The following is a 72,089-nucleotide window of genomic DNA, read 5'->3' as shown; positions in this document are numbered from 1 at the left end:
TTCAGTAATTTTCGGAAACTGACATAACATTCCGTTAATAATCATCTAAAATGTATTTTCTCTTTAAATTGTTTTTTCAAGCCATTAAGATAATTGTCGAAAAAGGTTCTTGGACTGGGATTTTAACCCACAATAAGTAAGCTTCAACATTGTGTTATGATATCTATTACAGTTTTAGCTTTACCAGACATTAAGAACGATTACAAAAGTTACAAAACAATCATTTAGTATCAAATATCTATAAATAAGTATCGATTTTATACGGATTAGATTGCCAGGTTAATAATTTTGCATTAAACAGACAAAAAATATATATTTGTAACACAGATTCCAATTCCATTTCGCGGGGACCGGCTTCTTAGATCTTCTCAAATTTTGCTGTCACAACAATTCTACAGTAAAAACTTGTAAATAAAAATCACGCGCTATCTTGGAAATGACTTAATCGAAAAATTAATTATATGGAGACCTGTCGGTTGCATATTGAATTCAACATTATTTTAACGCTGAAATACGGAGACTCACTGGGTTTCTGGAAAAAATAAATTAGCGTTTTTGCGTCCAATAAAGTTGAGTGCAACTTTAGAGTACAATTTTTTTACTCGTCCCAAAAGATTGGGTGCGAACGCACCCAACGCACCCCCCCCCCCCCTGGCTACGGGTATGTAAACATGAGTTGTAAATTATTATCCTGAAATTATATTTTTACTAAGGGAGTTAATACGCGTTTTTTAACAAATATTCACGCATGTTTATGCCCCATGTTGGTGTGTTAACCATTTATTTTGGTTAAATAGTAACAAATTGAACTTTTCAACTAATAATACTAGAGGCAACAAAAACTACATATAAAATTATGCATTAAAACAACAGGCGACGCTGAAGAAGTAAAAACACATTGAGAAGAATGCGAACAAGAATATTTATTTTATTTAAATATGTATACTGTGATGATCAAAGATAGGTCGCTAGTGCTTGTTTCAGTCCAGAGTTTAGACTATTTTCGCTTCACAATCAAGAATAATAATGAGACAAAAAGTGTTCCCGTATTAGGAATAACAAGACATAATGTAAGTATAAAAGCTAGTCCGACCACAATTCTGTCGATGAAGAACCAGCAACGAGAAGAAACCTGATATCCGGAGGCTGAACACTTGAACTCTTCTAGGATATTTTTATTCGTCGACGCAGTGTTTGATATCTAAATGAGCAGGATGTTTTATAAATATATTGCTTCGGATAGGGTAGGAGAGGAGAATAAATATTAACTTGCAAATTTCAATTAGAAAATGAAAATGTCAACTGCTTTTTCTTTTTAAATTTGTTTTATTTAAAACACACGTATGGAAAGTGTAATTACTAATGTCAGACATTTTCAAGCCTTGAGAAGCGTGAGAGCTCTTAAACTGTTACAACTGTAGCGCGAGCCGGCCGACTTCCTGAGCGCTATTTGCGCGGCCTCACATTGCCGATGTGCCTTCCGAAGCCCTCGGAAGACCAATTATAAAATAACACTATAATTAAATGATTTTCCCCAGGCTGCATGCCCTTTAATTAGAAAATTAAAAAGTAATCAAGTCGCCACGAATATTTACAATGCGACAAACAGGGGACCTTTTCTTTCAATGAAGCTTTTGGCTTCAATGAAGCTTCTACGTCTAATATCTACACACTTCAATGACCCTCTAGCTATTCGTCACTCCAAGGCCTTAGGTGAAACGCCCACCACCTAGTACGACTTACGCATACTCCGACCCGCTGAAGACCCTCTAAACTTGCAACAGGAACTCTGCAGCCCGGGCAGCACCGATTGAATCTAAGCGATTCCAGCTTAGTGCATTTAAATCGTTTTGTAATTCAATCACAAGACATTACCAATGATTGCACTCCTATTCATTTTGTTTAAAAAAAGATGCTAATATTCACTTTCTCGCAGAAATAATGATACAGACATTTTACAAAATATTTGCACTGATATGCAAAATGGTGAATCAAGCATCGATATTGATAACAGGTTTCGATGCTGATTTAATTGACGATGCATGATTATCTTATTTTTCTAAAATATACTGTAGACTAAACCGTGACAGAAAAGTGCAATATAATCAATTCTTACAATTTGTTGGATTAAGATTGATTAAAAATGTCTGATTTCGATAAATAATCAAGTAATAAAGGTCGCGACAAGTCTGACGAAAATAGAAACTTTATGGTTACTGCTAGAAGTAAATATAAATAATATATAAGAAAAAATACTATGAAAAAAAGCACAACAAATAGAGTAACGTAGATACTTTAATACTTAATCATATTGGACATAGGTAAATAATAAAGTGAAACAGAAAAGATCTTATAAGAAAATCAAAGCACACCACTTTTTCGTATATTTTAAAGCAGCCAATGATCCACATGCAATTATTGCAGCCGGACAAGGATGTGTTATATTGTGATGAACGGTATTTGGATGGTGAGTTACGTGTTATGTTTGATGAGTTAAAGATGAAATTTCGTGTGCTTCAATAAGTAAACTTGGCTAATTAAAAAGTGGCTGATCAGCAGACCCTGATGGTATGATTCTCACGATTCTTCGTAAACATCGTATCAATAAAAAAAACATGAAAACTTCTAAATGTCATCACATGGGTTTTAAATTAAATATTTACCATGGATATTTTCCAGGTTCTTTGTTTATTTTTCATCGCACAAAAATGGTCATTCAGTTAACTTGAGAACATAATAAAAGAAGTGCGATTTAAGTACGTTTGGTAACCGTTTTTATAAACTAATGAAAAGCTGTTGCAATATATTAGGCTGAAGGTAAAATGTGTAGCAATGTGAACATATGGACCTTATGCCTCCACGTATTATGAAAAAAACAATCAAAGTATCGCAGTATGTATATGCTCAAATTTGCCATAAACGATGAAGATTGACAACTTTCCCTTTGGCCCCTAATCACATAAAGGCAATCCCTGTAAGACTTGTCATTAGAGAAGTTATATAGATATAGGGTAGATGGTTAGCCAGTTATCGAATTGAATTGTGATTTTAAAGAAAAACTATTTTCATATTATTGTATACAAACACTTAATGGCGAGACATGTGTGAATTCTTACCTGCAGACCAGCCTTTCAGTAAGTTGTGCTTTAAAACCAACTGACCGTGCGATATGACATCGCTTAATTGCTCTCGACATCCCCCAAAATTTAATACCTAAAAATAATAAGAAAAGCGCTTGTTCATAAAATCGTCGTTAATGTTTGTTAGTTCTAAAAACATGTATTATGACTTGGATCGAGATGGTTTTTTTGGAAATTGTTCGGTGCTTGGTTTAAAGAAAATCGTTGAAATTAATATTTTGAACATGTGTTTCAATAAATATTAAATTGATTTGCATATATATGTTATCAGACAGGAACATGAACTTTTTTGTAGTACATAACAATGTTGCAACTGTGCAATCTATATACAAGTATAATTACTAAAAAACTTCGGATTTAATCAATCCAGATTTGATTTTAGTAATGCTACTTTAACAACATAATTTGTGTCTCACTATAACTGTTAATTAAATAATCAAATCCAATTGGTAGGCAAAGTCACTGACATAAAATTTTCAATTGTTAAGTTATAAAAATATTAAAAAATCACCAAAACGGTTTTAAAAATTCTAAAAGTTCTGTTGGGAATTTGTACATGTTACGACGCTTTTGCGCCATTTCGCGGAACGTCACGTTACGTTAACGTCATAACTGTGAGTTCTTTGTTTATATACATTGAGATTCAAAATAGATTCAGAAGTAGACACAACGTTTTCTTCCTTTTATACGATCACAAGACATTTTGGTGCCGTGACAAACTAGTCAAGAGTCGAAATATGCAGCTGAACAAGCTCATTGCGAAGCGCGACGGTCATCGTCGCCTTATATCCAGAGAATTAGAGAAATTCGACTCAACCGAGTTAACGACATCAGAGTTCGAGAGATTACTTCACATGATTGTGGAAGAAGCAGAAGAAGTGAGAACGCTGAACGATAAGATCGCAACCATAACGATATCGAAGATTTATCATCGGAACTGGTCGGGGGAAAATCATATTCATTTGACCTAGAGTTAAAGATACAAAGACTGAGAGATAATCTGAATAAACGTATCGGAAACAAAGAAGAAATTACATCAAACATTTAACAAGACGAAAACAACAGTGGGCAACCGGAACCCGATAGAGAATTTTTTTGCGCATTAGACGAAATACAGCCAGGTCTTCCGGAATTGAATCGACACACACTTGAGGTATCTACCACGAAGAAGATGACCAACCAGAGTGTTTCATTTCAAAACTTGCCAAAACTATCTCTGCCGTCGTTCTACGGGGATATAGTAGAGTGACAGACATTCTGGGACAGTTTCGAATGTTCTGTACACCAAAACCACGCACTATCAGACGTGCAGAAATTTGCATATCTCCGTGCATTAGTTCATGGCGCAGCGAGTTCATGTATAGCGGGATTCCGGTTAACAAACGTGAACTATATGAAAGCTATCGAGCTACTAAAACAACGATTCGGACAGCCAGAAAAGATTGTAGAGGCGCTGATGCAATCGCTGATCCAATTAGATCCACCAAATAACACTCCTGATAGTCTTCAAGCATTTTATGATAGACAAGAGACCAGCATAAGAGGATTAGAATCACTAGAAGAGTGCCAAGAGACACATGGAAATCTGTTGGTGCATATCATTAGAGACAAGTTACCGACCGCAGTACGTCAAAGTATGGCACGTGATCATGGGACCTTCGCTGGAAGCTTCCCGACCTAAGATGTGCCATCGAGAAAGAGATTGCCATCATGCGAGAAGGCGACACACTGGAACTTCCGGTTTACGGCGTACATATGCCGACTGCGTCATTCCATACCGGAAGTAGATGTCCGAGGAAAAAACTCATGCCGTCAAGATCAAACGAAGACATTAAACATCGGAAGGTGACCTGTCATTTCTGCGATGTAGAACATTTTGCAACAAATTGTAACAAGACAACCAACGACAGGGTTCAAATTGTTAAACAGAAGAAATTGTGTTTCAACTGTCTGTCAAACTCACACCAAGTAGCATTGTGTAAATCCCACAACAGATGTCGCAACTGTCAGCGAAAACATCATACCGCCATCTGTGAGCAGAGGAATACGCACTCTTCCCTGAATCCTGATGCCTCTCCATTCCAAGGCAGCGCTACGGCACATACAATTCTTCATTCTTCCACACAGGCAAGATCTAATGTTCTTCTGAAGACCGCCGTTGGCAAAGTAAGTTCCGACAACTGTATTATTGAAGCAAATATCTTGTTCGATGAAGGTGCTCAGAGATCTTTTATCACAGAGAAACTTGCGAATGAATAAAATGTCAAAGAGACTGGTACAGAGACAATCTACTTGGCAGCATTTGGTCATTCATCTCAAAATGTGCAGATAATGAAAACCGCCACAGTGCACGTTATCATTGACTGGAAGGAACGGATCCCGATTGACGTCCTAATTACGTCCACCATAGCCGTCCCGCTTCAGAATCTGCAGAAAAACATCACGTCCCTATCGTACCTTCGAGGTTTAAAATAGCACACCTAGTTACTGGCCATGAGACGTTTGATATTGCAATGCTGATTGGTGCAGATGCTTACTGGAAGATAGTTCAGAATCACGTTGTTAAAGGCAACGGACATACGGCAGTACAGTCGAAACTTGGTTATCTTCTTTCTGGCCCACTGCCAAATACAAGCGCAGGGACAATGCATCATATGCTGAACATAATGACGTCACCTTTGAACACCGTTGACAATGAGCGATTTTGGAAATTAGAGTCCATAGGCGTAACGCCGGAAGCGGAGGTGACTTCCGGTCCGAAAGAACTTCAAACATATTTGGATACCTGCATATATTACAAGGATAAACAATACAGCGTGAAACTGCCATGAAAAGAAGACCACCCTTTTTTACCAACGAATTACGATGTAGCCGTCAGTCGTACACAGAACATGATAAAACGTCTACGAACAGACCCGTACATGTTCCAGAAATACGACGATATTATAAATGAACAGCGAGAACGTGGATTTATAGAAGCCGTTGACGAAAATTTAAAGCCAGGTCAACCGGTTCACTATATTCCACATCACAGCGTGCGAAAAGAATCGCTGACAACCCCGATACGAATCGTTTACGATTGTAGCTGTCGGAGATCGTCCAACGAACCCAGCCTGATCGACTGTCTTCAATCGACTCCACCGGAACTGAACGACCAAACTGGTATTCTATTGCGCTTCCGATTAAACAAATACGCCGTTACAACTGACATCGAAAAAGCATTCCTGCATGTTGCCCTATATGAGAGAGATCGCGATGCTACCCGGTTCCTATGGTTACGAGATCCTCGAGATCCAGACAGTCCATTGATGACGTACCGGTTTAAAACGGTGTTGTTTGGCGCAACATGCTCGCCCTTCAATTTGTTTGCGACCATCTTAAAACACCTAGACTACAACCAGGATAACTGGGTGAGTGACCATGTTCGCCGCGATATATATATGTTGATAACATCGTTTCCGGTTTCCAGGAGGAGAGTGACGTCATGAAATTTTATCACGATACACGGGAATTGACTTCAATCTACGCTCCTGGAACTCCAATAGCAAAATTTTGCCTGACATAGCTAGTGTTAACTGTGTACTCGACACTGATGAACAGACAAAGATTCTCGGAATGAGATGGAACTCAGATGAGGACACATTGTGCTTTCCACTAAGACAAATTCCTGTTGTTGAAACTGTGACAAAGAGAGAAATATTACAACATAGTTAAAAAATTTACGACCCCCTTGGCATTCTTTCCCCGGTGGCTATTCGTGCAAAGATATTGTTACAAGAACTCTGGAAAATGAAGTATTCATGGGACACTCCAGTATCACCAAAGTTATACCGGAAGTGGAGCGACTTGGCGTCAGACTTGAACACACTTGCTTCTTACAGAGTAAATCGTTACCGGACATGAATGCTCCCTGTTGATTGCGAAGTCCCGCGTCGCTCCTCTCAAATCCCTTACCCTACCACGATTGGAACTGATGACTGGCCTCATTGGGGCGTGACTAACCAAACACGTACAAAAAGAATTGCAGATTGAGAATGTACAACTATGGTCTGACAGTCAAAATTTATTGCACTGGTTAGCTTCTACACTTGCTCTACCAAGATTTGGGAACCCAAAAACACAGCTGTCTGCGTCGCAGAACATGTTGCCATCCATCAATGCAAGCGGTTATTGAACCAGATCAACCGGAAGTTCATGGAGTTCAAGCGATTATCTGCATGGCGAAATACGGTAATTTACAGCAGTTACTGCGCGTGGCAGCATATGTTTTACGATTTATCAAAAGATGCAAGAACAAAAGCCTATCACAGTCTTGATCATTGACCGCATCTGAGCTACTTGATGCAGAGAAAGTATGGATATCGAGTAATCAACTCTCTTCATATAAAGAATAGTTTCAATGTCTTCTAGATGATCATTCACGAGCGACACTGGTGAAACAACTGAAATTGTTTATTGATGATAGGAGCTTACTGCGATGTGGAGGACGTATACATAATGCCCCGGTTACGGAGACTGTGAAGTTTCCTTATCTATTACCATAGAGACATACATTCACTCGGCTAGTGGTGATGGACGCTCATGGAAGAATTCTACATTCTGGTCCAAACTCGACAGTGACTTTCATACGTCAGAAATACTGGATTCCTGCAATTAGACGATGTGTACAGCATGTGCTTAAGAAATGCGTGCCATGTAGAAGAGTTGTAGGCAAGCCATACTCTGCACCAGATCCACCACCGTTACCCGCCGTGAGAGTGGAAGAAGCGGACCCATTCACTGTGACTGGTGTTGACTTTTCCGGAGCGTTACAGGTACGTGATACAGACGGTCAGGACACGAAGGCATACATTTGCCTGTTTACATGTGCTTCCACCCCGTGCAGTACATCTGGAGCTGGTTCCCCTTTTGGTCAACAGAGACGTTCTTACAAGCCTATCGTAGATTCTGTAGTCGACGCTCAGTACCGCGGATGATGATTTGAGACAATGGAACAACATTTGTAGGTGCAGCGAACCAAATTAAGAATCTTTTCGCGTCCGAGAGAATCCATACGGAACTTAGCAGAAGAGGAACAGAGTGGCGCTTCATCATCAAACGTTCTCCATGGTATGGAGGCTGGTGGGAGCGTTTGATTGGGGTGACGAAAACGTCTATCAAGAAAGTGCTAGGACGCTCTTACGTTGACTACCATACGTTATCGACTGTGATCACGGAAATAGAAGCTGTTATAAATGATCGACCTCTCACCTACATCAGTACCGCGCAGAGTGACCTGCAGCCGCTGACCCCTTCTCATCTTGTTTCCGGTCGCCGAATCACAGTGCTACCCTACAGCCGTGACGTAGATTTGGATTCTCAACATATCGCTAAAACTCATCGACGATATCCGCTGCAGATGAAGAGAATACCTCACAGCTTTACGCGAAAACCACGGATTTCCGGGCGTAATTAACAGACGATTAAAGTCGGCGACATCGTCATGGTACACGATGAAGGTCCACGGTCACGATGGAAATTGGCAAAGGTCGAGACGCTTATCCAAGGCAACGATGGACGAGTACGAGCCGCAAACATTCGGACTGACGGGAGGAATTACGAATCGCCCAATTACCAAACTATATCCATTGGAGGTCGGAGACTAAACAGTGTCATAAATTGACTGATAAATCTTGTAGCGAAAGACAATAATCGTGCTAAGAACGTTTTGTTTAAAATGGATTTTCGTCCCTGATTTAATATTAATGTTGAATTTATAAAAGTATTTGTTTAATGCTTCGATATTTTAAGTGCATATTATTGTATTTGTATGTGTTTATTCACATTTTGCGGCCCCGAGTATGTTGGGAATTTGTACATGTTACATGCCATTGCGCGGAACGTCACGTTACGTTAACGTCATAACTGTGAGTTCGTTGTTTATATACATTGAGATTTGAAATAGATTCAGAACTAGACATAACGTTTTCTTCCTTTTATACAATCACAAGACATTTTCCATTCCAAATAATATTTCAATGAATAAAATATTTCAATTAATTATAAAAAAATACCAGTTTGAATGAAAGCAAATGGCGTCAATTGCACTACTAAATAGTTCATTTAAAGGCAATTTGTGTTATTGAGCATCCTGAATCGATTGGTGTAAATGTAATATATTATTTATTGAATGATTATTATTTCGAATGAAATTAGACTAGCTTATTGATATAATCCCGAGGCATCAGTTGATGGTATTGTGTGTATGATAACTTCGAACAATAATTACCAAATCATAATTATTCGAATAATGTCAATGCGATGCGGTCGGTAAGTTTCCATTAAATATGTATATGTATTCAAAGTTCAATTTTCGGAAGTATTAAGGAGGAAGGACTCCATGCAAACAACTTTTTGTCAACTTAACGTCGAACGAGCGATGAGATGTTTTAAACAAAAACGTTCGTCGGACGCACGTGGATTGCAGGTCTCATCTACGATCGCAAGCTCCCAGCAGCCGACGCAACTGAGATTAACAAAAGCGGTTCTTTCAATTGAACGTACAAAAATCTTACGTATTTAACCTCGAAATTTTTCAACAAAGAAACAGTAAAATTCTTATTAAAACTGCGGACGAAGTCAATATAATTAGCTACTTTTCGCGAAATGCAGTCGAACTTGGCCTGGCTGTCATCTTAAAAAACGGGTCATCTGAATTAAGCGGCAAATCTATAATCCTCTCGATACATAACTGTCATTATTACAACTGTTATTAACGTTACCTAATGTTTGCAACAATCGTAAAGCATATAATATAAAAAAATCAATCGATCACACAAATGGGCAATAGGCCAGATTGATATTGTCCTCACAGTGCGTACGAACATGCCCTGTGGCGTGTTTTGTTATCAGAACTATCATTAGTTTATTGTTGCAGAAGCTTGGTCAGAAATGTTTATACCTGACGTTAAAGAATCAGTTTTTCCATTGGGAAGCACGAACACGAACATGAAACTGTTCAAGATTTTCTCGGACTTCTTTATTTTAAGAATATCGCTTTAATGGAGTTATACACTTTATTTTCGCAGACATTAAACATTTGCACACAATTAAGAAATTTTCATATAACTGGTTATTTTTTTTACACGAAAATTATCTCATTATCTTATGCCGCAGAAGATCAGCATACATATTGATTAAATAAGCATTATTATAATAAGGTTTACTTTTTTACAAAGATGAAAGGATTATCAAATAAGCTAGCTATTTGTTACATCGATGCAGATTTTAAAAACCCTGACGATCTGTAAAATGCAATAGACACTTATAGAGATAATTTAAAATAAAATAATTGCACCAAGTAAGTATACAAAAAAATGTTAAAGGATAAACACAGCATCAGGATCAACTGCATATTACTGCATCAATATTTAATATTCAATGTATATATATATAAGAACATTACCGCTACGGTAGTCACCACAAGTTTGGCTTGATTTATGCCGAAAACAATAATGTGTGGTATGCTGATCCATAAGGTGCCACGATACCACTTTAACGGACTAAACACCAGCAGACAAATCCAAAATTTGATACTGGTATTGTCCATCCCGTCAATCTAATAAAAAAAGCAACTTATTTGAATAATAATTTTACATTTACTAAATCTTAACAACACATAGTTTGTTATTTATCATATTTAGACAATCATCTATGCAGAAAATAAATTCTAGCACTGACTAGTACATAAATGAACATACATGCCTGCAGTGTTTAAAAATTCCGCCTTCCCTCAATTCATCCGCATTAGTTATTACATAAATATATTATTGATTGTTCTTAATACGCCACATATCGCATTGCCAACGATAAGTGGGATAGAATAAGCAGGGATATAAAGAGTACTTTGAATTTAATTTACAATATTATCTTTAAGATAGAAATGTCGGTTCCTGTACTTCGCCAAGAACCGTCATATAAATATAAATTGTCTATGCTTTTTCAATATACTGCAGTAACGTAATTCAGTGGAAAAGAATAATTTAAAAACAGTCCGCTTTAGTTTCAATTTAATTACCATTATGACGTTGACATTGAAAGTGAAAATAGCCATGTATCAATTATACTCGACACCCCTGATTCTAAAAGGTGACGATTTTTGAAAGAAATATTTCGTAAACCTCGAAAAGTTATGACGTTGACGTTCCAACTGTTCGTATGGAAAACAGTCAATTTTAATATTACAAGTCACTGATTAAGGCTGAATCTTTATATTTCAAAACATCCACAAGTAACTGTCTTACTCTTTACACATATATAAGGACTGTAATTGAGTTTTTTTGTTAATGTATTGTCTTATAAGTTCCTTATTTTCAGCACACTATCATCACCAATTTCAATACACAAAAAGACAAGGTGATAAAAAAAACTAATTGGAAACATGTAGTTTATTGTTGATTTCTGGTTTTATGTTATTATTTAAATTCATTTTTTATGTGTTCGTTTATTTGTATTATATAAATACCTAAAAATGCATTAAATTCCAACCACTGAGTATTTTGTTCAAGTAACCTTTACATATGTAACTGCAACTAATGTCAAAGCTGAAGTTTATTCTAGCAACAATCCAGATAGGTTACATAAACAAATCTAACTTACTTCTTATTGCTACAAGAAAAAGTAAATTTATGTAAATGGTACGTAGTTTCTTTGATTTATTTATTACAAAAAATAATGTTTGAGGACGAAAGCTTATTAATGTGGTAGACGGTATCACCAGGCTATATCATTAAGATTAAAACACTCACACATTAAAATGGTTCATAAAGATATTAAACTGTTTTTGTATGTGTGAATATCCTTAATCATAAAAATGTGCACCATTCTATCGACAGTAAGTATTCCCGCTGAATATATTAAGAAACATAGATCATAACCTTAGACAGATACGAAGAAAAGCTCTATAAAATATGTATCAATATATTATATCATATATCAAAAAATTATATTGATTGTATTTTTAACTCTAGTTTGTAGAGAGTAAAGCATTTTCTATTTAAGAAACTGCGATCTTGACTAAAAGAACCACATATACTATCCCAAGCGAGGTCTTGAAATAATTTATCTATGAATCATTTAGAATAATCACTTATGGGTAACACTTTTCGCTAACTCTAAATTGTCAACGTGAGTGCACATATGTTTTCTTCCTAATTCATGTTGGAGTTTCACTTCTTTATATTGTAAGAACAAAAATACTCGTGCAAGACATTCGTTATCAAGCTTAAAAGTGGCTAGCTTACTAGCATAATTCCGTAGTCTCAAACAAATCATTGCATTAAATGAAAACATTGTCAAATCCTTTAAAATGGCTTTAAAGTCCAATGGTATTTTTTACTTTACATTTTACCTTAAGACCGATTGCTTGTGATTTTCTCAAGATGCTGCCACTCAGTTCTGTTTCATTTGATAAGTCGACAATCACAGAAGATATTTAACCAGTCTAAAATCATGGATAGTTTGAACATTTCATATAATTATTGAGTTAAGTTGCACGAAATGAAATAATAAACGAAACTTGATTTTTTTTTCAAAACATTATTGTCATATAATTTTAGGTCATTCATAACTTATTGGATTACATTTGTAAGTCTAAATAAACATGTATGCATATGACCAATTAATTTAACTACTAAACAACGTCGATCTCTACACGTTAAGAAAATATAGTGTTTTGACATGATAAGAAAATGCATTTATGTCCGAATCATTGTGAAATATTACCTTCGGAAGTGAAGGGGCTTGTTCATCCTTCCCTGAAGATTATAAAGCAATAATGTATAACATTCGTTGAAAGTGCGATTTCGATAATAGGAACCATGTGGCTTACTGTAAACGTAGATTGCTACAAGGCAATGACGGTTTAACCTTCAAACCGTTTTGAATTAGTTAATGCATAAATGCATTTACAAAATACAAGAACATGTTTGTATTTTCGTTCATTGGGTCGTTAAAATCGATGTTTGCTATTTAACAGCGTTTTAATTTCTGTTAACGTATAGAACTCTATACTACTCAATAATGCAGCGAGTATTTGACAATATATTCCATAGTAAACAAACAAAATCAATTGAAGATATAATGTTAATGGTTACGACAGGCAGACAGTTACATCTTACTGATATGGAACATTCTAATCGAAATAAAACTTGTAATCCTTTGTTTTATGACAAACATATAATATAAAAATATATAGACACTTGGATACTTGACAAGTATTTTTATATTACTGAACATTTTAATTGAGTAACATATTCAAAATGTAACAAGACACTTGCATATATATATTATTATATATATTTTACTCAATTTAAATATATGTATATATATATATATATATATATATATATATATATATATATATATATATATATATATATATATATATATATATATATATACACGTGTCTTGTTACATTATAAATATGCTACTCATTTTAAAACAATATATATAAACGTGTCTTGTTACATTATGAATATGTTACTCAATTAAACAATATATATACACGTGTCTTGTTACATTTTGAATATGTTTCTCAATTAGAATTCCAGTAATATAAAAATACTTGTATATAGAGACGTTCTGACCTCACTGCTTCATATACTTTATATAGGATGGACGATACTGACGTTATGCAAAGACCCTATCAATAACAATACATTAAATAATGTATAGAGAAGCATGAACATAATTTTGGAAGCAATTTTACAAAATAAATTATTCATTTAAATATTACAAAATATAACTTTTGCGAATATTCCTGATCTTTAAATTAATTGTCAATATTGACCCGATTAAGTCGGTGCTACATAATGTAAACGTAATCACTCGGTATGGTTTATTAGGCACAAATTAAAACTAAACGCTACGTTGCAGATCCAGTGGTGATTCCATCCTGCAATAACAAGAACAAGAATGCATGTTTGTCGTAATGTAATTTTAAAATTGAATGTATTGTCATCCAATTAACATAGCTATAATAGCTACATGTATCTATGAAATCATATGATAACAATATCACATAGTAATATTAAATTTGATTACTTCAAATTAATAAATAGATGCTTTAAAAACATTCATAAGTTTGATGACTTCACCTCGAATTTAGACTATGCATTTTTTTAATTTCTTAATGGCTTTTGACGAGCTAATCGTCATGAATTTAAAATAGTTTAAGGCATTCAATGTAGTCTCGATAATTTCAATATTATATTAAAGTAAGAGAAACCGTATAAAACAAATTAATTGATTGAAATGTTTTTGTAAAAGGCCAAGTAGCAAATATGTTTAAGTAAGTGATACCCTTGGGAAAAATCTAAATGATTGACATTTTTTCTCGGACGGACACCTTGTAAATATGTAAGTGACATTAAAGTTTCAATATCAAAAACCAAACTGTAATATAGTTACACAAGATAAGAAAGATGAATTTTGAAATATGTTATTCCGCACATGAGCTAAATGTGATTAACATAGAAATCAATCAACTAAGAGCTCATTTTTGCATTCGGTGCACTTTATACCCGTTTGCAGCCATGTAGTTTCTAGACATATGAAACTTAAATGGAAAATTTTCATAATGCTACTTAATGACAGTGCTGTAATGTTCAGAAATGCATGTAGTATATGTTTTTATATTTTTACTATAATTTAATATTAATACATCGTTTTTGAGAAAAAATAAATAAAACAATCAATAACACCATCTAAGATCATTTGTACCTTGTAAGGAAAACTCAGCGTAACAAAACTTGCATTAGTCATCAAATCATTTTTTAAATCAATTTTCATTTATTAGCTTTCTATAATTTATGGATTACACTCAATACACTTTAAAATCATACAATTTACCTGGATGTTTTGTTTTATGAAACTATCGAAGATGATTTGCAAAAACAGGTAGTCCACACCTTTGAGAACTTTCAATATACTGAACAAGATTTGTTACATTATTTGCGCAACACTTGTCAGATTAACATGGTAGTCAAATCTTAAACAAAGACAAGATGGCTGCAAAGTTGTCAAGCTGCCCACCTGAGTACACGCGATAAACACTTCCAACTATTACATCTAGATAGCATCGCTTGCAAAGAAAGTCAGAAATGACCTAGCACTGATGTTGATCTTCACACGAAATATAAATGGGATATGTTCGATTATTTAGGTGGTGTACAAATGTAGCTTCATGATGACTGCAAAATCAGATGGTACAATTTGACATAAAATAATGCTATCAATTAACTTTCCTTATTACTAAACCAACAATTATTCGCATACTCAAAAAGTGTATAAATACATTAGTACTTTTTGACTTTGTCATAAATAAAGCATACACATTTGATGGAAATAAAGAACAACACTTTCAGGTACCAACCATCATAGTTTTGATCTTCTTAGTAGCCACTGTGAATTTTGAAACTTTTTTGCATTTGTCTATGGTTTCAGACAAGGTTGTTTAATAACAAAACAAGGTTCTTGTAATAACGAAAATCAAATCATTCGTTCAATGTTAATTTCACATGTATGTATTGAAGGACTTTCAAAGATTGCCATTCAAGAAATATTTCGCTGAAATAATTTTTGAAAGCGAGTAAAGGTTTCTAATTGGAATATTTAACAAGTGTTATTAACAGCCATGCGTTAGTCTAATATCGACACCCGTTATCAACATGAACATGCTTGTGCATACATTATCAACATTCTAAAGGGTAATTAGTTTCAGACATTGTTTTCCTATAAGAAGTATATCGCATGGGTACACTGTCATTAAGATTAATCGGCCCTTAACTCGGCGACAATATTTTTTTATTAATCGAGTGGAAAGTAATTTGAGAAACACTTCTGAGAAAAAAAATATACAATTATTAAATCGCTTTCACACAACAGGAATGACGAAGTTACCTATATAACTAGTATATAAACACATTTTTAAACCACGTGGAAGCCGCGTTTGAAGAAACAAAATTGTAAATAGAAATGTAGCCCACAAATATTTATGACGACACGTATTGAAATCAATGCTTTTCGTGAATAATGTGTCAAAGTATGCTAGGTGTTTGTTGTAATGACAAGTATATTTAAAAAATGTAAATAAATTAAATGAATTTGGAAAACGGCCATTCAAGTTATATTCCAACAGAGTTTCGGTTGTTTATTTGCCTGAGCTGTTTTGAGAAAGTATTTGGAGAAACATCTTAAACGTTATTCATATATGCTCAGGTGAACACAAACTCGTGTGTTTGGACTTTGTATGGATATCTGGGGTCTAGCGCGTTACTGATAAAATTTGCTCAAACGTTTTAAAATGGGATTCTTTAATGTCTTTTCAAATAGTATCTTCTGTATTTATCGCTAAAGAGATATCTAACCATCCTCGATTTGGCGACCATTTACAACCAGTGACCCTTATCTCCAATTTTAAGAAACTGATGCACATCAAAGCTTTTACGAAAGGGTTCGTATTCTGCATTTATGATATCGACGGGCAATAATACCGTTTGATCATTGCGTTCAGACTCGATGTCTCAACTAACAGTGCTCACTTTAAGGTGATCTTATGCAACATTAGACTCGTTAATAGTGGCTTGATGCAACTCAGACAGCAATGCTATAATGTTGGAATGATAATGTCCAATGCGATATCGTTTTCCTAAAAGCAAATTTCATTCGGAGTCCATCTAAGCTGTCAATAAAACAATGAAAGCGTCAGACATGGCAAGACCGTGGTCAAGAATGTATTCATATTGTATGTGTAAAGGCCAATGTTACCTTGACCTCTGAGCTGACAACACAGGCATTTGCTAAACAAATCATTTTAACATGATTTACATGTTGGGTATGTTATTTTAATATTAAAGTATACAGATACAGTTTGAACAAGCTTAATAATCGCATGTATTGAGCACCGATACGAATACCATAATATGTTTTTGCTTTGGATACATGCCTTATATGCCACGTCGTTAAAAACATAGAGGACATGAATGATATGATTTTGTAAATTATCAAATGAATGGTGTAGTCTTTGGTCTGGGAAACGTTTAGTTTGTCGAAAGTTAACGTTTGATGTCTTATTTTGATATTGACAATCGAACAGGAGGACACACCGTCTCTTACATTATATTATATGTAGTTTAATAAAAGATTACTGGCGAACTTCAATCAGTGCCAAAATCTGTAAACATGTCCCTTTGAGTTATCGTTGGTGAAAACTTGGTAATATTCGCCCACAATACGGTTTTTAATTTTCGTCTCATCCGTATAAGACGTTCATATTTCAAAGCTCGTTGTTCATTTTATACACCGTGACACCATCCCATTTGTTACCACCGGGACGTTTCTATCTACATGTAATGACTTCAACGATATTCACATTCAAGCAAATAATTGTGCAGACTTTAGCATGTGTATATCATGGAGCTGCACATTTTGAGTGGTGAAAGGTCAAGGTCATCCTTCAAAGTCAAAGGTCAAGTATATGGGGACATAGTGTTTAACAAACACATCGCTTGTTTTTGTAGCCTCGATGTCTGCTATTTACATCGACAGCGTTAAACACTCCTGCATTGATTTATCCGAGTCACTTTGGTGCCATTTTATGTGTATCACTGAGGGTCCGAGTGTTGACTTCTTTTTATTTTTAATTGGAAGGACTGATCAGAATCTGATGCTTTCTAGACAGCCGCTTAAATTCAGACTTTGACCTTTAATATAAAAATCTATGCCGGATTTTAGTATTATTAATATTTTATAATTATTTAAACGGGAAGGGTTATGTATTTACAATCGTATGAACAAAATGTCTTTTCACCGACGTATGAATATCTTAATATCAATGAATATTTGCTAAACGAACTTGCAAAATTCTGTTGTGTACATTAACATGCACGAGTTATTATAATTTCATTTGAAATAGGATTGTATAATGTAGAGGGAGATAAACGAGTATATCGGCTTCAGAATGAATTTCAATATCTTCTTGATTGCTATTACATCACAGGAGATACAAAGAATTCAATCGATTCCATCAAACACCTCAAATTGGATGTTTCTAAAAATATAAAATCCGGTGAAATCATTTTGTTTACTAAGCTATACTTTGCAAAAAGTTACTCATTTTTCGGAAATTTCTATTATTATAATTTTGTGCTCATTCTCGAGCAAAGTGAACCTTTTTTCTGATTTATTTTGTGATGTAGATGGTAAGAAGTTATACTCAGTTAAGTCACTGCGGTATGCAAATATTGGCGGTTGTTTTACTTCTTGCGTTATGTTTTGTTCGAAAATTGTGCATGTTATTACATGCCTATGAGGGCTTTGACATATATATTTTTAAATTTTCAATGCGGTCAATCAACAGAGATAATATGTATTCACTTTATTTTCTCCGTTGATATAAAACAATTGATAAAACGCATATATGGCTTTTGTTGTAAGTGCAAACTTTATCCTGTGTGTGTCGGTAACATGTTGTTGCATTTCTCTAGTGACTAGATAAAATAATGACATTTTGGGGTAAGTTAAATATCGTACTGTACGTTTTTCGAAATTGTATTGTTTTTGTCGAAAAAGTTAAGTTTTATTATTTTAATATATTCGGTAATAAAATTTTACTGGGTATGTGTACCAGGTAACTACCAGTTAATTATAAATAACGCAAGTAGATTGCTCCTGATCGTCACGTAGTAAACCCAGAAATGCAAATAGTGCATGAGTCGTGCATTGTATATATTTTTTATATAAAATGATCAATCTACTTGCGTTATTTATAATGTGTATATCATTATGTCACCTATTTTCGCGATGTTCTTTCGATTTCACATCGCGAAATTATATAACCAAATATACTGAAAATATGATTTTCTTCAAGTAATGTAAATACCAGTCGTGATATTTTAATCATTTTAAACTAATAATTGTAAAAAATACGGTATTTTAGATCTTTTCTTTTTTCGTCATTCGTGGTTGACGGTCCCTTCAATGTGAACTTGCTCAAAATCATGTTTCTGATCGTTAATAGTCGAGTTGATACTTGACTCAATCTGTGTAAAACGTTCCAAAGGTTTCGTATTGAGCATTCATAACTAAGCTCTCATGGTAGCTTGACATTCGAGTAGCTTCTATCCATGCATTTTCTCGTGTTGTAACAATTTTTTCACACTGTCACCATACGTACAAACATAAATTTGGCAGCCGGATTTAGCTTATTGTACCATGATATCCGATGATTGATACACATTGGCGGGCTGCCTGTAAGATGACGGTAAGCATTGGTTTTAGAACGATGTTCAATGATATTTTAAAATGAAACTGATTTGTCATTTTCATTTAGTGCACAGGGACATTTAATAAAAATTCTCTACATACTACACATATATATACAAGGGATACAACTGAAAAATTTCCAGCATAACACCATGATCTGAGCAAAAGCAAAACAATTGCTTCCAACAGCAATAGTTGCACTAAATGAACAATATAACAATAGCCAAGACATGTATCTTTCAGGATATATCTATCTTTATAGCAGTCAATGCTTAAATAGTTTTCTTTGAAACGGAAGTTTCATGAAAAACTGTAAATTTTTCGAACTCCGACAAAAGTGTGCACAGCCACTTTGACATATTTTGTTCCATAATTTAATAATATTAAGCGGTTCAGCAAATTTTACCTTGTTTTATAATCCAAATATAATTTATGAATCAAAGTAGACAACTTTTATGATGGAATGTTACTGCATGTGTGTAAAACCACCGTAAATCTGAAATTGTTTACATTTTTTACAATCTTCAAGCATGTGTACATGCAAGTTGTTAAGTAATGTAACACGCAACATGATTGGTTAGCTGTTTCCTGCAGTGGAGAATTAACTAATCAAATCGCATGTTTTGAATTACATGAAGTGTAATATCTAAAATGAAAGTAGACTATTGTAAGTGTGACATTGAAGTGTTTTTATACGAATTTCGAGCAAAATATCACGATTATTTGTAATTATGTTATATTAAACTATAAACAGAAACTAGCACAAGAATATGTACGTTCAAAAGGGGTTAGTTTTAAAGGAATATGGAAATTACAACTAGAACTATCAGTTTTCAGTTGTGCACACTTGTGTCGCAGTTAGGATTTTTGAGCTTTTTTTGCGTGAAAAGTATCGTTTTAATTTAATGAATGATCGTACTTTATTGCCAAGTTTATTATTTCCTGAAAGATAAATGTCTCTGCTGTTGGTATACCGTTCATTTTGTGTATTAATGCTTTTGGAAGAGATTGTTTTGCTTTTGTTCAGACCATGGTGTTGTGCAGGAAATTTGACAGTTGTATCCCTTGTATACTATTATATAGTATGTGGGTTTTTCTTCTGAAAGATCCCTGTGATTAAGTGAAGCAGTTAATTGTAGGAAAACTCAATGAACGTCAAAAGGCAGCAATCTTTCTTTTTCGCACAGATTTCGGGAAATGAAATCCTTAATGCGTCCCTGCGTATCTTTGCACGCTTTTGATTTCTGACAGTTGCATAGTAAATAACGGTCACTGAAAAGGGTGTGCCTATCTAATATGTTACACACAAAGCGCATTTTTTTCATTGAATAGCTCCTTACAGTGCATAACAGTTATTATGCGGACACAATGCTTACGGGTAATTGATATATATTTTAAATTTTGAGCCATGTGACATATCGGTATGCACGCTTATACGTTTAAATTGAACTTCATACGTTGATACATTGTATCAAAAACTGGATCGGCCTCATATTCACGAGGGTTGACTGATAACGGTCAGTAGCAAATTTACTGAAAAAGATTTCAATTTGATTTAAATCTGTTCAACGATCAGCTCAATATCATAACCATTATCTTCCCATTTTTCTTTTTCGATCCGAAAAAGGAGTAGATATATTCAAGCCAGAATAAATGTTATCTGGTAGGTCTTTTTCGTCGTTTTCTACCAATAAAAAATCGGCGACGTTTTCTCCCGTTGCCTTTTTCCAGAAGTATAATTTAAATAATCTGATGAAGATGTATATGAGTTGACACGTGACTGAACACTCGCAAGCATATCCATCCATATTCTAATCGATCTGCCACGTATACCAGACAAGCACACGTTAAATCATAACGCAATGTGTAGTATATAATCCAAACATTTTTACATATTCACCTATATTTTCATCATAATCTTATACAATCAACATCAATATATTTACGTTATCATTATTCCTAAAGAAAGGAATTACGTGCCCTAATTGCGAACATTGCATATAAAATTATAGTATTTTTTAAAGTTTAATTAGTTTTTATGCGTTTATTTTAAATCGTTGTAAATTATTTTGAAAAGCAACTAACTTAATATATCGCTTTATAGTCATTTACATCATGCACTTAGAGTTTTAATGTCGTTTGCTCATTCATCGTAAAATAAGTCGGTTTTTATAAGGTTGAAGAATAGTGTTTATTTTCCTGTACTGAATACAAACCCCTTACGTTAAAACTGCTTCCAAAGAACATTCTTTTAGCACATAAAGAGCTGCATGATTTGCGATTATTTTCTGTTTTCCTTGTTTGGTTAACAATAAGCACAGGACCATAAAAGCATAAAGAGCACATACAATATTTTACAACGGCAATAAACAGTTTTGGTACACATATAGTAAAAGAATAGACACAAAATATGAAAAGCGTTAATACAAATTCCATTTTTTGCTGTATTGAAAACAAAGTATAACACACAAATAACCCACACAAAACAATACACGCACACAACAGCAGCACTTCAACTGTTTGCAATTAAAATGTTGGACACGAAGCTGCACCTTGTTTTGGACGATTGCTTACATATGAACATTATGCATAAAAAGTGGCTGAAACATTTAATATCGAAAGTAATAAATTTATTTTCCGCACGAATCATGCTAACATTTTGGGGCGTTTTAACCAATCAATGCGTTAATTTTATATCGATGTTTTACTGAAACTTTCCCTATCCTTTGAACAGAGCAGTAGGTAAAACACGATACGTTTTTACTCGCTATGATAAATTTGCGTAATAAAAGAAACAACCGTATCATCCGCTTGCATTTCATAAATTACAATGGATAACTACAGCGAGATTTTAAGGTTATTCACACATTATTGGGAGGGGGAAACAATGTAATACAGGTCATCAAATGTTCGCCAAATAATATCTTATGACAGGATTTTCCAATAAAACAGTTTTGGTACACATTTAAAACGTAACTTGTTTTTGAACAACAACACAACTATAACAACAAATGTAAACAACTAATATTCATATAATAAAGTTCATATTATTTGACACGTATATTGTGTCTCTATTTATTATTACGTTACTTTTCACTTAACATTAATTGTTAGGTATTTCATCGGACGTATTAAACTCTATAATGTTGTCTTATCTTGTACGTTAAAACATGACCCATTTATACCGGTAATATATTTTGTAGTACCCTTAAGTACAATTTTTACATATACGAATAAAGCACACAAATAAGCTTCTGGATATGTCAATTAAAACAATATTTACAAAAACACATTATATTCATATAAATAAGTCAAACGTAAAAATAATTAAAAACATGTATCTGAAAACTGTTGACATTCAGTTAACCTTTCAAACATTAAAAATACATATGATCAAACGATCTATGTTTTTCTTTATAAACTGTTGTAACACAACACCCACCGGTGAAACGGCTAACATTAACATTTCCATGAAGTCTGTCAACAATCAAAACAGCTGTTCGATAGATACTGACCACACATACCAACTTAAACCTAAATTAGGTCATGCATTACGGAAACTGCTATGTTGCTAAGGATCGTAATAACATGTCATAAATCATCTGCAAGATCCAATTAGACACCAGATGCTTCCCATGTTGATTCCCATTATATTTGACATTACGTCTTTAGAGTTTTCAATTTAAAGCACGTCACACGTTGACATTACGTCTTCAGATATTCCAATATGCGCCATGTCAAACGGTAATAGAAACGCTTGCCAAATAGCCATGTACCGATTCCTATTCCTTCGTGACCTTTTTGAGTCTCCTCTCCGTTCAAAAAATAAAACATTGATACTGTCCCCTTTGACAAGGTCGTGCAATCGCCTTTATATTCAGTCTGTAATAAACAACAGCAATCAGTGTTACATTACAAGCTATACTTAATTATTTGTTAATTTAGATTCTAACGCGGCACGCGACTTGTTTTCTATAGACAAAGAAGGAAATCAAGTGTGGGTTATTCTGCAATAACTTAATGGCGGAGCTTAATGTTTCGAAAATAGTTCCGAATAAATAAAGAAAATATTGCAATAAAATGCACGTGCTAAAACCCGCTCTAAAAGAAATGTAATAAATGTAGCATGTATATAAATGTAATGAAACAACAAATTGTATATTTGGTGATAAGTGGCATAACCACGCATACAAAGAATATTATTTGTTAGGAAACGTAATTAAGAAAACATTTATAGCATGTCAGCTTTTCAGTAGCATCAATAAACGTGACGTCATTAAGTTTCTACGATTGTTGTTTTCAATGAAAGTGACGTAATTTGCAAAATATTTATGAATGAAAACGACGTCATATGTTTGTACAATTCAATGACGTTACTAAATAGTGAACTAAGAAGGGCGGAGTATTGAAAATTCTAACACGGCACGCGACTTGTTTTCTATAGACAAAGAAGGAAATCAAGTGTGGGTTATTCTGCAATAACTTATGGGCGGAGCTTAATGTTTTGAAAATAGTTCCGAATAAATAAAGAAAATATTGCAATAAAATGCACGTGCTAAAACCCGCTCTAAAAGACGTGTAATAAATGTAACATGTATATAAATGTAATGAAACAACAAATTGTATATTTGGTGATAAGTGGCATACCCGCGCCTACAAAGAATGTTATTTGTTAGGAAACGTAATTCAGAAAACATGTATAGCATGTCAGCTGTTCAGTAGCATCAATAAACGTGACGCCATTAAGTTTCTACGATTGTTGTTTTCAATGAAAGTGACGTCATTTGCAAAATTGTATTAATGAAAACAACGTCATATGTTTGTACAATTCAACGACGTCACTAAATAGTGAACTTTGTACTAAGAAGGGCGGAGTATTGAAAAATATAGTTCACGAACTAAAGCTTGAACCAAATCAACCAGAATCATGTTAGAATCGAAATAATATTTTTCTATCATGGTTTGTTGTCGAATAACCCACAGTAAGTTGTATAGATAAGTGTTATCAAATCACTCGTGCTCCGCACTCGTGATTTAATTCCTACGCATCTATACTCCTTACTGTGGGTTATTCGACAACAAACCATGATAGAAAAATATTATTTCTTAAATATAGTTCACGTCCTAAAGCTTGAACCAAACCAATCACAATCGTGTTAGAATCGAAGTATTACTTTTCTATGATGGTTTGTTGTCGAATAACCCATTTTCTAATAGTGTCCGATTTTCGTTTGTTCTTTTAATATATATTATGTTACAACGAATATTTATTTAATACCTTACCTCATTAAGTGTTGTATACGACGTGTTGATGAGAGAAATAATAAGGTTTAAACCTAGAAGAGTGAACAGGAAAACGAAACTGTATATGACGATGATAATACTAGCTATCAACCAGTCTTCATTTCCAGCGTGCTCGTAGTGTACAGACGTAACCGTGCCAAAAATGTCGTCTGCATACAGCAGTGCAGAAAGCGATGCTGCCGCTCGGCCTTGTGTTTCAAACTGTTTCATAAACACAAGATTTTACATAATAACATACACCAAACTACAAATATTGTAATGTACACATCGTTCAAAACAAACAAACTACGTGAACTACCCTCATAAGTGTGCACATTCGAATTATAGAATCAAACATTAATTTCATTATAAGGAGAATATTCGATCTATATTTTTTACATACGAACTATAAAATTATGTTTCCTAAAAAATAATATGCCAAAATCACCGATACTGATAAATATAGACTATTTACACACAAGCATTTTTAATTTTCTTATGTCATTACGACGCTGATTTCATTCATGCACACACTGTTATAAGTCGGTTAACTATAACGATATTCAAATCAAGTACAAGTATACATATGGAAAATACAAAGAGTTGGGCTGAGGTACAAATGAAGACATACAGCTTCAACCCGTTCAATTAATTTGTTTTCTCAAGATACCAATGAATTTGTGTAATTATTCGTTGTGATGAATAGTAAAATCCTATTATTTAGCTCGGTTACATCGAAGCTTAAGGCTTATTTAAACGCTCTCGAGTCCGTTTCCTGGGTAAAACCAGTGCCGAATGTCATAGGGTGAGAGGAGTTCAAGAACGCTCCAAAGGTAAGGATCGAACCTCCCACAGGAACATAATATTTGTGTCAAAATGGATCCAGCGTTGAATATTTTTAAACTTATATTAAAGCATAATTCTTTTTGTCAAAAACGGTATAACGCTACTATGTTATACACTACCTTTGGGTGATAAACTCCGAGGATAACAAAAGCACACGCCCAGTAGGCCGTAAAGAGAATCCCGGTGCATAATACGAAGGCCAGAATGTTTGACTTGGCATGGTAAATGGTATGAAACAGAAGCTGTGAATAAAATATAAATACATGTTAAGCTGAACTCTAAAATGCATGAAATTTGACTAATCTTCAAGATGCCCAATTTGTTTCTTTTGTTAGGAATTCGTTGATAATTCTCGTTTCAATATATTTGGCACTGTCTCACATTTGGCAAAGTTTGAATACATCTATTCTGATAATTTTTTCAGAAAAGTTTCAACAAAGCAAAAAGTCTCTGAGAATAAGGACTGGTAAAACATGTGTCCAATACCAGTATTCTTTGTTTTCACACTACTAGCAAAATTGCAATACCAATCGAAAAACTTAATTTGTTTCATGAAATGCAGATACAAATGTAAAGATGATTGATTATTAAATGGGTTAGGAGAGAAGAATACATTAACGCGTTATGATAATCTTATGATGCGTAGTTAAATAAGCGATAACGCGACATTTTCTATGCATCAACACGCAGACACGGAACGGTCCTAGGAGTCCGGCATTAATTGACAGATATCGGATAATCAAATAACGAAATTTACTGAGTGTAATTCGAATCTCAGCATTAAAAGTCAATTCGTGCCGAAATCGCCGGGAATAAGGTCATATCCGAATCTCAAAAATATCTTCTTAGCCAACAATTCATGATCAAGTTGTCGTGTTTAGTTCATTGGCTATATTACCGCAATTCATAAATACTCCGGTACGTCTCGCAGTCGGTTGCGTGTTAAGTTGGTGTAAAAATGCCCGGATACAGTAGGATGTTGGCAGACGAAAACGATAAGATATTTAACACGGAATCTTTTTATTCTTAAATATTTTCACTTGGAATTATTTTTCGAAGATATTCTTCTGATAATTTGTCTAAGACCATTTTTTAACAAATGTCTTAGAATTCTAAGCTAAAAACTTGAACATAGACTTATTAGCATGTCAAAACAACATCGATTCGATAGAGCGATTCAACGATTTAAGCGGCAGTATCAAAGAAAGAAATCAATAGAATATGAAGATATATGTCCGGGGATTTCGTCGCCCCATAAATTCGCAAGGTTCGAAAAGTGACTAATACATATCGAGGTAACCAATATACAAATGCGGCAACATAATAACCGACAAGAATAATCGAATTTCCGAAAGTTAATTCCTCAAACGTTTTTGACAAATTGAAGAAATGGAAAAACTTAAGTTGGACTATGATGACCACTTATACGAGAAGTGACAGTCACAGTGAAGATGAGGTGAACGTGAATCCTAAGTTCAAATATATTATAACCCTTTCTGGAAAATAACATGTTTAATTTTTAGACCTTAAAATTATGTTGCGCCCATGATAATAGTCGTACTCTATTCAATTTGCATTTATTTTGAAAAAATTTTTATTTTATAAATCTTACCGAAAATTTCCTGTGTATTTTCAAGTACCGCATGAAACCGATCCAGCAAAGGAGACAGCCTATGCCATAGAAGAATGCAATTGCATCAAATGACCGTAACTTCTGTCCACTCTAGACACACAAAGAAAACATAATTTCAGTACTTTAGTTGAAGAACAGTTCGACAAAGGAATTGTGTAGAGATAAAAATATAAATGTAACTAAATTGAAACATTGACATAAATTCGAATTTATATAAATATGTTCATATATATATTTATATGGGCTACTAACGCGTTTTTTAATTGATATTATTACCCGTTTCTTGTTTTCATTATGAAGCAATATCTCCCCTATGAAAATAAAAATATCTCCAATCAGCGACACCAAAGACCACCATCGCAGAATATATGACCCGAAATTTGTTACGTTCTCCTGAAAACAACAACAACCTAAAAAAATGTAAAACTCCTCTATTATAAACACGAGCATTTGTTCGAGAATAAAATAGACAATGCAGCATATGATAAATACATATTAATACACAAACAGTCGATGGTTTAACAAAATATTTTCAAAACTCACACTGTAAAGGAATTTTGAATGAGATCACTACAAACTGTTAACCTCTTAAAATTCAATAACGAGATTTGGGAAGCATGCCTGATCGCCCATTCTTTTAACAATACTAGGCAATTAATTAGTAATTAAAAATGGAATGTATCGTTTGTTTGCCAGAAACGACAGCAGCAGCAGTAAACCCAATCAAAAATCGACGACATTCGCCCTACAAATTTGCCATCATGTGTTAATGGTCTCCCGGAGTTGAATATCAGTTTGTCATACCATACGCCTGCCAAGATTTAAAGTTTATATTAATACGTTTTTATATGTTATTTAAATTGTTTGCAGACGTAGCTTTTGATTCGACACTCACTCAATGATGTTCATTTACGAGTTCCATTCTACCTACGAGACCCTTTTACATTTCTCGTCAGTCAAATGCTTGCGTATTACATGATCAATGCGTGATATAAGTAAACAAATATTAATGGATTGAAGGCCAACAATATGGTTAAAAATACATTTAATGGTTTACTGCTTATAACTTGCACATTAAACGAACTGCTCATATGCTAAAAGACATTCAACCGATTTTAGTAAAAATATTTGTGATTCCCAGTTTAGCGTATGCTCGTTGACTTACAAACTTTTTTTTCTGTAACATGCATGTATGTCAGGTTTCATTTGGCATTCCAAATTTAAGGTGGATATTGATGGTCATACTAAAATTACTTTAGGAAATATCTCGAAATAAAGTTTCATCAAATAGTGCTTTTGACATTTTTTGAAATAAAACACGGAATCGGACCATACCGAAGCAATACGAGCTTTTAAAGAATGTGTTTCGAAAACTTACCTATACAAATTGCAAAACATAATAACCAATGGAACACCCCGATGTCATGTCGACCATTACGTTTAAGTATTACCTTTTTTGTCTGATTCAGACAAAGTCTAAGGCAATTTCAAACTCTTTGATTATTATGCATATTTTTGTAATGATTCCTTCGATCGTGTGTTACAAAGTACATGTACAGCTTAAATGTTCATAAACTGATGGTTTGGAAAGGTTCATCATTAGTAACCAAAACATTGATTGCTTGATTGATTTTACCACCGTTCTTACAAAAAATATAATGCCTCTATGGGAAACAACATATAACATCGTTTCAAGCGTTTACAATTCATGAGAAGACCCGGGGACCGTTTCAATAAGCTCTCGTAATTATATTACGACTCGTAAACCAGTTGTGATTATCCCAATTTATCGCAACTTGCCATTTTGCGTTTCAATAAACTCTCGCAACTTACGATATCGTAGAATTTTCTCGTAAGTCTACGAGACGTCAGTAGCAGTCGTAGTGACGTCGAAACCAAAATGGACGCCGCGTATGTTGTGCATATAGACGCCAAGTAGGAAGCTTTTGGCTCAGTCTGTTTTTTACATAACAGAGGAAGTAAACATGTTCTTGTTTTTATACATTGATTACTTTCTGAAAAAAAAAATTACGTTGGGATCAATAGGTCAGTTACTGCCCTTTGAATATATTTCGATGAGGATAAATAAATGAAAATAAATTGCAATGTACGTGGACACCAAATGTGTTAAGTATGTGTGTTTCAATTATATTGTTCAAAAGCATATGAATGCGCTTTCACCCGCTCTTACCACTTGTGCAATAAATGATTAATTTGGCTGTAAGCTTTTATCTCAGTTGCATGTGATTTCGAATGTTTTTTTTGTTCGGATAAATACACCACCGAGCCTTGTTTTTATGCTTCCCCAAAATATATATTGGGGGGAGCATATAGTCGCCGCATCGTCTGTCCGTGTGTGCGTCTGTCTGTCTGTCTGTCCGTTCGTGCACAATTTTTGTCCGGGTTATTTCTCAGCAACTAATGACGCGAATTCAATGAAACTTTATGGAAGCTTCACTACAAAGAGATGTGCATATTATCAACGGGTCCTGGTTGGATGATTTTTCACAGAGTTATGGCCCTTTGAAATTTTCCATAAACTGTACATATAGTGCAATTCTTGTCCGGGCTATTTCTCAGCAACTAATGACCGCAATTAAATGAAACTTTATGGGAAGCTTCACTACCAAGAAGAGATGTGCATATTATCAGCAGGTTCTGGTCGGATGATTTTTCAAATATTTATGGCCCTTTGAAATTTTCAATAAAAAATTCTTGCCCCCCCCCCCCAACTACTGTGCCCTCAAGACGTTTCCTTTTATCTGAATATATAGTGCTTATTCCATTCATCCGCATCCACATATCCGCACGCGCAATATGCGTCCGCAAAAAAACGCTCAAGCGAGCATTGTAATGCGGATGCGGACAAGATACGGACGGCATTTAGCACAATGAGGGAAGTTGTCATCTCAAAAATCAACTGAAAAACTAATAAAATTCGTGAAAAAATTACCCGAAGTAAACAACCAACGCAGTTCTGCATATCGGGCCTCTGATTTCACCACAAATGTTTGGAAAAACATAGCTAAGGCACTAGAAGAAGTAATACCATTTGCATTCTTTTACAGACAGAATGATGATTTGTACTTTATATATACTTAAATTCACGTTTGTCCTTCATAATAATTATCTAAATTATAAATTTATATATTTAAAAAAATATAATTTTATATATAATAAAGAAAGATATGTTCGACATATGCGGATAAATGGAATATAGCGTCTGTATTATGATTTTGCGGATGCGGATATTCATGCGGATAGATGGAATACTAGCCTTATCCGAATATCTTGTTCTTGAATACACATACACTACCGTAACATATTATAGTAATTTTGTGTTTTCATTACTTAAGATGTTTATTTAATACCGGTATTATTCATTTTTTCTTATTGTCCTACACCAACAGGTACTCATCACTAACATCAGTTAAAGATTCTTGGCCAAACGAAACATCAATGCCAAGCTGGAATATCTTCATGGAATCAGCAGATCATCCGTCTTATGTAATTTGACATGCCTTCATGAGTTCAATCAAAAAACATATGATCGGTAAATGTCTTTATTTCTATAATCAATTAATTAATCATGATTTTAAACTGTTGTAGACAAAATAGTATTTATTTAAATGAATCATGTCTTACAATTTTATATAGATAATGGGTAAAATAATTAAAGTTATAATTACTTTTCATTTTACAGAGATCGTACAATTATAATTTATTTACTTTGCACCTTTTTTATTCCCACATTTTTTTCTTCGATACATATTATATGTATATGTGAAATGAAAATCAATAGATAATGAAAACTTGAGCACAGTAAATAAATGAAAATTTAAACACAGTTAATCAAATTTATATAAATGCTTTATCATGTAGGGGTAATTTAAACACACAATACATTCCATAGGTTTCAAGTCAATGTTCAACAAGAAATATGCACGAAGGATGGATTCTAGCACAGGTCTTTGGAGCAGTGGATGGGACTCATAATACTGAATACGTTATATGACACACATGCAGTTGAACACAACAGAAAATCTTGAAGAAAAAAAATGTGTATTTTTTATTTGAGCTTAAATGTAAAAAATATGTTTAATTTGAGCTCAACTATACCTTGAATAATTAGCTGTTTATGAAATTAAGGTAAACATGCAACATCCTTATATCACTGTTTCTACTACAGATTTTCATTAAAACACCATTAATGTATTCAGTGTCATTATGTTAGGTCAATTACCAAGGTCTATATCTCTGACCTGCATTTAGCTAAATAATGCCCCATTTTTATGTTCCCGGATAGAAAGATCGGTTGTATATTGTTTTTGGTCTGTCTGTCTGTCTGTCAGTCAGTCGGTCATTGTGTGTGTCCCAAAACTTTAACCTTGGTCATATCTTTTGCAATATTGAAGTTAGCAACTTGATATGTGGCATGCATGTGTATCTCACGGAGCTGCACATTTTGAGTGGTGAAAGGTCAAGATCATTCTTCCAGGTCAGAGGTCGTACATATGGCTTTAAAGCGGCGCAATAGGGGGCATTGTGTTTCTTATAAACACATCTCTTGTTGAACTTAAAATGTTCCACTTAAATTGTGTGTGCAGCTACTCCATATCCCTATATTTTCCACAGATATTGAAATAACCCTTTACATATGTAGTCAGACTATTTATTAAAAAAATTATATAATTAATATTTATTTGGGTGATTGTTGTAAACACTACAAATATTTACTGTTGTTGCGAATAAAGTTGTTGAAACTGTTTTAACTAGATGTTGTGTTAATGAATCTTTAAGAGAAGAAACTTCTTGAATAATGTCACTTCAGCTTGTTACTTAACAATCTTTTGTTCAACATGTAATACACTTTTAATGATTAAAGTGGATTGCAATACAGAGAACACAGAAGAAGCGTTTACCTAAAAAGAATGATGTTTGAAATTGTCAGCATTTCATTGAGAATTATATTCATTAGCTACAGTGTTTGAAATGTGGTGAACATTTTGATTATATGGCCCCAATGGAAAAAAAATACTTGTTTTATTACTTATTTAAATTTTAGCAGACACCTAAAAATACTCTTAAGAATTAGTTTTTTTTCTAAAGTAAAAATATATCCTTACCTAGAAAAGATAAACTTAATACATTTAAATTAAAAATATGCACTTAAAAATCCACTGTCTAAGTAAAAGTGGATTATTTATATATAATAAGAAAACATACACTCCCAAATTTAAAAGAACATAAAAAAAAGATTCATCTGATTCTAAAAATGCAGAATCAATGCAATAAAGTTTAAGTGCATATTGGGAAACACATTTCATTTTGAGAAGGGTTACTGCTGATGAAGAGATAAGAAACTATGATATGACACAATTTGAGATTCCAGTATAACTTCATTATTCTAGGAACACACTGTTATGTGCAGTTGGAATCAGACATCATTTTTTAAATAAACTGTGTTTTTGAAACTCTGCATTACATGCAGTTTTACCGGTTATTAATTTGTACAAAATATAAGTAAAATATACAATTGCATATAAAATTGTATCATTATCATTCATTTCACTTTAAAACTGGGTGTTTAATTTGATTTTGTGTTAAATCCTAAAAAATGAAACCGTGTTATGCGTGCGTGTTTAAAAGTACAATGGCAATGATGAAAATACCATCACTGTTAATAAATAAAACATTAGAAAAGCACTACTAAAACAAAAATTTTACTTATAATTTGGTAAAATAAATAAACACAATATGCAAAACAGCACATTATAATTGTTGCAAGTATGTTAAATTCCAACTTCACATAGTGAGTATAATTTAACATTACAATTGTATATTGAACTGGTTGGGTAGCTATCTTTTGAAATAATTAAAATACAAAATGCATTTTTTCAACCATAGGTAAAGCTTGATTGGTCATTGTCGGCTCGGGTACTACTAACATATACCCCGAGTACTATTTTCTGTTAAATGACCTCTATAGTATCGAAACTCATACTCAAAAGCATGTTGATGCAGTTTTGTTAAAAGAGAAGTTTGTTTAAGATAAACAATATTGTTTTACGGTAATAGCTACATGAAGCGCGTTTTCTGACATCGGCTTTTGAACGTGTATACAACTCGGGTACAGTGTAATATCAACCGGGTACGTTTAAGTATATTTACTGTACCCGGGGTACATGTAAGTATACTTAAGAGTACCCTGGGTACATGTTTGTAGTACCAAGCCGACAATGACAATGACCAATCGAGCATAAATAAACCATATTAGGACTAGATATGTATATGACAATGTATTAAATGAAAATTCAATACACGTTTTGTACTTTTTCTGTATTTTTGTTTTAAGTGCATTACATTATTTGAAAATATACTTAAAACACAATTGAAATCGACTTATGGTTACTTTTGTTCTGATGAAGTGCATTTTTCAAAAGGAGAAAATAACTTTTACTACACATACATGAATGTAAGCAGGAAAAATGCAGATTTTTTTATGTTAAAAGTATATTTTGTCTGCATCGGGCATTCTGTATGGTTCCAATACCGCTACTTTAATTTTTGTCAAGATCTTTTTGTGTTGTAATTTAAAAGACAACGCAGTTACTGTAATTTAGGAACAGTTGCTGAGTTAGTTGGATGCACATGCAGATACACCACATTTGATAAAGGGGACAGAAGCAAAATACATGAGTTACACATATTGTAACTGTTTTAAGTATGTAACTATTAGAGAATCATCAATGATTATATTTAATAAAAAAGGATGCGCTGGAATATTGCATATAGTGTCTGTCTAGCTACTTTTATCAGAAGGTCCCAATTTGATCCCCACTGGCAATGAGGGAGGGTCCTCAAGATCATCTCTGATAACTAAACACCAAGTATTGGTTCTACCCGGGAAATATACTTCAATGTCTCGATAAGCATTAGACTATTGCAGGAATATAGCTTAAACTAATAGAGTTAAATAAATATTTATATGTGATATTTTATGATATGTCAGAAAAATAAACACTGCATGTATACAAGTACCATTCCAATCTTGGCAGCTAGTGAACTATTTCAAAAGCACCATAACTATGAAACACTAGTATAAGGCATATCGCAGTGTTCCACGGAAGTGATGCTGATGATAATTCAGCATGATGATTACTGACAGTAGATATTTCTTAATTCCTTTTCCTCTAAGTTCTAACGACGTTACTCGTTAGTAACAATTCCAGTTCATGGACTTTGCACCAAGTGAAAAATAACAATTTACATTATTCCACTGTAAAAGGGTAACAAAGATTGATTTATGCAATAAATCGTCCACTGATCCCTTGTGAGCCATGTCGCTCTTTGTTCAATGCTTGTTATTTGTGCTTTTTCTCAATTTTCAGCAAAAGATTACAGACAACAACACGGTATAAAAACTCTACCGGATGTTGACAGTTTGAATATAACCCCAAAGAAAACGGAATGTACAATAAAGAAATCGTAGACTACGAAAGCGTTTTACGAGGACATTTACGAGGGGGTTATTGAAACGGTTTACGAGAATCGTAAATCCAATCGCAACTACCCAAGTTACGATAACGTCATATTTACGATACGATATCTTATTGAAACGGTCCCCCGATATGCATATTAAAAGATGTGAACATTTCGTTGTCATTAGAACGTACCGTATGGTAGTGACAGCGCATAATGCTGATTCCAATTGCAATACTTATTGCAATACTCATGACATCAAAAACAGACGTTACACTCGTTAACGTAATAACGCTTAAGTGCTCGTTTGCATTCCTCTCACATACCGCATCATCTGAAAGTATCGCACAGAAACTTAAGCAAACTCTCAAAACATTAACAGAAAATAATAAAACTATTTATTTGCTCGTTTTCATACTTATGTTCACGCAGTAGCGTTCGTATCATATTACTAATCTTTATATAAACAATCTGTATTCTTAATAGTATGTACTCAGAAAAAAATTCTGATCTGTTTCTTACAATAAATAAAAAAAATATACGATTTACCAAAACGAAAAGCAAACTAAACTCTTCGGTGAGAGTAATTGAATTCGGGGAAAAAAATTCAACATGCAGGCGTAATATAATAAACCCATTTTAATATTTATTCATTTTACAGATTGCAAGTTCTTTAAATCTGAACAATTCTTTTGTGGCCTATGACTGTTTCGCAAAACACAAACACCAACCAAAATATAAAGGTGCGCATGTCAATGTGCTCGTTAATGTGTTTGCAAATTTTCCACCCCTCGTACAGCAATACATTATCGAGTTCCTTGTAACACACAATTCAAATTGGGATTGTTTCTGTCATACAGGGCCTTAGCACAAGATGTCTAAATAATTCGAACCATATATAGATGCGCAAGTTCACAGTAATGTTTACTATTTTTGTAAAAATGTACAACCTTCAAACAGCAATAGTTATTTTATTTACGCGCGACATAGGTTAAAAAAGCGGCCATAATTTCGAGAAAGTCGAAAGCATTCGAACCAAAATACGGAAGCGCAAAAGTTAAAATGTCGAGTAATATATTTGTAACGGTTACAACCTCTAGCAATTCATTTTGAGTTACCGGTATGCTTGACGCAAGTACACATGTATTTATTTTGTCTAAAAAGGAGCCATTACTCCGAATATGTCACACACACACACAAAATAAACTATATGCGAAGATGCGTAAGTTTACACTCTGGTTAATTATGTTTGTTAAGTTGCAGACATCAAACTGCAGTAATCTTTAGATGCGATGCAACACAAGCAAAATCTGACGGACGGAAGGACGGGCGGAAAAACAAGGGAACATAAATAATATGTTTTTGCAAACCCCTGCTAGAAATAGTGTCTTAACAAATAAATGTAACAAATAGGCTATGACAGAATTTGAACTAATACAGGAAATTGAAAAGTGTGACCCTCATTCATCCCTTTAGGTATAATGTTTCATAAACAATGTCACCATAACCTTCTTTTAATACATTAACGATTGGCATCTGGGGAATAAATGCTGAGCACAAACATGTGATTTCTGATCATGTGTATACTTAAGTTTCTTGGTAATATGCGAGGCCTAAACAATTGACCAGTTTGTAAAACAAATTTGAGCCAGCGAAATATACATATTATTATTATATTATTCCATTAAAATATGAACGGATGCAAGCACAAATCAAATAAATAAAACCCATATATTTATTGATAATGTATACCAAACGCATTCAATGTTTATACATTGCCAATCAGTAATGCAATCTGACATAGTTTTGTCCTTCATCTGTGTAAGTTAGAGTTACACAATAGATCTGATTTGTGATAATGAACAACTCGGTTTTCACTCATGGTTGATAAAGAAAGGAAAATAGTACTGTTCCGCTAACTTTATACATTTTGTCAGCTTTAATAAATTGAGTTATATCTTAAACAGTTTTGCCGACAATCCACAGTCAGTTTCATCAGCATATTCAATCACGTCAAAGTAATTTGTATGATCGGTATGTTTTTTTATTTCGTAATTTTCCGCACGTAAGGGACTTTTCAAACCGCCAATCAACTTGAACTTTTATATATTTATTTCCTCTAGCCGACATTTTATCACCATGAAGCACTGAAATAAATCTGCAATTCCATTCAGTTTAAGTTTGTTTTGGATAATCTCGAAAGCCAGTATTTACAAAGATTAGCTTCGAAAGCATACACACTTTAATAGCGTCCTTCCACTTTGTTATAATAATACATACACATGTATAAACAATATTCAAAAGAGCGAGATTGTGGCGGGGTAGCGAAATGGTAACTTGAGTCTCTCTCGAGCTAGTGTTGTATTATACAAACATACGCGAGTATATGATGAACCATGCGTTTGTATTATCATAACAAAGTGAAAGGACTTTATAAATATTAATATACTTACCACCCATATCTTAGTAAATACTGGCTTCCGAGATTTAAACAGTTTTATACTAGTGGATCATCGCCGCGTAAATGTTTTTCTATATTATTGAACATTAAAATGAAACAATTTTCAAAGCTTGTTAATTATGTGTACGAATATGTATGATATTACTGAACGGTCTTTTGAAAATACATATATTTGCGAACGCTTTGCAGAGTTAACATATGAGTGATGTATGCGAAGTAATCCATGTCGACGTTTACGCTCGTATGCAACCAAAACTTTATTGATAAGGCACTGTATTAATTTCTTCAACGCCGCAAAAGAGCTTTGCAATATATCTTGTCAAAAGTAATTGACAAGTTACGACCAGGGAAAGATGTAAAAATTGGTCTTGTATAATCATACCATTGACGTTTGTATGATTTAGCGATTGCTTTTCAGAATTTTTCATATATACTGACGAACGCCGGTCGGTCATGCAGAGTGGGGCGAACACTATTGTCCCATGTGTGAGAAGGAATAAATGGAATAAAACGCTAGTACCTTAAGTTAACTTTGTTCGGCGCGTACACATTGCATGCAATGAAAATATATTTTGTGACCATTTTATAATACGACTGTACTTTATGACGATTAATTTGCTTAACCAATCTCCTTTTGCATCCACGAATAACATATATTTTACCAGTTGCTTTCAGATTCATTCGTTGACATGCAACTGTTGTCGTGGTAGTGTTGAGTTCAATGCCTACTTCACCGTTGAAGTCACTATCGCTGTAACATACCTAGAGAGAAAGCAATAATGTCGTTGTGTTGATAAGTTTATACCGAATGGTAATACATGTATAAGACATTGTCGAGTTTGCTTTCTGTGACCTAACCAGTACGTCTTTTTAATGTAAATACTGATCTCACAGTTTTGGTACTTAAACACAGAATATAAAAATAGTTCTGTATTTCTTTATGCAATATATTAATAGTTAACATTATTTAAATTATTGATTGATGCCTTAACAGCAATGTTATGATGCTGAAAACTTTGGTTTAAAACAAAAGCGCAACGTATTGTAAAATGTTAACAAGTAGTTGATTAAAGGATCGAGGTTAAATGAGAATCAAATATTAGATAATGTGTTAGTTAAAACAAAACGCTAGCTTACATTTATCTGTATCTGTTGACATATGACAGCACTATTTCTTAGAACACAAAATGTATGCAAAGATGCAGTCACTGTAACATCGAAGATGCTGCAAATGTGAAGTTAATGTAATATTTATATATACGGAGAACAGGTTGTGTACTCAGAACAAGAAAATGTTTCATCGTTAAATATAATTAAGCATACTGATCTTTTTACGTAGGAAATATACCTGTTAAAAACGTCCGTTAAGTTGAACTTTTCAAGATCTGTTAATACGTTGTATTTGAAGACTACATGTCCATTCTCGGTAACGTTTTTTAGACCGTGGTTTGGTACTAAGCTTGATGCTGTAATAGAAAGAATCCGATAATTTCACTATTTTCTTTAAATTACATAGCTAACTTGATGGGGCAAGTATAAAATGTGAGTTTTCGATAAACAGTAAGCGGGTCCTATCTAGGGCTGTAACGATACATTCGAATATTCGAATTACTCGAATATGGCTGTGGATGAATCGTATTCGTTATTCGCCACCTCCCGAACCGAATATTTGGCGAATACAAACAACGTGATTCGAGTTTGAAAGTTTAATCATCTTACCTTACAAATGAAGGTTCATACAATTAAACCCTATATTAAAATGTTCTTCTCCTTATTTCGGCGTTTTTCATCATGTTTACCCCACCCACTATGTTACACAGTGAGATTAGCAACAACAATTGCGGGCACCGGTTAAATATTAAGGAAATTGAATTGAACAATCTTTCGATGGTTGTTTAATGCTTATTTAGGTTAATACGAGTGATTTGATGCTCAAACATACACACAAAGGATAAGCGGATGGAATTTCTTTTTGTTTATCGTTACGACAATGATTGTGAAACTTATCAACACACATGGAGCCTTGCAAAGGGAATGCAATTGGTATCGTTGACATGCCTGCCACATACACGTTGTTTGTCTGGCGCTACTTTGGTTTCCCCCAAAAAGACGATTAGACGAAGACAATTTGCAGTGTTTTGTTATTTCAAAGTGTTTTATTTCATATTTTCAGTATGCAATGATACTCAATGAATCAAATTGACAAGTACACATAGTTTCATACTATATAAGGTCATGTTGAGTTGTCAGTATTACTTTTGTTCATTTAAATTCATATTCGCGAATACATATTCGTATTCGATACCCTGTATTCGTGATACGTATCGTATTCGTCACCTAGTGTATTCGTTACAGCCATAGATTCCTATTCAAATGTAGTATTATGATATTTATCCTGTTATTACGCCAAGGTATTAGGAAAAGACCAAGCACATTACAAAAAACACTATTATTTCACGTAATTTTCATTGACTCTCTTCAATTTTCACCGAGGCATGCTTCGGTAATGGTGAATATAATAAATAGTACAATATTCTTATAAAAATTCACACGAAACACTGAAGAGCATCATCTGTTGATACGTGGTTTGATTCTAACTGCCTTCAATACTAAATGAAAAATCTTATACCCATCAATATCAAAGGAAACAAGAAACCGTCGGAGACGGGTGATGCTCCCCAAAGTTTTTTTTGTCAAAATATTGCACTATATATTCAGATAAAAGAAAACGTCTTGAAGGGCATAACTTTGGACAAAATAATACGATGGATGGTTTAGCAACCTAAAAATTTCAAAGTGCCATAACCCTCTAAATAAATCATCCAACCAGAACCCACTGATAACATGCGCATCTCCTCAATGTAGTTAAGCTTCTCATAAAGCTTCATTGAATTCCAGTCAGTAGTTGGGGAGAAAAAACCCAAACAAAAATTGCACTATATGTACAGTTTATAGAAAATTTCAAAGGGCCATAACTCTGTGAAAAATCATCCGACCATAACCGGCTGATTATATGCACATCTCCTGTTGGTAGTGAAGCTTCGCATACAGATTCATTGAATTCCCATAATAAGTTGATGAGAAAAAGCTCGGACAAGAATTGCACTATATGTACTATGGACAATTTCAAAGGGCCATAAATCTGTGAAAAATCATCCGACGAGAACAGGCTAGTAATATGCACATCTCCTCTTGGTAGTGAAGCTTCGCATAAAGTTTCATTGAATTCCCGTAATAAGTTGCTTATAAATAGCTCGGACAAGAATTGCACTATATGTATAATGCAAAATTTCAAAGGGCCATAACTCTGTGAAAAATCATCCGACGAGAACCGGCTGATATTATGCACATCTCCTCTTGGTAGTGAAGTTTCCCATAACGTCTCATTGAATTCCGGCATAACTCTGTGAAAAATCATTCGACCAGAACCGGCTGATAATATGCACATCTCCTCTTGGTAGTAAAGCTTCCCATAAAGTTTAATTGAATTCAGGTCATTAATTGCTGAGAAATAGCCCAGACAAGAATTGCACTATATGTACAGTTAATGGAAAATTTCAAAGGGCCATAACTCTGTGAAAAATCATCCGACCAGAACCCGCTTATAATATGCACATCTCCTCTTTGTAGTGAAGTTTCCCATAAAGTTTCATTGATTTCCGGTCATTAGTTGATGAGAAATAGCCCGGACAAAAATTGTGCACGGACGGACGGACACACGGACGGACGTACGGACGGACGAAGCGGCGACAATATGCTCCCCCCCAAAATTTTTGGGGAGCATAAAAACCTCTGCACACTTAAGGTTCCTACAATATCTAGATTAAGCATTGACACGTTTTAATTCCAAAACTAGAACCGATGAGGACACCAATCCATAACAACCTGTCCAAAGCGAAAAATGATTAGTTTTTCTGATAACCATGCACTAGTTCAGATTTGAGAATGAATAATGAACGCAGTTAACTGATTTAAAGGTAATTGATCCATTTTATATTTACTCTGTCAATTCCGTTTTGGTTATATGAATCAAATAACACTTACATCTGATTTCTAAAATAGAGTCAGCAACATTGATGTATCTGAAGTTTATATCAATTTGGTCGATAGGAAGTATCTTGAAGTGTCCCGTGGCTAGGTATTCCATATTGTAGTACTGCAACATAATAAATATTGCGAATCTTACCGCACTTACTCACTATCTGACCATGCATCAGAAGCAAACATAACAAGCACAATCGTCTAACGTTAATTGATGCAACTTAATTTCATTCTGATTTCAAGAGATTCAGAGTGACTTAATCTGCCGAAATTCGCGAAAGGATTGTCTTGACCAAAATGTTTGACTTCGCCCTTAAAGTGGCCTTTTCACAGATTTTGGCATATTTTGAAGTTTGTCATTAAATGCTTTATATTGCTAAATGTAAACATTGGATCTTAAAAGCTCCAGTAAAAAAATCAAGAATAAAATTAAAAAGGCAAAAAAGTAGCCGGAACCAGGGCTCGAACCAGTGACCCTCGGAGTCCTGGAGGTAGTCTGAAGTAAAAACGCATTAGCCCTCTCGGCTATTCCGCCGGGTATACGCAGTTTAAGTATTTTATACCTTATATAAGCAATCTTCATAGTTTCGTAAATTTAAACGACAACAACAGAACTCTCCAAATTATTCAATCGTTTCGCGTTGCAACACTTGATAATTTTTAGGTTTTCAAATCGTCAAAAGATACATATAATGGCTATTTTGGACTATGGTTAATGTTCAGTAATACTGTTACCTCACAAATATCATAACTAAAATGAAAATTTGCGATTCTGAAACAACTTTTTTCAATTTTGTCAATTTGCCAAACCATGAAAAGATTCCTTTAAAGGTTGGGGGAAAACCGATACATCTTATTCATTAAAAAGGCGACAATTCTGTACTTTCTAATAAAGTCTTTTATATCTAGGAGACGTTTGACTCTCTTGTATACGTTTTAAATTGAGATATATATTTAATATAATCACATTTTGTTACTTGGACCTGCACACGAAAAACGACAAGGCATTAAATCTTATGATGAATATTGATCATTACTTATTGGAAGAAATGTTTAAATCTTTGAGAAGGAACTGCAGGAAATAAACATGATTATTATATATTTTTGGTTAAGTAAGTTAAGGCGATTATATCTATGTTATCATTTGTATTCTTTAACAGTAACGTCATTAGCTAAGGTAAAGTATTGTGTCTGATTTAAGCCATATTGTTCTGATTTCCTGGCGGTGTTAACGGTCGTCAACATGGCAACATGAAAACGCGCTAGTGCGACAGATATGTATGCTCAATATAGACCGCGCATGCAACATATTTACGCACGACGTCAACAAAAGGGCTGCACAAAGCTCAATTGCACCATGCGGTAGCGCTGTATTGTAATTCAATGTGGACACTGACGATTGTATAAAACGGAAACAATTATTATTGTACAATATTATTAAAACAACTACAACAAGAATTTACATAAAACATATTACAAATTGTCGATATATTCTGGATTAAAAATGTATTCATTTTTTGTGAAATGCTGTATAAATCATCGATTGATAACTGATTGATAACGATGTGTAAGATGTTTCGTTCAATTAATTTGTTTAAGAAAACCCCTGTTCGGGTCCAATGACATAATTGGGACCAGTCGGGAAGCCAGTAACAGTGTTTTTTCTTCAGCCTTCAACGTCGCTCCATACATGTAAGGACTATATAATATATTAAATGAAAATAAATGTTCACAAATTAAACTGGGAGACATTGACCTTAATCCTTCATAACTTGAACTGAATACGGGGACTTGTCTTCCAAAAGACATATCACTATGTGAACATAAAAGCTCTGTTTATGAACAGTTTTCAACATATGGTTTTGCTATTTTAACTAAGCCGTTTTTTAAGACGACGTCGTTGATGAAAGAAGACGGACAACGGGCAAACACTGGGATTAACTCTCGCCTTTCAGCTTTTCTGCAAATTATGTGCAGACATGAAGTGTCCCTGAAAGGATTTGAATCTTTTCCAAGCCCTTTTTGCAAACAATGTTATTTGTTGTTACAAAAGCTAAAAGTTACTTGCAACTTGTATTGTTTGTAGTATTTACCCCTTCGACTGCAAAGTTTATTCTGTCAATCAAATCCTCTACGCTATACACGGCAAAAGGGCCTATCGAAGGCGGGAATGGAATTGTTTCGTATTCTAAAAATAAAAGATGTAGTTTAAAAGGACACTCAACTAGCTAATAATGTAATTTCATTACAAATTTGATTTGGAAATCAAGGGGGCAAAGTTGTTTCCAAAGTATAACGTAACAATATAGTGTTATAGTGTAGGCAGCACTGTAAAGTGCTGCATGCGGACAGTGTATTCGCGAGAATAAAATAAATCGTTGTACCAACCAATACAAACGAATTTACATACATTTTCAGCATGTGTGCGCATTGTTTATTTATTAAAAGATCGAGAATCAACATCGGTACAAACTGGTAAAAAAGATGCGCATTGCGGAGATCTTATTTAGTTGATGTATTTTACTATTTTGCGTGAAACATGCAAATAAATAAATTATCGAAAACAAAAATCCTTGATAATAAATGGGTCATATTGAATGTCTAGGTAAAAATTGAAATTGTAAGCGAACCTTTCACAGTTTTTAGCACATTTCAAGTATGGATTTAGTCATTAGTTCTACAAATTGTTACATTATACTCTTTAACCTGAGTCTGAAAATGTCCTATAAATTTGAGTATTTTTTAGACAAAACAATCTACTTATGTCTTTCCGAGTATCATCAAGATTGAGAAATGCATGTGGCTTCTAGATTGGTAATATTTGTTTTTTAAGATTTGAGCAAATGGCATTATTTCTGGATACAATTGATTCATATTAAATTTAGTATTTCAACTTTTTATAATATCATGTTTCTTCAAACATGAAAATTTGGGAAATGATTAATGTCCAGTACTATATTTATTTAAATGAATTCATTTTAATTGTTTATTCCTCTACATTTGCACCAGCGGTTACTTCTTGCCTTTGATTGGCGTCGCTCTGGAGAGCGGCGACTAGTATGTAATGCATTTTTTTCGCTTATGGGAGGAGAAGTTATTTTACGGATCAATGCATATATTTTGTTTTAAGAATATCTTGCACAGTGGTGATTTTTTGTGTACATTAGTGTAAATAAGTACTGCATTTGTGCCTATTAAATTTATGACAACATATATTGCCAATAATACAAAGCTAATTGTTTTAATCAATAACTGATCCACAACTGATCACAGGGGAAAGATCACAGGGACTGGGCAAATACGCAAAACATTTTGGTTTTATATAAAAACAAAACATAATTAAAATATATTTATTTTGTGTTTTTTCTAATTTGCTTATTTAGTGGAGAATCAATGTAGTACGATATTTGACGACCTATCGCGCAAGCAAGTTTATTGGAAGGCGTAATGGTACGAAAACGTACAATGTATTAGTTTATAAATAGACATATAATAACGATTGCTATACACAATTTCACCAAATAGCAGTACATAAATGATGGCAGCCGGAATAGCTCAGTTGGGAGAGCGTTAGACTGAAGTTTTTGACGCAACAATCATCTAAAGGTCCCCGGCTCAATCCCGGGTTCCGGCACGAACGGAACTGTTCGGCGGCTGACATTTTTTTTCAGTCAGGTTAATAAATATAATAAAGCTTTATTTTATGTAGACATTTTAAAATCCATTTTACTACAATTGGACATTTTTATTAAAATTAATGGATGCCGCGTGGTGACAACGTTAATTAAAATCTATTTCATCACTTAAATATCTTTAAAAAAAATACACGTAGTTTTATATTAACAAGTAAATGCAAACAACACATCTATTATCCATGTATGTTTATGGTAGTCTATCATAGGCCCGTATTATTGATTGTAACAATAAGTTGCGATAAAGTTAGCAGCCGCTTATCAAGGAGGAGCTGTGTCACAGCATCCCGTTTCCCTAGAGTCAATCACTTCTCGGAGTTTGTTTTTTAAGAACCACATATAGAGCGCGAAGCGCGACACGTTTTACTATCCAGGTGGTATGAGCCCTTTGGCATTATCCAATCATTACGTCCATAGTTATCTTCCTTAGAATTTGAGAAATTTTGAAATCGTTGTTCGAAGTCCAAACTTTTCATCCGATTGTTCCCAAACTTGCACAGGTTTTTTTAAATGAGGACCCAACCCAAACTTTCTATATGAGCAATATCGGACCATAAGTCCAGAATAATGTCTCTTTGAATTTAAAAATAAAAGTGAAAAGCTGCTTGGTTAGGTGATTATGTCACCATTTTTCATCAGATTCTTTCCAAACTTACAGTGTCTTCATATCAATGAGCATTTGTACCTCATTAAAAATGAGAAACATCGGGGCAATAAGTCCAGAATATTTTTCTTTTAAATTTGACAAAATAAACAATTTCCACTTCTTTAAAAGATTTCTCAACTTTCGTCTGAATCTTTCCAAACTTGATAAGTGTTTGCATATCAGTATTACTCGAACCCTATTGAAAATGATGAATATCGGAGCAATAAAGTAATAATGATCTTTTACTGAATTTCAAAGTATTGTGAAATGCAGCTTCTTTATGCAATTTTCAGTTTTCATTCAATTTTTTTCAAACTTTTACAGTGTTTCATATCAATGAGTACTCAGCCCCTATCGTAAATGAGCATCGTAAGAATAAGTTCAGAATCATCTCCTCTTGAAGTTGAGAAAAATATGAAATTACGCTAACAAGATGAAGCAGATTTTTAAACATACACAGCTCTGTTCCATAAATGAAAACTGCAAACGGATGCCAGTCAAAAAAAGGAAACCAATGTAAATAAAATGAACTATGAAATATTTGGGAATTACAATACAATATCATAGATAATGGTTATTTTGGGGTTATAACACAACATTATAAATAATGGTTATTTTGGATTATAACACAAAATTATAGATAATGGTTATACCAGTATCTTTTTCTATTTTGTTAAAAATAATCGGCCAATATATTAATATTTACAGTAGAAAAATAAGATGTGTTTGTGAAACACTATGTCCCGGTATATGACGTTTGACCTTGAAGGATGACCTTGACCTTGACCCTTCACCACTCAAAATGTGCAGCTCCATAAGATACACATGCATGTCAAATATAAAATTGCTAGCTTCAATATTGCAGAAGTGACATTACATGAGCAATTTTGACCAATATATTTGACCTTGAAGGATGACCTTGACCTTGATCTTTCACCACTCAAAATGTGCAGCACCATGAGATACACATGCATGCCAAATATCAAGTTGCTATCTTCAATATTGCAAAAGTACTCATCAAATGAGCGATTTTGCCACATATATTTGACCTCTAACCTTGAAGGATGACCTTGACCTTGACCTTTCACCACTCAAAATGTGCAGCTCCATGAGACACACATGCATGCCAAATATCAAGTTGCTATCTTGAATATTGAAATATTGCAAAAGTGTACATTAAATGAGCGATTTTGACCCATATATTTGACCTTTGACCTTGAAGGATGACCTTGACTGTGACCTTTCATATTCAAAATGTGCAGCTCCATGAGATACACATGCATGCCAAATATCAAGTTGCTATCTTCAATATTGCAAAAGTAATTGCAAATGTTAAAGTTGGCGCAAACCAACAGAATAACCAACCAACAGACCAACAGACAGGGCAAAAATAATATGTCCCCCACTACTATAGTCGGTGACATAAAAATCTTTCCATGTAACTACATTGAGTGCCTTTTACACTGAAATTCCCGACGCCGGTTAGCTTTGCATAAATACTTATCTTGTTATAACTTGCAATGGCTTTTTAAAGGTGTACTTAACTATTATCGACTGATGAGCATCAACTCATCTCCCCAAATATACCGTGTGGGGCTCATACTCAGGACAATATGACAATCAGTGAGAAAACTACTGTTTTTAAACACGACTGAGTTCATATAGTGAAAGCTGACCAAACGAATGTTATCACTGAATAAATAAAAAAAAGACTTTCAGTTTGATATACATGCTATGTAATGATGACATTGATGAACACAAAAAATACATAGGTCAATATTCGCAGTATTTACTGTGACACTAACAAATCCTTTATGATGAAATCGAACAAAAAAATTTTAATTATATGTTATATATAATTATAGTATAATATATCGAATAATGTGTTTTGATCAACATTTAATCTATGTTTTTTTAAATTATGTATATTGCCAAAGAATGACTACATTAGATTAAATCACTATCACGGTAGTATTCCATACTTTTGTGCAAATAATTTATAAATCAGAGATTATTGTATTGAGTCAGCCTTAACCCTAATGTTGTTGGTGTACAATTTGAGGACAATCTTTGTATTATATCGAAGATGTATCAAGGTTATAATGATAAATCATAAAAATGTATAAATACAAATGCAGGGTCAGCAACTATTACAAACTGTGTAATTATGTCATTACTATATGAAGTAAAAGAATGCTCTTTTTTTCTATCTCGTGGCCACGACATAGCTAACTCGTGGCCACGAGATAGAAAAAAGAGGAGAGCAATTAAAAAGAGAGAAGTGAATGTCATCTCTATGCCACCGTATGGATGCATGTGCAGAAACATTATGTTTTATGCAGAGGACAGTAGCAAAAAAAGAATAACACATGTTCATGAAGTAAATAAGACACTAAGTTAATATTACATAATCATTAATTATGATAATTATTGAATATAAAAAAGGTTTGGCTGGCATATTTGATATGGTGTCTGCTTTAATCCATCAGCAGGTCACAGTTTAATGCCCACTACCACTGAAGGGAGTTCACAAAAGTGTCGATAACGTTTAAAAAATTACGTATGTCGTCACATAGACTAAATATGCAAACAGTTGGACTAGACCTACATCAATTCCATTTTGTATTATTTTTTAAATAAACTCGAAGATGAGTTTCATTTTTTTATTGACCGTAAATTATATACGTAACTGAGATCAAAATATATATCATTTCATTATTGACAAAACATTAAAACACATGTATCGAGGTCATGACATCATGTCAACATTCGGGTGTTAAATGTTTCATTTTTTTTATTAATTTAATTTATTCTGTATTTTTACCACATATACCGTGGTCTTACTTTAATTGTATTTGTTATTAACCGCACATATATTGTAATTACATTCACATGTACAAGTTATGCAGTGTGATGATTTTAAATATGTCGACGATGTGTATTAGTTGATTTGCCATATTCAGACAAAAGTCATTGGACAAAATGTGAACAAAGGTTCAAGGTAGTAGATAGCACAGACGTTAGTGATGTATGGTTCTGTCATGGTGGTGGTGACGTTTTCATGACATGTGTTAAACACAAAATGTCAGCACAAAAAATGTTTGCGGAACTGGTTACTACAATTAGATGTACACATTGTGGTTCGCTTGGATACTTCCAAAATAGTTTTATTTTATATTTGTTAATATATTTCTTAGTTTTGAATTGCCTAAACACGTTTAAGAGTTTTAGGTCATCGATAAGAAATATATTAAGATTGATTGTAAAAGCCTTATAAAATACCCACAACGAAATAAATTGTGAAAACTGTAACGGTAAAATACTTGAGGACGAATGCCATATTTTGTCAGAATTTGTATTTTAATACATTTCCGTCAACATTATATAAACACATATAATTGGAGAAATACGAATACAATGACATATATTGGGTTGATGAAACCGACAAAGGAAAGAAAATTTCAATAATACAACATATAAAATATATTTAATTTATATATATCTGGTACGTGATCAATGACTTATCGAATCACCATTGATTTGAGATAAAAAACACTTGTAATAGTTTTGTAGATGAAACACTTAATGTCGAGACATTTCTGAAATCTTACCTGCAGACCAGCCTTTCAGCAAATTGTGCTTTATTGCCAGCTGACCGTGTGTTATAGTGTCGCTTACATGCACTCGGCATCCACCAAAACTGAAAACCTAAAAGAAAACATAGGAATATTGGTCAGAAAATGGTCGTTAATGCCGTATCATACTAAAAATTATATCATAATGAGGATCGAGATGGAGGTTCTGCGACATTTGTTCGGGGAATATTTTTTTATCTGGTTTTAGCACTTGGAACTTATGTTCAATTGAATATTAAAAAGTAAAAAAAATAAGTACAAACAAATGTGTGTTGCATACATTTTATATTGTTCCTGTACAATGTCGATACTAGATTAATTGCTCTTATATAACCCGATAAAACAAGTGTACATTTTTGAAATGTCTTAAATTGATTTTTGAAATTAAGGGCGGGAACTGGCAATGACGTAAACTTTGCAAAGGCACATAAAGCTATGAAATATTAAATCAAGAACAAATAACTATTTAAGTAGATTTGATAAAATTAAAGATAAAAACACAATATGTAAATATTCGACTTGTTATATTTAAGACACATAATAACAGTTTGGCTTTTTATATAATATGTATAGCTACAAGAGTATGTGATTAGTTGTATGCTGTTTGTGGGTTAAGGCCAGCAATAAAACCGTTTAACGAATCCGACGCTTTGCATAGACCGTTTGAAGGTGGCGACCAAATCAGTAAATTTGTACTTGTTTTAAGCTTGGTTAATGTCGTTTCTCACTTTTTGCATGTAACACATTCATACTCTTCTGGTATTATTTCTGAAGTTCCATCACTATTCATGGGAAGTTTAAAATGGTTTGATTCAATGGTAATCCAGTCCTTACATATGGGGCTTTTTCTGCCATTTAATAACAAATTCAAACACATTTTGTAAATATTGCCTAGTCTTAATAAGTGAATATATCTAACAATTGCATGGCTTAGAGTAAGCCTTGGAGAACTGTTACAAAATGTGGACACGTCAATATTAAAAAAGGGTAAACATAAAGCGGGCTACTGGTGTTGAATATCTGTAATTTAACCATGGATTTGGTTATGTCTGGGTTAATCAAGACGGTAATCAGGAGGATGGTATTTTATGGAGATAATAAGTAATTGTGACACTCAGAAGTTGTGAAGAAGTCAATTTACTTGTTTAAGTTTACGCGTCTGTATTTGAAATTTACCATTTTTTGTTTGTTTCCCATTTATTTGTATTTCAAAATTAGCGAAATATACATATGTTTCTTGGTAGAACGTAATGTAAGAATAGTGTGATTTCATTAAAATCAAAATGACGAACTTGCTAATTTGAAAGAAAATTGATGCGTTTCTTTGTCATATCTTTAAAAACAAATTTTGTTGTTAGAAGGTTTACAGTAATTGGCTTGTAATCATTAAACACATTCTAAATCTGAACGCATATCATTTAGCTAGAAAAAAGGCGTTTAAACGCTGTTTCAACAGAGATGATTGGTCGGCGACTTCATGAAAAGACGGTTATGGTTCTTACAATTGATCTAAAGGAATGGAAACTTATGCGTGAGAGATCGACGTATGTACCGGTTTGTTTTCCCTTTAATATTAGTCCACGAGTTAATATTCACAAAAATACCGATGATTTAATATGGCTTGTACGCAAAGGAACCACGGCATCAACCGTAAATATGGGGCACGCCATACGTGAGGCTTTGCAGGAATATTTGTCAATCACATGCTAATACGCATAGGCCTTGTGACCGCCGTGTGTGGGACGCTCAGATTTTATTTATGCAGAAGTGCGCACTTTCTTCACTGTTAGTATGCATTACAAGAATCTATTTGCACAAAAATAAAACGTTCCACAAAAGTTTTTAAGGTGTTTTGAAAAGGTCACAACATTTAAAAATATGTGGTTATTCAGAAGTATGCAACCTTCAGAGTTAGTGCCCACTACTGCACACGATAATCTAATAGTTTTTGCGAAACGTTCAATTGTTTTTGCGAATAATAACACATGTCATGATAAGAGTTATCGCAAATTACTCGCTCAGTTTCAATGTCCGGACATGTGGTTTAAGCGGCCAAACTATATAATAATAATAATAAAAAAAAAATCAGTCATTTGTCATCTTTTAATAACAATCACTTGCTGTCTGCAGGCAGCAATGTTGATAACATAACACAATTTTTCAAATTGTTGGGTTGTCAACAGACGGTAACTGATTTAGTCCTAAAATTGCAAACGAGCATGTCCTGTGGCATTGTTGTTATCAGAATACTCATTCGTCAATTGTTGTAGACGCACGCGAGTTGTACAGAAGGATTATATATGAAGTCACAGCATCAGTTTTCTGCTTCGTTAAGCGCACACGAAGTCTTCTGTATAAACTTTTAACGACACGTTTTTTAGAAATGTTGCTCAATTGGAATTTTGTTTCGCGAAAATTCTAAATATTGAAAAAAGGCAGTTTTTATTACAACTGTCTCATATTTCATGAAATTAGTCTAATTATTTTAAATGCAGAAGTTTGCCACCCGTGATTTATTGATAGGTCTTTGTATTATACGTTAAGTTAAGATAAGAAGTCTAATGATTTGGTATGCATGTAGATGGATGACTTAATTAGCTCAATATCTGTAAGAACAATATAGAATGTTTAATAAAATAGACACAAATGGAGATACCTAAAATAAAAATATCGGTGCGAAAGGCCTGTCGTTTTTATTATCATTTAATTAGTGGGAATCGTTAATTACAACACGAGTTGCATGTAGCTTTAAATTCCAGTAAATAATGGCATATGGTTTATCACGAATAAATGTTATATGTTAACAATGACATAACTACTAACACGAGCCACAGCATTTTTCACTGACTCAATATTTTACATTCAATATATATATATAAGAACATTACCGAAATTGTAGTCACCACAAGTTTGGCTAGATGTATGCCGAAAACAATCATGTGTGGTATGCTGATCCATAAAGTGCCATGATACCACTTAAACGGACTGAATACAAGCAGACAAATCCAAAATTTAAGACTGGCGTTGTTACCGCCCATCTCGTCGATACGGCATGGCAACTAAATAAATCAAGTAAAATATTTGAATAATATGCATGCACCCACTAAATCTCATTACCATGGATATTAAAATAAATAATATGTTTATTGAGAAAAAATAATTCCAACAATAAAAAAACAACTTTTTAAACATTGCCCCTCCCCCCCATAGAATAATGTCAATTAGTTATTCCATACATAGAACTTTGCTCGATTTTTATCTTATACTTTCCCAGACCACCTTGTCACCGATGTGGAGAGATGAAAATCAGGTATATAATTCGACTTTTGATGAAGTATCATCTTTGAGATAGAGAATTAGGTGTTAATACGCAACGACGACCGTCTAGTAAAGATAATCTGGTGTTGGATGACATTTCATAATACTAACAAGCATTGTAATTGATCGAAAAACGAGTGCTAGACTATTCCGCTGTAGTTTTCATTTCAAATGTCAGGATAACGTAAGCATTGACAACAAAAGCCAGGTGATTGTTCAACGCACCATCCCGACGCGCAGAGTTAAAGATATTGTGACAAATAATTTCAAACACCTCAAAAAGCAAATGACCTGACCGAAAGACCCTATTTTGACAAGAAATGCTTCAAATGTACAAGGGAAGGGTATCAAGTACATTATATTTAATTTTGATTGATTAAAATTAATGATATGATTTAGTTATTTAGAAGTATTTCTTAGTGAACAAATAATCGTCTAAATTGATTATTTGCCTTGGATGCTTTCGAAGCAAAATAAGATGGATTAAACTCTAGTTACCCACTTATATATTACTTACAAGATTCTCTCTGAACTCGTTAAACCATTTATAAGCAAGGTTTTCGTCTCCCACGTCAGTGTATCGTTTGTCCCATTTTAGGGCGTCCTGTGTGACTATCCACGACGACTTGCTTTGAACCCACGTGGTGTCGCGGAGTAATTGCATGAAGTCTTGTCGTTTCTGAATACCATCATTCGTGAACAAAAACAATCAATAGTGAATAAATGCAAAATATTTAAATACTTACATTGTTTGTTTATTACATTATATCAATGTATTCGAGTCAGAGCTAACTCTACCATGCATCCAAATTTCCGAAGAAATAAAATGAAAACAAAATCACCAAGACAATTATAGCTTGATTAAACTGTGTCTTTAATTATAGTGGCCATAAACAGGATAAATACCACACCATATATATGAAGATGTAGAGCAAATGTTATCAGCGATGTGCGTTTGATCTCCCAGTATGATCGTTTTGATAAAGATATTGATGTAGGGTCTTGAACGAAACGACGAATCGTATGATTTAAACAAACGTATATGTTGCGCAATTTGGAATTAAGACATGTTGAAGCGGATCAGCACTTTTTAAACAGCTGACGTTGGCATTGAAGGTAGCCATTGGATTCTTACATGTGACACACACACACTAGATCATAAAAACTGTAAAGGTAAGGAGTGAACAAGCCCGATTTATAAAACAAATATTTTAAATATTGATTAATGGTACTATTAGGGAAAGAATCTATTTGTTTAATCACATATTGATCAAATAAACTAACTCAATACTCAATAGAATTATGGATTTGGATGTTATTAAATCTAAAAACCAAGAATCATACTTAAGTAGTACCCATACGTACACGATCGTGTATAAATGCATCAAACCACGGTCCTAAAAGTGCTTCGTCTTTAAATGCACCGAATCGTTCGTCGGCCTCGAGAGCTTTCCTCGCTTCGGTCCACGATGACCGGCTGTTAACCTCCGGGGTTGTATTGAGTAATTGCATGAAGTCTTGACGTTTCTGAAATACAACGTTCGTAAAAAACTGAGTCAATAAACATTTCAAAATCACTTAAAGTCAAATACCTAACAGAACATTATTTTGGTGTATATATAGTTATATTTTAAAGAGATGCTCAAGTCTGAGCTATATCTTACATTCACCTTATTGGACAAATAGAGTTATAATTTTATACTAATGTTTCTTCAATAGAGGTATAACAGACATGGATTGATATCCCTTACAAAACGCTTTGGCACATAGTAGTGGTATGATAATTAGCGATATATAGAGGATATTTGTTGGATGCGATGGAATATCGAACTTATTTCACGAGTGATCATATAAAATATGTACTTTGTATGATCACGAGTGAATTTAAATCGATATGCCATCGAATCCAACACCTTTTCTTTTTATTTTATGCTTTTTTTCCGTTATTAACATTGTAAAAGAGTTTAACTGGATAATATCGCTGGGATAATGACGTCATTTTGTCGAAAAAATGACGTCATTTCACAGTATAACAGTGAAAAATATCGATATTTTTCACTGTTGTTTTTCACTGTTTAAAACAGTGAAATACCAGTTTTTGTTCACTGATATTTCTCAATAAACCTTCGGAAAGCAAAAAATAAACATTTGTATTTTCACTGATAATTTCCATGTACGATTTGTTTGTAAGTGAAGTGGGATCTTAAAGGCAACGGAAAATCGTCTCGTATATGTAAACTGTTAAGTTATAGAGCGTTCATTTTGGAAAATAAAGTCGTAGTTTGTACTTTTCTCTCTCTCAGTATGATGCTTGTGTTTAAGGTAGCCTTGTTTTTCTTTGACGCGACAAAGCGACTCGGGTGTAACTATGTAAATTTCGAAAACATTTAGTATTGTTAAGTTAAAAGCGGACAGGCCCTTTAAAATAAGTGCTCTTTGTAATTGTAGAAACAATAGTACTCTATCAATTAAGTATTTATGTATTTTTTTATTCATAACGCATTTGTGCTCATTGAAAATAATCACTAATAACACATTAACGGGCCAAAGAGTATCTTAATATATATTTTGTTCTTTAATGCCATCCAATAAAAATAAAAATTGTCAAATTAAAGTTACGTCATTACTTACATGGTACTGTCTGAACTCATTAAACCAATCTTCAAATGGTATATCCTTCGCGGCAATGATTCGTTTTTCCAAATTGAGAGCGTCCTTTGTTACTTTCCACGATGAACGGCTCTGAACCCACGGTGTGTCGCGGAGTAATTGCATAAAGTCTTTACGTTTCTGAAGATTCAATAAGTAACTAGAAATGGCGCGGCAGAGGCCGACGCGTATCCCCACGCCGCATGTTTGACCCAGGGGGCGCACCAGGGTTCGTAATGGGGCCATGCATAATTGAAATTGACCGTATTGTTATAAAAGATGTTCAGTATCAATTTGAAGTTAATCGGTGTAGAAATGAAGAAGTTAATGTAGAATAACCTAAAAATGAGTGAAAATCTCTGACCAGGCCCCACCTAAACCCCATAACTTTTGATACAGGGGTCAGATCAAATTCCAAATAGTGCACGGTCGCACAAATGCTCATAGCTACCATGTGTGTAAGTTACAAGGTTCTAATGCTAATAGTGTAGGAGGAGATAGTGGCCAGGTCGGACGGACGGGCGGACGGACAGACGGCTGAGATAATCACAATATCCACACGCTTTTCAAAAAAGGTTCAAAAGTACGGTGGCATAGAGTTGACATTCACTTCTCTTTTTTTAAATTGCCCTCCTCTTTTTTTCTAGAAAAAGAGGAGTGCAAAACTAAATAAAAGCGGCGTGCAATTAAAAAAAGAGCGGTGCTTCTCTTGTTTTAAATTGCTCTCCTCTTTTTTCTATCTCGTGGCCACGAGTCAGCTATGTCGTGGCCACGAGATAGAAAAAAGAGGAGTGCAAAACTAAATAAAAGCGGCGTACAATTAAAAAAAGAGCGGTGCAGAAAAAAAGGCAGAGTGAATAAAACAAAAGAGTAGAGAATGTTCGCTATCTCGAGATCCCGACTTAGCTCAGCCAATCAAATTGTTTGTTATGTCAATTTAACGTTTATTCTGGATTACCTGCCCCTTTGTATACAAAGAGTCATCAGGTACAGACGAAGTTATAGCGGAGGCGATGGCAATAGTAAGTTAACTAGCAAATTTTAAAAGGCGGTTCGTTGTGCAAATTATTTATCTCTTGATCAGTATTATATTTACGTGTTTCAATGGTATGACTCATTTCCACGGAACGATTGATTTTGTATGAGATTTTTCATTCTCCATAAGTTGTATAGTTTTCGGATAAATAAATGGAAAATGTAATTTCGAATAACATTAATTATATGGAGTAATAGTAACGTAAAATCCTTATTTTTACCAATGATATGTACATTTTTGGCTTACATTATACAATTTATTATGTTTAAAAATCGATAATGTATTTGTACATCCATTTAATTTGATTTTTTTTATCAATGCTCATTTATAACAAACAACTATATAATAAATGTTACAAACCACTGCTCATTCTAATAGAACTATTTACATTGTCCTATTGTACTTGCAATTTTTGCTATGATGGCTGAGAGAGCTGAGTTAAAATAATTATTATTGTAAATAATCGGAATTTTTTTAAATTTTAGATTAAACTGCTAAGCAATTTACATAGTCATTGTACACACGAGAAAGAGATGATGACACATGCAGGACTAAAACATGTGATGACCATTATTCTAGCATGCCTACCGAGCGAGCTTAAATCCAGATGCCTGTAATTTTCCTTGGTGGGATGATAATCCTGTGTAACCAAGGTCTAATTATTTAAACTAGCCCTGACACTACACTGCTTTCTTCTTTTTTTCAGGTTATCAACAGCCAGTCAGTTACAGATGCATTGCGACAGAGACGTTGTTATCTACGTCTCTGATTGCGAACACAGAATTAAACAACATTGGTCATAATGTAAGCATAATTAAGCTCCAATATTAGATATAAAAGTCAACAAAACTATTTGCAGTTTGAGCAATTAGCACAGAATTGAGCATTGAGCACAAACAAGATAATAGATAATAAAGTTTTGTTCTGCTGATACAAACAAACTGACCTGAGCTTATACAACTTTATTTTGTGCTTTAAGTTCTAATCTGTTCTCTCAGCTCAAACATGACACAAATAATCCTTTTTTTTCTGGAGCTGTTTATTACCTATTAACAAAGTTTTCCTAAAACTAGAAACAATTTTCCTAATATTTTTTGCAAAATGTACATCTTTATTACGTATATATATATATATATATATATATATATATATATATATATATATATATATATATATATACACACACACTATATATTTGCAGGATACATACAAGAGATCGGCAGAGCAGGAAGAAGCCATGTTGATGCCCTGGCCATTCTCTTCTTTAACAAATCAGTCATTGCATCTGCACGTATGACCGGAGAAATGAAGGACTATTGTGGAAACTCAACTATCTGCCGAAGAACTTTAGTTAACCAGTATTTTGGTTTTGAAACTAAGGAAGTCTAACAGTTTTCAATTTGTTGTGATTTGTGTAATAATGAACTGGGGATAGAATATGATTTTAGTAAACTGTCACCTAACTAGAAGCATACATATTATTATTACAAGATTCCTTGATTAATTGAATTTTCACATCTTTTTAGGAAGGTCTATCCTCGAATATTTTAAATATCTTAAATATATTTGATTGGATTGATTTATTAATCATTTATGTTTGATGAAAATGTATATTCTAGGTTGAATTAATGCATATGTTAGTGTGAGTGTGTGTGTATGTTTGTGTGTTGCTGAGGATAGTGCGTATGGCTAAAAATGTGTGAGAATGGTACGGGAGTTGCGTGATTTATGTTTATAAATTAACATTTGTTTGTAACGATATACCATGTAGTAAAAATTAACCTAATAAAGTTCTTTTCTGTTCTGTTTTTAATTGTGATATGCTTATTTTGGTTGAAAAATGATCAAATCTACCTTAAAAAGAACTTACTTATAAATAATTGACTTTTGACATTTTTAAAAAAAGTGTCAATAAAAAAAGATTGGGTGGGGATACAAAAAAGAGGGTCAATCTGGTGACCAGAAACAATATTTTTTTGGCCTTATGGGAAACAGTTTAGTAATAAAAATTCATTGTCTATAACAATGTTTTTAAAATTCAAACATTCTATGTAATTTGAATAAAAAGTTCAGAACTATTAAGCATAATAATGTAACCCTATTTTTTAACGTTTAATTTCATAATAACACTTAATTTGGTTCTGAGAAATCCATGTGTGCAGTTCTTCCGTGTTAATCTTCTTTACCGGATTTTAAGCTCGACTATTATATATGAAATATATAAAGTGGAGCTATCCTACCCACCCCGGCGTCAGCGTTCCCGTTAGCGTGCAAATGTTAAAGTTTTGCGTACCACCCCAAATATTTTCAATGTCCATTGACATATTGCTTTCATATTTTGCATACTTCTTTACCAACATGAACCTAACTTATAAACAAGAGCAGACAACTCTATCAAGCATTTGGTTATAATTATGGCCCTTTTTCCACTTAGAATATGCATATTATTGATAAATCTATGTTAAAGTTTGCGTACCACCCCAAATATGTTCAATGTCCCTTGACATATTGCTTTCATATTGTGCATACTTCTTTACCAACATGACATCAACCTATAAACAAGAGCAGACAACTCTATCAAGCATTTTGTAATAATTTTGGCCCTTTTTCCACTTAGAATATGCATATTATTGATAAATCTATATTAAAGTTTGCGTACCACCTCAAATATTTTCAATGTTCCTTAACATATTGCTTTCATATTTTGCAATCTTCTTGAACAACATGACCCCAATCTGTAAACAAGAGCAGACAACTGTATCAAGCATTTTGTAAGAATTATGGCCCTTTTTTATCTTAGTAACTGAGTATTTTATTAAATTTTGTGTTTAGATCCACTTGACTTCTTAAGTATCAAAGCTATTGCTTTCAAATTTCAAATATTTTCTTACTATCATGAGGGTACTGTACCTGCCAAGTTCAATTTGACCTTGACCTTTGAATAACCTTAACTGTGAAGGTCAAGAGTAAATTTTAGTTAAATTGCCATTACATCTTTATTTATGATCAAATTTTATTAATACTTTGACAAAACAACACTTACCTGAATACCACAATGGATTCCACCCAAACAATACCCCGTGCCCCAACCCAGAATCCCCCTTTTTTATTTTTGAAAGATCATCTAATAAATGACCACACCCCCCTCTCAACCCCCACCCAACCCCAAAAAATATTTTTTTCTTTGAAACATGGTTAAAAAATATATAAATATATTTATTTACTTTATTTTTGAAGGACCGTCCAAACAACCCGACCAAGCAATTGCAATCAAACTTTAAATAAAATCTTATTAGTTTGTTTAATGTCTTTACAAATGTCAAATAGATTGTGGGAAATATACCTGAGCTATTACCTTGACCTTATTGAATAATTTGAATATTACCCCATGATGGCTTACGTTATAATGTCAAGCACTCGAAAAGTCGAGAGCGCTGTCCTCTGACAGCTCTTGTTGGGACAGTGCTTAAACCTAAATGAAAGTTAATGTTGTCCCCAACAGTTCTGAATTTCTTTCCACTGGCAATGGAATCAATTAATTCAGTATTAAAATGTCCCGATATCTGATCCATAGTATACAACATGCCTGAATGGCTCAGAGTGACACCCAACGGTTGAAGTCTGTCATACACCTACAATGATTAAACATTTTTGTCTATAATTCAATTGACTTTTTTTTAATTTTACGTTAAATAAATCAACTAAATGGGTTTGAAAAGCTAAACCAAACACATTTTGGTAATACTTCATATATTTCCATTTATCTGAAAGGCATTCTGTTAAGTGAAATTATATAAGGATACATTACATACAAATGTAAATAGTGAGCTAAAACATCAAGGGCCTTAAGAGCCTGGGTCAGCGCTATTAAATAGATGTTCCAAAAGATTTATTTAATTTCCAAACAAAACATGTGTGCTGAACAGTGACATAAACATCCAAATGCCAAACTCACAAACTTGACGTTAAGAGAATAGTACACAATTTAATGTTTAATACTGTTTTTTTTATCAAATTGCAAAAAACTATATATGTATATTGCAAATTTCTGGCCAAGAAATATTTTTTTTAATACCTGGTATGTTTTTTACTGTATGTGTATTTAGATATTGTGAAATATTTAAAACATATTATATTTAAAATACATACATTGACTATTTTATAAAACAAACATTCATTCACAGCTGCGTTTGGCAACTCTTTAATGAAATTTTCTCTTGAGTTACTCATAAAATGATTAAATATAAATTGCACACTTTACAATATTCCATTTTATAAACAAGGTGTTAAGTCATATTTTGTGTTTTGGGCTTAAACAAAACATTTGAAGAAAAAAAAAAGAAACACAGTTGAAACTAAATGTAATTTTGGGCATGTTTGTTCTTTAGCTAAAGTCATTGCGATAATCTTTTGAACTAACGAGTTGTAACGACAACTCCTGGTATCCTGTATTCATCAACATTCCAAACACAGTAGATATGACCAGTATTAGTCTCTGAACAGATTTTGTATTCCCTATCTAAGAGGTTGGTAGAGACACAGCCAAGAGAACATAAGCTAGCAGTGGCTGTTGCTCTAATAGTTCATCAATGAGTTCATGCCATTTAAATTCAGCCGGTCACAGAAATCCTTTTGGGCTAAAACACTGTCCTTGTTGTAGCATTCTTTTGCTGCATATTCAATTTCATTTAAAAGTTCTACAACGATACTTCCTCTCAATGAAGAAAACACTATATGCCCTGCAGCTTCTCTTGGAGAGCTGGAACGTGATTGAAGCAAAAAAAAGTAAAATAAAAAAACAAAACAGAAATAATAATATATGATAGTATTGCTTGATTAATCTTTTTTTTTTTTAAAGAAATGACAATATAATGTTATTTTAGCAATCATTAATAAACTATGCTTCTATATCATAAACTTCTTAAAAAGTGTTTTATACATTATTAGTAGTCATTTCAAAAAAATTATTTGTTTAAATTGACAAAAAATTAGTCAAATATTTTACAAAAACAAAATATCTGATTGATAGCCGTTTTAGATTTTTTATTTTATAAATCATCCACCCCTTTACTACATTTATCATCTCCCACTGTTACTGTTGTGTACCTATGTACAGCTTATGATATATGGTAATGACTGTTTTATAAATTCAATTTAATAAGCATGGTTCATATGACATTGTATCATACCTGAATATAAAATTGAGTGCTCTGCCAGCAAAATAAGGAAAATATACTAATGTTATTACTGTTTAAGAATCATTATGTACCTGTTCTGCTTTTTCCACCAAACATGTTGTTCATGGCAATTGCACAGTTGTTCCAGAAACTGTTTTCTGACACGCCATTTTTTTCGTAATTTCTGACTGTATTATTTCAGAAAAGATTTCTCTTCGATGGACCATTTGTTGTGTCTGGTTTTTTCATCCTAGATCAGTGATGAAACATGAAAATTTGAGTGTTTAATGGCAAAGCTTGAAAAGGATTGATGGACTTGTGCCAAAATAGTTTATATGAATGAAGAGTGGTTTATTTGATCTTTGAATTAAAATTTTAGCCCATGTCCTTATGCAAAGAACTTAATATTTGTGGCAAAAATATAATATACACACAACAAGACAGTGTTCTATTAAGCAAGCCTATGTTTAACAAATATTAAATTCATAGTATATATACCAAATGTTGGTAATTAATAAGTGATATAAACCAAATGGTGGTACTTAATAAGTGATATATTGTGTTTTCAACAAATTTTACAATTGGTTGAAGAGATTTCACAATTATAAAAATACAATTGAATTATTATAGAAAAGAAAGTAGTACTAGAAAGTGAAAAATAATCACCAGTTTAATCCTTTCATGTTCATGTTTATGTGTTTTTCTTGTGGGAGTTGATATTGCCCTCTTGCTTCCTCGTTTATGTCTTTATGAGGGGTACTTGAAACTGGGCATCGCTTGTTTGAAACAAAAACTGATAAAATTGCATCCATATTGAGTCAAACATGTGATTTCTAGTGGGGGAATAATGTTGTTGCTAAGATTTTACACTGTGAATTAAATATTAACCAAACTTGTCACGAATTCACACTTGGCCTAGATATGTCTGAATAAACATTCTGGCCACAATTCGTCGCAATAAGTCATACATTTGGCTTCAATAGTGAAAATAAGGTGCGTATTTTAACCTTTTCCTAGATGTTCACCCTACTTCACATTGAATCTGTTTTAATATTGCCAAGATAAGATTGTGACACAAATATTAAGAATGAACTAAATAGTGATCTCTAGAGTCATGTTCGATGCAAACAACACAAAGCACGACGACGTACAAAGTGCATAATATTTACAAAGCTACCGTTCAAACATCATGCGTAAGATAAGCATAAACACATTTCATTAACCATCTCAGTACTTTATTGCTGAGACTGAGTAGAAAAAGAAAATCTAACATTCTGAAAAAAAAGACAGAATTTCCGCTATGGTCTTTAAGTTATCCTTAAGCACGTTATAATGATTTCATAAATCAATGTTTACTTATTTGTTACAACAATTTTGTTAACGTTCTCAGTTTCATCATGAAACACAATTTACGCAATTAAAAATAATATTTTTGTTTGCATGATAACCTAGTGACTAAATATCAAACATCAACTTTCTCTCGCATACCTGTTCTACTTTTTGCTTCTTTTGGTCCTCAGGCTTATTCTGTTTCTAGAATACCAATGTTCACACAGTCATGCACAGTTCATAAACATGTTATATTTTGCATTTAAATGATATAATTCCATTCCAATTGCGTATTTCTACTTAAAAATGGAATTAAGTAAAACAAATCATCAAAGTATTCGATAAGTGTTATATCACTTTGAATTGTTCCAGTGTTAAAGTAAAGTGTTTCAGAATACAAATTGTGTGGATATAAAGCATATAATATGAGATCGCTACTTTGACAATAAATGATTTCACGAGATTTATCTCAAACGCCAAGTACCGGTGCTAACAAGCAAGAGCAATCAAAAGTGTATCAATAGGCCTCTCGCTGTGGGTTAGTTGTTAGGTTCGACGCGAAATTTAAACAGTATAAACACCATAATCGCGTGGCAGTGAATCGAGCTTAAGTTATTTTATGATTTATGTTGAATGTGTCGTCCTGTTTCTTATTGGCACTTGTCATAAATAAAAGACTTACGTGGGTTGATAAGAATGTTCATGTTTCTTCTGATTAAGTTTCGAGAGTAAAAGTTTTCCTTACGTTTGGGTAACAACGACTAAAACCCGAAAATACGATCCAGCATTACCTTTTTTTTTATGTAAACTCGTCAAGAAACGAAATTCGAAACGAAACACAAAAAATCAGCAGTTTTTTAAATATCCTCTTTTCAATTCTGTCCCGACTATTTCTTCAAACACAGATATAAGCAATTGTGCTTAATACCTCGCAATCTCTCTCTATATATAGTACATTTTATCAGCAAAATGATCTATGAGATAGCGATGCATGTTCCATTACGCAACCGTCTCATAAAGATTAACTCTTGTCATATGCTATTTCAAAATAAAGTATAAAATCGTTAGTTCTGGTGTTTTCATTAAGCGATTGAAAGCTTTAAATGACAAACTTCAAAACATGACCAAATTTGTGAACAAGTCATTTTAAAGAAGTTCCGCTTTAGTTTACACTTTTACCAGTACGAATGATGTTGGATTTCAAAGAATCCGAGCGATTTAACCAAACCTTTTTTGTCAATAAACTCTCTTTTGAGTAGGAGTGGATATTATTTATTTACACGATCATCTATTTTTATCTAGTTTACGTAATTATATAAATATTATTCAAAAATTGAACATAACTACTTATTGAACAGTAGTAACTGACATACTTACAATACTCTGTCTGAACTCATTAAACCACTTCTCTAAAAGGGATTCCTCTCCCACGGCCATAAATTGCGGGCGAAACTTGAAAGCGTCCAGTGTGACTTGCCACAACGATTTGCTGTTCACCCAAGGTGTGCCACTGAGACATTTCATGAAATCATCCTTTTTCTGAATTAGAACAATGATAAACAAATCAAATCAATTTCTAATACATGCATAATCCTTAAAGACGTGCGTAGCTAACTTTATTGGTTTTTGCAAAATATAAATGTATTTGTAAGTCATTGCCGAGTCAGAGTTATTTCTAAGATTCAGCTAATTGCCAAGAGGAAACAAGATGCTCAAAAATATATCTTGATGAGACCGGATGTTCATCCCAAGGATTTTAGCGAGCAATTGCATAAAGTCTTCTTTAGGATTCTGAAAAAGAACATTCGTAAACAATGTCCATTAGAGACAAGAAAGACAATCATATAATAATATCTGTTCTAATGTTTTATTACTATCGCGAACATGGTTTCTTTCCGCGAAAAAAACATCTAATCTGAGCTGTCGGTGAATTTGAAGTAAATCTATTATCCCGACAAAAATTTGTATTTTAAGCGGCCAGCATATGTGATGACTTGTTCATCCTGTTCAGTGGTCAAAAGACGGTCACTGGGAGGAGGTTGATCACATCCCACAGTGAATACGAACATCACCTCAATTAAATGTTTTGTCTCAGTCTTATCACCTTATGTTCAAATAAATGCATGCAATAATGTGTTATTTGATGCATTTGAATCAAAATAAAAGACTTAACACTTTCGTCAATTATTACTATATTCTGTATGAACTCGTTAAACCACTCTTCCAAACGTGTTTCGTCTTCAACAGCGCGGAATCGTTCATCCAAATTGAGAGCATTCCGCGTTTCATGCCACGACGACCTTATATTCTCCTCCGGGATTTCAGCGAGAAATTGCATAAAGTCTTCTTTAACTTTAAATATCTGAAATAGAACATTCGAAAAAACTATGAGGCCTTTATATTTTTTATCTAAATTTAGAATAGCATATAATACGTATGATATGATGTGGTGTTCATCTGTTATGCTCATTTGTACTTTCAGTTTGGAGTTATGTGGTGCAGAAGAAGCACACGCGATCTCGACATGTTTTTCATGAATCATCCCCAACTGTACTTGACGATGCTTTCCTGCTTGATGAGTATGGCTCCATAACTGAGAACTGGTGATGATACTTCTCTCAACAACGCATTCTATGAAGACAACTCAGTGTGGTTCGTCATCGTCAACAACAGAAACCGACTCAGCTGACGTTGGAGACTTTCAAATTGAGGTTAATGTGCCTACCAAGGTTGAGAGTTTACATACTGAACATTGTTATGTTCCAAAGCTATTTATTGTCAATACGTACGCAAGAGACCTGGACATTCTCTGTTTACATTCAGATAAAAGCAATGGCAAAACATATTTAAGTATGAAAGTATGTGTTCATGAAGCAAGACAAACTACTGCGTATGTGCATGGTAAAAAAGTTGCCAAGTGCCATTTTTTGTGGGAACACATTTCTAGTGATTATCTTCTTGTTTTTAAGCTCACCTGCGCACAATGTGCTCATGATGAGCTTTTGTGATCGCCTTTTGTCCGTCGTGCGGTGTGTGTTGTGCGGCGTAAACATTTGTCTTGTTAACACTCTTGAGGCCACATTAATTGTCCAATCTCCATAAAAAGTTGTCATTGACATTTGTCTCAATGATATCTTGGACAAGTTAAAAAAGGGTTCCGGTTTATAATCCGGCATCATGAAACTTGGTCAGAAGATTTGTCCCAATGATCACTTGGACAAGTTCGAAAATGGTTCCGGTTGGTCGAAAAACATGGGAACCAGGGGGTGGGGCATTATTTCTTATATTGCTATAGTAAAAAACTTGTTAACACTCTAGAGGCTACATTGATTGTCCAATTATCACTAAACAAGGTCAAAAGATTTGCCCCAGTGATATCTTCGACAATTTCAAAACTGGTTCCGGTTGGTGCAAAAACAAGGGCACCAGGGGCGGGGCATTTGTCCTTATATGGCTATATATGGCTATAGTTGAACCTTTTTAACACTCTAGAGGCCACATTTATTTTCCGGTCTTCATAAAATTTGATCAGACGCTATGTTCTAATGATATCTTGGACAAGTTCCGGTTGGTTGAAAAACATGGCCACCAGGGGACGGGGCATTTTGTGTTATATGGCTATGGTAACAATAAGTTAACACTCTTAAAGTGACATTTATAGTCCTATCTCCATGATGAAAAATTCTTATGTGATTATGATTTTCTTCAGCAACAGTCATAACCTTCCTCATTCGATAATGGTTATTATGCTTACATGTGGTTGCCTGAATAACTGCAGACTATTAGCTGTTTTCTTGCAATATTTTATTTGTAATATAAATAACTCGCTTAATATGTGTTATGTTTGATAAATTGCTGAATTTTTGTTATTTCAGGTGTATTCGTATGTGTTAGTGAATTATTAAGCTTTGATGAAATGTCATATAACTGTAAAAGCTATGTTCATGCATTCTTTTATTGCACAGACTAAAATTGTTACTACAGAGGTTTATTAAGAGACTGTATCCCATAAATTGTTTCATATGCTCCTCTGTAGAAGCCGGGCCACATTTCATAGCATTATGTACATAAGAGGACATATTTTTCAAGTTTAGATTATGCTTCTTTACAACATACATAATCCATATATGCTTTTCTTTAACTTTTTTCATTATGGACACTCATACATAACTGACTGAGTAATGTCCTGAACAAATTCACTATCTCAATGTTCATCATAATCGGTATACCTAGAAGTAAATCCAGATTTAAATCCTCGTCATCACATTACGCAAAATCCGTCAAAGACATTATGAAGAGACACATAAAAGCGACTAAGTAACTGGATCGAGATACTAATTATCGGAGAATGGCACAGTATATGGGTCTGAAGATGTCTATACATATACTCTAGGTGGTAATGTTATAATTGGTAAAATCGTGTATTGAATTTAGTGTTAATTAAAGAAGACAAAGAACACAAACATTCAATTAGAGCAGACCAAGAATAGAGGCTCTCCATAAAAAGAAAAATTTGTTCACAGCTTTATTCGAATTATATTACAGGTAAATGACATTCGGAATCATCAAATGAAAACACTGCAATTAAAATGAAAAACGAAACTCTTATTAAAACAACCTATTATTAGTTGTAAGCCGTAAGATTCTGATCGCTCCTGTATTTGAATACTTTATCGTATTTCAAAGGCAATCTTTATATTCCGGTAATCATTGTTTTTTTTTCAAACTGGAGCCGGATATAATCGCTAAATAAAACAATTCGGCATGTGATTTATTTTAATTGACACATAACAATTGTTTGATAATACCGCATACATTCTCATTTGTATAAAACTTAACAGTTTATTTGTCTCAAATATACACAAACTGGAACGCAAAAGCGTGTTACAGAAATGTTTATAAGCGTGTTAACTATCGTGGCAGCCGACACACAGTAGACATCTCGCCAAAACCACGCGACGTTAATGAATTTGCCGATACTTCGCGAGCTGCCTATCTCTGTTATCTACGACTCTGTATATACGATATGTTTATTTAGCAATAACAAACTATCAGATTTTATCATACCACCGCATTGATATCTGCCTGATATAACGTCAACAATTTTTATCAGCATGAATCAGGTTCAAGAAAACAAACAATTGGAAACCAAGAAAGTTTATAATTTTATTCTAGTTTAGAGTCATAAATCACAAAAAAACGTTTATTTTTTAATAATCACTACAGCCCGCACTACAAAAGTTTAATGACGTCATCAATGGGACAATAAATCTTAAATTACGTTTAATAATCAACACAGCCGGCACTACAGACGTTTAATGTCGTCATCAATGGGACAATACATCTTAAATATCGATATAGTCGTTGCTCTCGCAAGTGTTGCACAGAAAGTCAATACAAATGATAACTGTATGCTAGTCCTCAACTATTTAAACAAACGATTTAATACGATTATGTCGATATTGACACCATCATCAAAACGTCAATTTCAATACACATCTCCAAAATGGCGGCTCCAAACTATTCGGTGAAGTGTATTCTTTGATTAAATTTTGCCGCTGCAAGCCATTCCTGATCTCCAATTCAAGACGTTTTTAATTAAAGCGGGTGAACTCTTCCCATTCGTAGTGCAAACAACTTTTTTCTCTCTACACTGTTTAAAACAAGCGATCATTCGTGTCGTCTTTCCGAACGCCGTTGCTACATGTATGTCAACGTGTTAAAGCCGGATCAGCAAAATCAGCGTACATTTAAAATATAAAAAATGGATTGGCTTGCAAATTTTTAGAAAGTGTGGTATGGTAAACAGAAAAACAAGTAATTGTCCCATTGTTTTGTAATATATCAGGCTCGGCACGAACAAAATAACGGCTCGGCAGGCCTCGCCGTTATATTATTCTGAGCCTCGCCTGATTTATTACAAAACGATGGGACAGTAACCTGTTATTCTCTAAATCTTAGGCAATGGAATGTTGCTTCACTTTGAGTGTTTACTACCAGATAATATTTTCACGAAAAAAAACAACAACATAATGTTTCGCATCAGTTGTAAAATCTTTATTGAAAAATTGTAAATATTTCAAGATAATTGATTTGCAGAAGTATGCCACCGAATTCATGCGTAAAATGAAGCGACAAAAGTAATTCATCAAATCACAAAGATTTAGCATAACGTAAAGAATATTGCATTCATGACGTTTAAGATTATTTTAAACGAAAGATTTTACATGATTTACATTCATCATTCGACATTGTCCATAAGGAAAAACGCGGATATTTGTGAAAACACTTGTATTCATCTGTGCGAAAAAAGATTAAGTATGTGTTTCCATAAAAGAGGCCATTTTACGAAATATTGACATTAATATGAACATAAGTAATTTGAAATGAACCAATTTAGCGTAAGTATTTCCATTTTCATTTTAGTATATTTTCCTTACCCGGGTTACACTTAAGTATACTTAAGAGTACCCGGGTACATTTAAGTAGTACCCGAGCCACCCAAAAACAATCGAGCCCAAGTTGGTGTCAACGCGAATGTTTACTCAAAATTCAAAATCGTTTACTTCATGTACACATATACTTGTGAATGGGAACAACTAAATAAAAAAAAATAAACCGATGGTGAGTCTCGAACGTGACAATAACAAGTTTATGATTTAGCACTGTAACCATTAGGCTATAGACTGGAAGAGGTGTAGCCGTTCTGTACATGCGATGTACAAGAAGTCGAAAACTTAATTCAGAATCAGCTACGAGTTTCAATGATTTCCAACGGGATGTTCATAAGAGTCAGGTGAAACATATTGTACACTATTTGCAAGACAGTATTAATAGTTTTAAAGGGCAACACAAATATTTTCTTCTTGCAGGAGACAAAAATTTGTGTAACGTTAATTTTACAGTTTTGCTTGACATGCTTATTAATAAATTGTAATTAATTTTCAATATTTAATTTATTCATGTTAAATGAAATACTTTCTTCTTGCAGGATCCGTGTAACGTAAATATTATATTTTAACTAAATGCAAGTATAATACAAATATTTGTTTAATTTTTGTGTGATTAAGTTGACCATGTAAAAATATAAAATGTTTATTAAAAGAGTATTAGTTTTTAATATGCAACTGTTTCTAAACTAAAGGAAGTCATTAATTTTGAAATATAAATATTGTGACTCTTTCTTTCTCTTGACTGACTTGATTATGCGTAGGTAACATTTGTATGTACTTGCCCACCCTTTAAATTGCTATGCTATTTCATTTCAAAGTTCGGGGTAAAATGTGTCATGCGTTAGTATTCATTATTATTGTTCAAGCCTTTACAATAGTATGCAAATCTTGATATTAAAAAAAATCTGTGTATCAATATTTCTTTGGATTTTCTCCTGGAGTAGTGTTTGTAAATATACAAGATCTAATGGTATTAAAATATAGTTTCAAGTTCAAGGTTTATTATTGGATCATCGGCAAAAATGCCTTTGGTTAATGAGATACAAGTTAAGAAATTATAGTCAAAGGGCATCAGTACAATACAAAAAAACATACATTATAAGTCACATAAATAACTAGGTAAAGTGTTCAAACATCACTTACAAAAGTAAATGTATTGACAGCTATGTAAGAAGAAACAAGTAATAAATAAACAATATATTAACGGCTTCATACAATATTAATTTAAGAAGTAGCAAATACTTATCATTTTTCCTCACGGAGTTTCATTGCATCAGTAATGAATCTGGCAACATTGTGAATTACTGTAGTATTTTGACAAGATAGTATATTTTTAAATTATACTAAACTTGGCCCGTTAGATCGAATATAATATTTTTTCATATATCTGTATAGATAAAGCAAGTAAGAAAGACGTGATATTTCGATTAAACAGTGTTTGCGTTACATATAAACATAAAAAATTTACCTTAGGATCGCCTGCAAGCGATTCATCATGGGGGTTGATGACCTGAGGATTGCCTCCTAGCGATTCATCATGGGGGTTGATGACCTGAGGATCGCCTCCTTGCGGTTTGTCATGGGGGTTGATGTCCACGTAGGTTTCGTGGACAGTATTTTCGTTGATCTCCTCATTATATCTTCGAGTATTGGAACTCTAGAAGTATTGATACATTTAGGTCCCTAACCATAAATCCGTATCCTTATTGCCCATGCGATATCTTTTTATTGAAATAAAATTATATATTACCATTGATCGTTACATTACTGAATTTATGTCTAAACATCATTTATGACCTGAACACATTTATTAAACATGTATTGCTCGAATCTGATACGGATAATAATGTTATTACAAAATATTGGGAAATATTACCGCAAGGAGAAATTCAGTCGGATCACTAAACACAGTCGTATCACTTGACACTGAAGGGTATAAACAAATAATGTGTCACTTAAGTGTTACTGTTATTTCCTATTATCACATGACAGTTATGTCTCATAAAGAGCAATTTGCACACACCTGGTTATTACAATAGCTGACTTTTGCAGCAACTTACTTATTAGGAGAATTTGTTTGCATTAGACTGTTATGTATATTACTAGTTTGCTTTAAGCAATTTTCATTCACAAGTAGAATCTATACATCTACAAAATATCAATCAAATATCGAAATACTTTTATTTTGTTCCACTATTTTATTCGCGAGAAGTAGTTTTTCATTTTACTTTTACGAACTTACTTGTTCTATCAATGAATAACCATCACTGTCCCTGGAATACAATATAAATCTCTTAAAACCGATACAATTTAAAGCTAGCAATAAAATGACTAAAATGGGTAACATTATCAATGCGAATATTGTCACTATCATACCTGAAATACAAGAGCGCCACGATTGGCTAACGTGTTTATCTATACTCGCGATAACATCGGAATAGTAAAGCCTTTAAACTGACGCACTATGTATATTTTTGTTCGCACAATTGTTGAATTTGACACAAAATTTAAAAGGAACATGCCAATTTATTTTGGCGTTGTTTCGTCTGTATGCATATGGATATGATGATTTATTTTAAAGTAAATTAAAATATTTAATGTGAATACTGACAATAACTGTCGAATTGCAAAACACGCATGGGGTCTCCATACATCAGAAAACTGTATAAACTACATTTAGACGATTGCATAGTTTATAGCATACAAATCTGCTTTCAAAGTGACCGGTTCCTGACCTTCACAGTTCAAAGCCCTTATAATGCATGTAAATTTATAAATTGCTTTCTCCAGTATGACCCTCGTCCCCAAGAAGAGATGTCTTATTTTTAATTAACAATATCAATAGATACAGGAGACGTTCCAGAGACGGCCGTGGGCTTTTCAATGCTCGGTGTAAATTTCAGTATATCTGCATATCGGTTCAATGTCTCATGCAGAAGACGATATTACATGTAGTGAGTTGAGAT

General features: G+C 33.5%; 1 protein-coding gene and 1 long non-coding RNA gene across 5 annotated transcripts; one reads left to right on the top strand and one right to left on the bottom strand.

Moving 5' to 3' along the window:
• Positions 1-21,609: 21,609 nt before the first annotated feature.
• LOC127844885 (mucolipin-3-like) lies at positions 21,610-71,551 on the bottom strand. Of its 4 annotated transcripts, XM_052375428.1 has the most exons (21): positions 71,500-71,551; positions 71,366-71,396; positions 71,000-71,049; positions 70,592-70,780; positions 64,049-64,210; positions 55,112-55,270; positions 53,846-54,007; positions 52,998-53,159; positions 52,051-52,221; positions 49,139-49,235; positions 43,283-43,377; positions 41,193-41,304; positions 38,497-38,614; positions 38,286-38,373; positions 37,811-37,910; positions 34,882-35,021; positions 27,482-27,598; positions 27,185-27,295; positions 25,692-25,814; positions 24,727-24,948; positions 21,610-23,325 (listed from the first exon to the last, which is right to left on the bottom strand). In XM_052375428.1, coding segments are annotated over exons 2-21 (2,556 nt in total). In that variant the 5' UTR covers positions 71,367-71,396; positions 71,500-71,551; the 3' UTR covers positions 21,610-23,148. The 4 variants fall into 4 exon arrangements, with proteins under 4 accessions (XP_052231388.1, XP_052231390.1, XP_052231389.1 ...); XM_052375430.1 differs by lacking the exons at positions 52,051-52,221; positions 71,500-71,551 and having other exon boundaries at positions 71,366-71,490; XM_052375429.1 differs by lacking the exons at positions 64,049-64,210; positions 71,500-71,551 and having other exon boundaries at positions 71,366-71,490.
• Positions 55,985-57,848, top strand: LOC127844895 (uncharacterized). The gene is made up of 3 exons (XR_008032945.1): positions 55,985-56,151; positions 56,872-56,969; positions 57,367-57,848. It is a non-coding gene; the product is annotated as an uncharacterized LOC127844895 (long non-coding RNA).
• Positions 71,552-72,089: the final 538 nt, after the last annotated feature.

Source organism: Dreissena polymorpha, chromosome 9 (genome assembly GCF_020536995.1).
Source record: "Dreissena polymorpha isolate Duluth1 chromosome 9, UMN_Dpol_1.0, whole genome shotgun sequence".
NCBI classification, from domain to species: Eukaryota; Metazoa; Mollusca; class Bivalvia; order Myida; family Dreissenidae; genus Dreissena; species Dreissena polymorpha.
Note: the sequence above shows the minus strand (reverse complement) of the source record. Positions and strands in the feature narration are given on the sequence as shown.

Coding starts and splice junctions, on each gene's coding strand:
- LOC127844885 (XM_052375428.1), bottom strand. Junction 41,305..43,282: donor TAAACTTTGCAGTCGAAGGG/GTAAATACTACA, acceptor ATTATGTTGCAG/TACTACAATATGGAATACCT. Junction 24,949..25,691: donor TCGGAGTTTATCACCCAAAG/GTAGTGTATAAC, acceptor TTTATGAAACAG/TTTGAAACACAAGGCCGAGC.